General features: G+C 30.5%; 4 protein-coding genes across 7 annotated transcripts in view; all 4 read left to right on the top strand.

The window, feature by feature from the left end:
* The window catches only part of LOC148308402 (fatty acid hydroxylase domain-containing protein 2-like), a 15,395-nt gene extending 3,721 nt beyond the window's left edge, over positions 1–11,674 (top strand). For 2 of the 3 annotated variants that reach the window (XM_088261746.1, XM_088261745.1), the window contains exons 3-7: positions 3,701–3,774; positions 5,583–5,758; positions 7,252–7,448; positions 9,051–9,323; positions 10,382–11,674. In XM_088261746.1, coding sequence (XP_088117872.1) covers positions 5,612–5,758; positions 7,252–7,448; positions 9,051–9,323; positions 10,382–10,523 — 759 coding nt within the window. In that variant the 5' untranslated portion in view covers positions 3,701–3,774; positions 5,583–5,611 and the 3' untranslated portion in view covers positions 10,524–11,674. The remainder of the gene's footprint in view (positions 1–3,700; positions 3,775–5,582; positions 5,759–7,251; positions 7,449–9,050; positions 9,324–10,381) is intronic. The other variant, XM_088261747.1, reaches the window with a different exon arrangement.
* Positions 11,675–15,947: 4,273 nt separating this feature from the next.
* LOC148308401 (fatty acid hydroxylase domain-containing protein 2-like) lies at positions 15,948–30,763 on the top strand. 2 transcript variants are annotated; one of them, XM_088261727.1, is made up of 7 exons: positions 15,948–16,508; positions 22,712–22,844; positions 24,675–24,748; positions 25,176–25,351; positions 25,689–25,885; positions 28,620–28,892; positions 29,438–30,763. In XM_088261727.1, the coding sequence occupies exons 1-7, from the start codon at positions 16,469–16,471 to the stop codon at positions 29,577–29,579; spliced, it is 1,035 nt and encodes a 344-aa protein (XP_088117853.1). In that variant the 5' UTR covers positions 15,948–16,468; the 3' UTR covers positions 29,580–30,763. The 2 variants fall into 2 exon arrangements, with proteins under 2 accessions (XP_088117853.1, XP_088117854.1); XM_088261728.1 differs by having other exon boundaries at positions 16,390–16,508; positions 22,715–22,844.
* A 2,688-nt stretch (positions 30,764–33,451) lies between these two features.
* Positions 33,452–42,905, top strand: LOC148308400 (fatty acid hydroxylase domain-containing protein 2-like). The gene is made up of 8 exons (XM_088261744.1): positions 33,452–33,583; positions 34,306–34,423; positions 35,629–35,702; positions 36,893–37,068; positions 38,234–38,406; positions 39,347–39,616; positions 41,323–41,468; positions 42,667–42,905. The coding sequence occupies exons 1-8, from the start codon at positions 33,577–33,579 to the stop codon at positions 42,681–42,683; spliced, it is 981 nt and encodes a 326-aa protein (XP_088117870.1). The 5' UTR covers positions 33,452–33,576; the 3' UTR covers positions 42,684–42,905.
* A 7,293-nt stretch (positions 42,906–50,198) lies between these two features.
* Positions 50,199–61,411, top strand: LOC148308399 (fatty acid hydroxylase domain-containing protein 2-like). The gene is made up of 7 exons (XM_088261780.1): positions 50,199–50,311; positions 52,608–52,731; positions 53,722–53,795; positions 55,557–55,732; positions 57,261–57,433; positions 58,912–59,184; positions 61,040–61,411. The coding sequence occupies exons 1-7, from the start codon at positions 50,263–50,265 to the stop codon at positions 61,179–61,181; spliced, it is 1,011 nt and encodes a 336-aa protein (XP_088117906.1). The 5' UTR covers positions 50,199–50,262; the 3' UTR covers positions 61,182–61,411.
* Positions 61,412–62,959: the final 1,548 nt, after the last annotated feature.

Below are 62,959 nucleotides of genomic sequence, written 5' to 3'. Positions count from 1 at the left end.
AAACGATGTTATATTCTAAATATCAAACGAAAAATCACGAAATTGCTTCAAATATAAGTTATATTAAAAATTTGTTTAAATTAAAAAAAAAAAAACGTTTTCGTCATAATATCGAATCGTTTCATTATAAGCTACTAAATATTTTACCCTGAATATTCGGTTCGAACCCATGGTGAGGTAACATGGAGGTAGAAAAAATATAAACCAATGAAAACAGAATAAAAAAATCCTTACTTAAAATTCATATAATTTTGGAAATCTTAATTTTGTTTTTGGCAGCTGAAAACTCATTGGTATTCGTTTGCCACATTATTACCGTGTACCCAAATAACATGTATACACTTACATCATTGGTGTGGCGTTCCATTATCTCTGCCTACCGATTATGCACCATTATGCACCATGTCACCACATCACGGATAGATCTAAGAAAATGTAAATATAAAATATTTGTAAAAGACCAATTTGAGATTATTAATGTAAACAAGACTAGTTTCGAGAACATCTATAGTTCTCGAAATTAGTCGTTTTTACATTATGAAAACTAATAAAATGGTCAGTAACAAGTTATGTATTTTGATATTTAAATCATCGTGTTATTCTACAAAGTTAATGCCAAATCCATAAATACTATCAGAGAAACTCAAGTTATTCATACGCTAATAATATTTACACATGGTAATATACATTTGTTTAAACTCTCACGCAAAAATGTTTATATATTTTTTAAGTATTTTGTACAATTATAGCATCATTGAAATCATAATACCGTAATATTATACGAAAGATTAACATAAGGACTACAAAATATTTGAATAGAATATCACCAACGTTTTATGAAAATGACTCTTCATTAAATGATCATTTCAACATTTAAATTCATGCCTTGAATTAAATCCGTTTGATCTTAGATTACCATACGGGTGCAATAAAAAAATGAATTTATAATAATCAATGTAACGAAGACCTAAGGTTATGAAAATAAATTAGCATTAAAACATAGAAATTAAAATTGTGGAATAAATAATGACAAAGTTTTTATTACAACATTTTAAGTGTGTCCAAATACTTGTTCACAAAATCTGGATTATCTCCAATTACAGGAGTTATTTTCATTTAAATTTTTGACATCTCATCAAAGATGAAGAAGGATATGGAAGTCTGGGCATTTACGGGGCTGACGACGTTCTAGTGATTCAAGAACAATGATTCAAAATTGGTTTTTATATATAGAACTTCCAAGAATTTGAGTAGTGTTGTTGTCAATAATGGGTAGAATTGGTGAATGTTACACGTGTGTAAAGTGATCACTTAAACCAGCCTATGACGGTCGTCAGCCCCGTAAATGCCCAGACTTCTATATCCTTCTTCATTTTTGATGAGATGTCAAAAAATAAAAAGTTTTTTGAGCTAAAATTAAGTTTTATTAATATTTTATAATTTGGGGGGTAAAAATATAACTTGTAATTTTTTAAATGGCCAATTTAAAGAACAATGCTTTAAGGATACAGGACAACATAACAAATGATACTTCTTGTTAATTCCCTGTAAATCAAATCGAGGTCATGGTAGAGAAAGTTCGAAGTTGGAGAATGAAAAAACAATATAACATTGAACGACTAGTAGATAATATACTAATAGATATCGCTCACTCCTTTCGACAACGTCATATATCAAAAAACTTGATATTTCAGGAGATCGTTTTTAAAGTTTAAAAATATAATAAACTGTATTGAAAATTGAACTTTTTATTGTGCAACATATATTTTTAGGTAAAACCTGAATGTTTTTTCTCCATATTACAAATAGTTATAGAAACGCAATTTCAAGATATGTATTTTTCACATTCTTTCACATACAGGGTGACAGAATACCAGGCGACTATGAAATAACAGTTAAATAAAAGTTTTCGATATTTTTGGATTATAACGTATATAAATATAAATTAACTGAATAATCATCTGCCGTTTCCCCGCAGGGGTAGGCAGAGAGAGAATAGAAAGCTATATCAATCTGTCTTTGCATTCAGTCTTCGCTCATTCCACATCCATGCATCTCCTGTATTAAAATTTGAGTAGCGTGGATATCAATCATGGGTGGGATTGGTGAATTTTACATGTGTGTAAAGGTGATCACTTAACCAATCCTATGACGGCCGTAAGCCTTGGAAATGCCCAAACTTCCATATTTTTTTCATGTTTGTTGATATGTCAAAAAATGAAGAAATCATTTTCTTGTATTCCCTACCATTGTCATATATCGCTCACTCCTTTCAAGAACGTCATAAATTAAAAATCGTAAATTTTCAGTTGTCCATGTTTTCGGAATGCCCAGAAAATGTACTTTATCCCAGCAAAAGCGACATATTTTTAACTTAATATTTACCCGTTACAGGGCAGAAAATGTTGTTTTTGCATTTTGAAGAAAAAGTATTGTTTAATTATTTTTTTAAAATAAACTCAATATTTTTCAAATGGAGAAAAAACCTTCAGGTTTTACCTAAAAAGATCTGTTGCACAGTAAAAAGTTTCATAAGTGGCTTGATATTTATTTGTAATACATTGTATTGTATTTTTAAACTTTAAAAACGTTCTCCTGAAAAATCAAGTGTTTTAATTTATGACAGTGAGGAATATACAAAGTGACAGTGAGGAATATTAAAAGGAGCGAGCGATATACAAAGTTACATATAAGTGTTGATCCCACACAGACTGATATGAATAATCATATAATAATCATAATAACTTGAAATACGTTTGATGTATGTAAATTTTAAAATTATTTTCCTCGATCGTAAATATTTTATGTTGATAGTTTGGCTCCACCACATTTTTTTGTTGCTTCGTTTAAAGTTAGAATATGAATAATTATTTCATATTAAACATGTGTTACTGTTCATAACAAAATTGTTTAAAAAATATATGGCCATTCGGCACTTACGCGTTGTTTGATCATTAACGCCCAGCATTCGTTAAGTCGCAACTTAGTTTTTCTAAATCTAGGTAACATTTTACGCAATTGATTTTTTTTCTTAAAACACCGTTTTTACATTGAAAAAATAAGTATTTTTTAAATAATTATATGTTTTTGAAAAGAAAAGAGTTATTGAAAGGTAAAGAGTTAATTTTTTTTCTATATATGTAAGTATATTCTAAAAAAATTACATACATTCATTAAAAAAATCGGAACCAGACAGTTAAACAGACATTGCTCACTCCTTTCATCAACGTCATTTATCAAAAAACTTGATTTTTCAGTAGATCGTTTTTAAAGTTTAAAAATATAATCAAATGTATTAAAAATAAATATCAAGACAGTTATTGAACTTTTTGCTGTGCAACAGATCTTTCTTTGTAAAACCTGAATGCTTTTTCTCCATTTGAAAAATATTTAGTATTTAAAAAAAAATATAATTAAACAATACCTTTTCTTCAAAATGCAAAAACAGCGCTTTCTAACCTATAGCGGGTAAATATTAAGATTAAAATATGACGCTTTTGCTGGGATATAGTACATTTTTTGGGCATTCCCAAAACATGCAGAACTAAAAATTAACTATTTTTGAAATATGACGTTGTTGAAAGGAGTGAGCGACATCTCCGGTGGAATGAATGCGACTTAACGAATACTGGGCCTTAAAAGCATGTTTTATTTTGAAATTAAACCAGTTTCAAATCCATTTTCATAATGATTGTTACAGGATACTTCAAAACTTCGCGGGTGTATCGGAAAACTATTTCCAGAATCAATGGGAAAAACTCTTATCAACAATTGGTATAATTTTTAATTTCATAAATTAATATAATTTAATTAATATATATATAAAGAAGGATGAAAGTAGACTGAATGCAGTCGAAATGCGATCTCTCAGAAGAATGTGTAACAAAACGATGTATGATAGATGTGCGAATAGTGAAATAAGGAAGGAATGCAAAGCTGAGATAAGCATTATCGATAAAATTAAGAAAGGTGTGTTGAGATGGTTTGGACAAGTAGAACGAATGAGTGAGGAAAGAACGGTAAAACAAATTTATGAGGCGAATGTTAGCGGGAAAAGAAGCAGAGGAAGACCGAGAAAAACATGGCACGATCAGGTATGCCAAATACTTGAAAGTGGTCAGGTTAGGAGTCGTAACAATCGGCGGGTATGTATGAGGAGATGCATGAACGTGGAAGAGGCGAAGAATGTTTGCAAGGACAGAGTGGTGTGGCGCTCTATTCTCTCTGCCTACCCCTGCGGGGAAGCGGCGTGATGGTTAGTTAGTTAGTTAATTAATATAGCAAGTTTTATTTGTAATCGTTAAGGGGATGCTTTTCAGTACATATTTCCTGAAATGAAACTGTAAGGAACCATTTTAATTATTCTACATAGTTAGGGGGTAATCGCAAATATAGAATTTAGTACATGAGGAAACACGCGTGTCTCCGCACTCACACACAATTTTTAAATAATTAATATCGGAATTAGTTTTTTTCGAATAAATAATGAAAATCAATTATTTTAATTATTAATTAACTCCTTACCTTTCAATAACCCTTTTTTTAAACCATATATTTATTTCGAAGAAAATTTTATTAGTTCAATACAAAAAATGATGGTTTAAGCAACAACAACAAAAAACAGCTACGTGACATATTACCTGGGCGTAAAGAAAATTTAATTGCGGGCCATCAATTATCCCGCCTTAGTGACAATTCAAACAAAGCACAATAGTTACATAAAAATCAGAATCTCAAAAACAAATCGATTTAAAAAAATTACAAAAAACTATAAAAAGGCATAGCCGGGTAAAATCACTTGTTTCATAAATATATTGACATTAATAAGTTAAAAATTTACTTGTTTTCCAAGTATTGTAAGTTCTATCATATAATATGGAACTTTCAATATTATGCAATACAGTTGTACAACCTGCTTCAATTATAAGAGCTGCTCATAAATGGATTATGGAGGTGAGAAACTGATCGCATCATTTGGCCATGTTTTATTTGATTGCATGACATGAACAATTTAATTTTCATACAATTTTATAAAACGTGCCCTCGACACAGGAAAACCCAGCGAGGGCATATATATTGTAATTTGTTACAATATGTAGGTATATACGAAAAAAAATACATGCCTTCATTACATTGCTGAAAAATGCAATACGTTCCTCTTACTTTGAATTTTTTACTAGCTTTAAATGATGTGGATATTTTTATTGTTTTGTTTAATTTTTTAAAGAAAAAAAAAATTGAGTCAAATAAATGTTATTCATATTTCCACAAGCTTCGAATAACCATTTTAATTGATGTAGTCTTTGTATGTGTAAATATACGACCCACATTTCATAGGTACGTACAGGGTAACAATATTTTTTCTGTCCATATTCTAAGATGATTTAATTAATGTAGATCGAAAAGATTAATGCAGATTTTAGTTAATTATTGTCAAAGATTTTTTTCTCCTAGTTCATCCTTTTATTATTATTATTTAAATTACAATTTATTTGGTTTTAAGAGCCAAAATCACTCGCAAACGAGTGGAGGCTTATAAAAATTAAATTAAAATTTAAAAAAAGTGTACCTTTATTTTTCAGGTGACCATCCGCTGACTTTAACTGTGATAATGCCAAATATTCTCTTACTAACATTATACTGGATACTGGGTGGTGCGTTCACTATCATGTCTTACACAAATAAACCTGAGTTCTTCAGGAAGTACAAAGTACAGCCGGGTACAAATGAGCCATTGGAAGATGTCAGATTAAAACACGTAAGTTTCAATAACAACCCCAATATATGCTTTCGAATTTAAATAAGAAGAAAATCTAATGAGTGCTTTAAAAAACAATATTGAACAAGATATGAATTTTTGACATGTCGTTTTTAAGACCCAACTACGCATATATTTCATTTTCTAAATTTACATTTTGTCCACCTCCGAGGTGTAATGGTTAGCGTGTTTAGCTACCGTGCTGGAGGTATCGGGTTCGATTTCCAGGGGGAGGGGTGATTTTTTTTAGTGATTTCCACTTTCTAATATTTATTTATTACTATCCTGAATTGAGCCGTTCGCCTTTTTTTAGTTTATACATTAGTTTATGCATTTTGTTTATACATTGTATAAATTTATTATAAATTTATTGCGTAACAAAAACTGTAACGTTTTTTTCTTTTTCCTAATACGTACTCAAATATACTTATTTGCTAAATATTTTCCTCTCATTTATCAAGTATATTTTATTTAAAAAATGCTTTTTTTTATTTATTATATAATAAAACAACAAGTATTTAGTTTTTTCAACTTTTATCTTACAATATTTCATCAAACTACATAATATTTGGATTGACTCATTCTGGAAAAATTATATCAAGTATATCGAGAAATATATATTAAAATAGGAATATAAAGCAATTGTTAGGTAAAAAGAACGATGAAAGCAAACTTATACAATATAATAATAAAAATGATATTTTATTCAAAACAGGGTTAGAATTTAAAACAAAATAATCGAATAAGATTATGTAATTAAAAGGTATTTTTCGTGGCGTAGTTGGGTAGATTCCCGCCAACTGCAAAATTAATTCAAGAAATATTTATTTTCTGGTTGTTTGGTCTGGGTGTTTGTAATGTATCTTTTACATCTACCTTCCCTATACTTACTTTCTTACCTGCAGACAAGCCTCTAAAATAGAGGCTTTGCGGGTTATTGCTTTAAAAAAACTGGAATAGTTAAAATTAAAAACATAAATAGAATGTAAACTTTAGTTACCGATAGTATACCAAGAAGCAAATATGACCGAGAAATAGTAAAAAATAAAATAAAACTGGCATTTCACCCAAAATTGCTTCTTATATTTTAGTTTCATAGAGTTTATTTATTGACTTGGCGTTTAATTTGTAGAACTCCATTTTAATTTATGTATTAATTTTAAATCAAACACAGATTTTTTGAGTCTACTAAGTTGTATTTTATTAACAAAAAACACATAAAAAATTATATTGTGACAATTTTTTCGCCTTGTTACGGCATTATCAAACGAATGTCACATTCGTTTGATAATTCCCTAACAAGGCGAAACAATTGTCACAATATAATTTTTTATGTGTTTTTTGTTAATAAAATACAACTTAGTAGACTCAAAAAATCTGTGTTTGATTTAAAATTAATACATAAATTCATAGAGTTTCATAGTTTCAATTTCTTTTACTGTTGCTTTCTTGATGCATAATTATGAAAAATTGATTTGTTGATTTCCTTTCAGGCTATATTAATAAACTTGATGAACCAAGGGGTGTCCGTTGCGGTTAGCTACTTGCTTTATATTTACAAATTCCAAAGTGAGACCAAAATTACTGAATACAGATCGCAATACAGAACGCTGCCACCATTTCACACAGTGTTCCTTCATGTATTGGCGTGCGCCCAATTGCAAGAAATCACCTTTTACTATACTCACAGGTATTTTATTACTTTATAACTAATATCGGTTGAAAAACCCTTAACTAGAGTAGTTTGGAAGTCATCAAAAGGGATCTACATCCAGCAGTGGAGAGACGGCTGATAAAGAAGAAGAAAGATATATCAAGATTTGATTGATAATTCAGCATTGATGAAAAATAATATTATGAAGGAAAAATTGAATTCTAAGAATTTATAAGGTTTAAAGATTAGCCGGTTTAAGTAATCACTTTATATTTGAGTCGCTTAGGCTCACAGAAATATGTAGTATGATATCGAACTATTTTCGTAAAAAAATGCATTAAAATGTGGAGAATACCCAGAATAAGATTTGGACACATTAAAAATGTTGTGAATAAAATATCTGCTCAAATTAATAGCTGCATAAAAAATGTATACTTATAACGTTTTCAGGCGTTTCCTAGTATATTGTAAATTTTGTTGTCTATTTATTTATTTATTTACGGTTCACAAACAATGAAAAACATATTACAATAAACGAAATACAGTGCAAATAGTTTTGATATTTTTCATCAATTAGATGGGAACACAACAAGCTTACAGAAACAATAAAGGTGCAGGTTAAACACATATATACAGAATAGAAATTTGGTTGTAAAAAAAGCGTAATAACAATTAAAAGTAATGAAGTAAGAAAAATAAAAATAAAAATTAGAAGTAGAAATTAAAAGTGAAATTAAACTACGCTACATAAGGTACAACATTCAAGACTCCACCAGATTGGTGAAATCAATTTGAAATTGATTTCACCAATCCGGTAATAGTCCTCTTGTATTTCTCCGTGCCATCATTAAATATGTCGATGGTCACATTATCAGTATTTTCTAAATTATTATACAATCTTAGCATCCTAGAAATGGAGTTAAAGTGTGCCATATTATTGTTATATACTGGGAGAGAAAATGTGTTGTGCCTCCTTAATCGCCGAGAGGGAACATTCATTGCTATCTTCTCGACACAAAATGCTGAATCAATGTTACCATGGATTATATTATAAAGATACATTAAGTCTGCAATTTGTCTCCTGATTTCCAATTTATCAATATTGAAATATTCTAGGCATGTTATGTTATGTTGATACTTTGTGGCATTCTTAAAATGTGAGATCTAGGGGTTCCTCTTAGTACCACATCTCTCAGTCCCTTTTGTGTACGCCAATAATCTATTAAGCCTCTACTTTATCCAGGCTTCCCCACCACAAGAGCACCACATCTTCAGTCCCTTTTGTCCAAGCCAATAATATACTAACTCATTGTTGTTGGGCGGTTATTTCATCAACTCCGAGCCTAATTAGTATATTAATCAGGGTCGTATACTGATCACAAGTAACCGCAAATTCAATTCCGATTTGTACAATGTTTGTTAGCTTCTCGTCCTCTCCCAAAAGTAAGCAAAAATAACGCTTATAAGCGTCTCCCGCTCTGTACCAACAGTAAGTAAAATACCGTTTAAAGCGTTTCCCGCAAAACAACGTGTTAGGCTACTGCTTTGTTCAGGCTTTTTCAGCGTAAGAGTACTAGCACCACATCTCCAGTACATTTGTCCACGCCAATAATCTATCAAGCTCCTGCTGTTTCCCAGGCTTCTCCACCACAAGAGCATCTACAAGTACATCCATAAGACACACCACGAGTGGACGGCTCCCATCGCCATCGTGTCCAACTACTGCCACCCCGTCGAGCACGTGTTCTCCAACCTGCTGCCCGTGCTGACCGGCATCTACCTCCTGGACGTACACCCCGTGACGGCCTGCGCTTGGATTCTCCCCGCCATCAGCGTGTCGCTCTGCGACCACTCCGGCTACCACATGCCCTTCGGGCCGAGCCCGGAGTATCACGACTTTCACCATTTGAAGTAAGTTTCCGTCAATATATGGTAACAACATTGAGATTAGTTTAATGTCAATATGGACGAACGAAAAGCGCTCGTTTGCCGTGGAGGCCTATTTTTTCTTGGGCCGTTCCGTCTTCGCAACTCAGCGTGCATTCGAGAAACAATTCAATATAGCGACTGCAGGTCTTCTGCCTGGTCGTTAATCGATTTGTGTGGGTGAACACACTCAGAGATATTGGTAGTGTAAAGAAAAAATATAATGAACCTTCCCAAACCATCAGGACGCCTGGAAACGTCAACTGTCAAAAACGTCATCGCCACATCAATTTATTTGAGTTTTTTATACCCAGACTGGAAGAAATGGATGTAGGGGATGTGTAGTTCCAACAAGATGGGACCACGGCTCACACGGCATGAATTTCCATTATTTTTTCGCGGGAACACTTTCCCGAACGAAGATTTCATTAAAAATTTCATTAAGGCCTTACTCGCAAAAATAAAATTCATTAAGCATACGGCTGCGTTGAGAGCTGGACGTCAGGTCACGCCCATTTTTTAAAAAATAATATAAATTATATTTTTTTTTGTTTTTTTTTTAGAATATATACTGAATATCATTTTATATTCTTAACTCCTTATCTTTCAATAACTCTTTTCTTCTCAAAACAATATATTAATTTCAAAGAAAAACTTATTTCTTCAATCCAAAAACGGCGTTTTGAGAAAAAAATAATAGTTTTAATTAAAAAATAAATGTCAAATGTTACCTGGGTTTAAAGAAAATTAATTTTTGATATTGAATACTGGGCCTTCAATTTTGGCATTATTGACATAGGCCTCAATTGATTTGACAAAACGGCTAGCCAAATTCAATTAAATATCTTGGTTGCTTAGGAATCTAGTTACTTAAAAATCTTAAATCAATCTCCTTAAGTTATTCAGCATTTGCTTTCATATTTGACAATATCTTGTGTTTCCTTCTTTTACCAAATCCATGCTTCACTTCCACACATTTGGGTTGGAACCAGCACTCCGTTATGTACAAAGTAAGTTAAAATAAGTTGTATATTTTTTTTCAGATTCACAGACTGCTTTGGGAGAAATGGCATATTGGACAGACTACATAAAACTGACGAAGCTTTTCTACGTTCTAAATCAGCCCCCAGAAACGTCGCCTTGACGGGACTGGCTTCAGCTAGGGAGCTGTATCCTGAAGGATAAATACAATCCTACTGCGTCATCATAACCTGTAATTTGGTATTTGATATTTCCTCAACAAGTGATGTGGAGTAACTTATTTTATTTTAATACAAATATTTTATCAATTTATTATAATTTTTAATTTAAATTTTACTTGGTAAACACTTTTTACTATAAGAGATTGCAAAAGATTAGTACGGTTTATTCTTTTTTTCTTCTTGGTGTAGGCTTTGTGGCCTGTTTTTAAGAGGGATTAGTGTCTCCTGCGATGTCGATTCTTAGCTGTCAATCTAATATCTTTGGTGTTCTGCCTGGTCGTGTAATGCAATGTGGGGGAGTCTGGATGGTTCCATTCTCCTCACGTGCGCATACCATTATCTTCTTTGTCGCCTTCCCCACCTAATTACATCCTCGATCTCGCATATTTCTCTTATCCTTGTGTTCATTATTTTCTTAGACTCTTGCCAGATACGCCCCTAAGAGTCTTCATTTCAGGTTTACTCTTAATGTCTAAAATCTATTAAAATTTTAGCAGCATCTTCACGGGTGTACTTTTAAAATATATTTGTAACACGTGTTTCGATGCATTCATAATCATTTTCAAACACCGTATGATACGGGATGCTTCAAAACAGGTGTCACAATGGATTTTAAGAAATTTCATAAACCCAATATTCATTATTTCGTCCCAAGGGCACATCTCTAAAATATGGACTAAGCTTTATGTACGGTTAATGATAACGATACGGACTGCATCGAAATACGTGTTACAATAGGTTTTTAGAAATAGTGGTATTTCCCAAGTAAAATTTAAATTGAAAATGAAATATTATCACAAAGCGACTGCCGGAACAATTTAAACGAAAATTTACTTTCAGTTATTATATCAGACACTGGATTATTCATCATACGGATGATGCATTAATATCATAGGTGTCTTGAAATGAAACATTTATCGTTTTTTTTTTGAAAGATAGAATTCTGAGCATCCTTGGGCACGACCTGGCAAACGCTGGATTAAGTGATCACTTTATGAACATTATTAAATTTTTGAACAGCCATATTAAGTAATTTTTGGAACTTGTATATATGCAATGGTCTTGGATACCTTTCAAATGTGGGGAATAATTCAATTGATTTGGATGTATGGCTGATTGTGGTACCAAATATTTGTGAAGTATGTATATTTATATATATATATATATATATATATATATATATATATATATATATATATATATATATATACACTCACACATACACAGTGATAGTATAATACTTGAATCCACTATAGAAAATCAACATACAATTAAAGTTATATAATTAAAAATATATTTACACCGATATTAGTGAAAATGCAATATTTAATACACACGTATTATTTACTAAGTTTAGCAAGTAACGTATGTAAGAAAATACGAACTGTGATTGTGAATAAGTTCATTAAATTTTATATTTATAAAAATTAACAATTTTCGAATATCTCGGCTAGAAATATTATAAATACAGAACACATTTTGCAGGAAACTATTGCTGTAAAGAGTATTGTATTGAAGAGAGTTTGGAAAGACAGAGTGGTTTGGCGTTCTATTCTCTCTGCCTACCCCTGCGGGGAAGCGGCGTTATGGTTAGCAAGTAACTTAAATTATAATTGTAAAACATTGAAAACCAACGACGATAAAAAATAACTTGTCTTTGTAAAATTAATAAAATCTACAGCACATCAAATTGATCCCGTGTTGATCAAATCAATTTGTTGGATTTAATGTTGCAATGAGTGATTGCTTGTGACAAAATGATTTTATAATAACAAGGAACATGAATAAAAACATGGGAGAAAGGGCAACTTTATATTTTTGTTCAAACAAGTTAATAAAAAGGATCCCAACCATGAACAGGACACTCGGGGTTGTACACCCGGAAACGTACAAGCTTTGGTTATGCTTCTTGTTAATGTACACGTTCATATGGTTTTAATGGTTATACACGAGTATTCTATTTATTTTCTTGTTTAAATTGTATAAGACACATCGCTCACTCCTTTCAAGAAAGTCATAAATAAATAAAAACTTGATTTTTCAGGAGAACGTTTTTAAAGTTTAAAATATAACACAATGTATTAAAAATAAATATCAAGCCAATTATTGAACTTTTTACTTTGCAACAAATATTTTTAGGTAAAACCTGAAGGTTTTTTCTCCATTAAAAAAATATTTTGTATCTAAAAAAAAATATGTAAACAATACCTTTTCTTCAAAATGCAAAAACAACATTTTCTGCCCTGTAGCGGGTAAATTTTAAGTTAAAAATATGCCGCTTTTGCTGGGATATAGTACATTTTCTGGGCATTCTGAAAATATGCACAACTGAAAATTGTCGACTTTTGAATTATGACGTTCTTAAAAGGAGTGGGTGACATGTCAATCAATTTTCAATAAATCTATATATGCAATATACACACAATTAATCAAAACAATTTAATGTAATTTAATTATTAAGAAATAAAAAAGAAAACATTTAAGAAAATGAGCAAAGTGTTTTTAAAGTGTTTTTTTTTCACGATAAACTAGACAATGATGAAATGATCTTATGTGTAAAATATGTCCTTAGGTTTAAATAATTTATTATTATCTCTATATTTTGTACGACTGATAATAAAACAAATAATAAAAAAATCTTTATTTTATTGATTAAACTTTTTTTATAATTTATGTACATTGGCGGGTTTATCGATAAGAAGCCATTTCTTCTAATGAAACAAAAAGAGACTTGAAGAACGATCAAAAAGGAAAAATTAAAAAATAAAAAAATCTGTAAGAAATTTTTTATTATTTTTTATTTTTTTATTTTTATTTTTATTTTTTTTTTAATTTTTATATTTTATTTAAACCCTTATCCGCACCCCAATGGTGCATAGGGCACTGCGTCATATAAACGCAGTGTTATCTTGATCGTTTACACATGAAGGAAAGGTGATCAGCCCTCCGCTTCAAGTACCAGAAAAAAAACAATGAATTAATTATTAAATACAAATATTTTTTCCAAGGAGAAAATGGTTGATAACCGTTGCTCTTATAAATCCCACTCTTCTCCTTAATATAACTTTAATTACCGTTTTAAGGTATCTTTATAGAAATAGGGAAGATATAAAATTATATTAAACTTTCAGCTTTTCAAATGGCGGGAAAAACTACAACGCAGTAACGTCACTGTGCGATGTAAACACTAGCTAAAAATAATTGCAATAAATTCGGGTTGGAATTTATGGGTTCAACCCCTCTCGGCCAAATTTGACTTCTATTTTCAAAAATAAGCCCCTCAGATTTTTATAAGAATGACATTGAATTGAAATAATTGTTAGGGTATAATCCCCTCCAATATATAACTCCCCTCTTCAGAAAGAATTAGAAAGAATCCAATATGAAATGAGAGACAAAGTCCAAGTTGTATGAATACTCCATAGAGTATTGCTTGCATGAGTTCCTGAACCAAATATGAATCCATATATCTGAGAATATGAGACTGAATGAGGTTAAGAATTTTTTTACTTATAAAAGAATTTGAACGCAATTTTTTACGCTTCTGATCCATCGTATAATAAATATATGTAAAACGTATTCCAACTTAGATTTTTAAAACAAATAGGTAGGTAAAATGAATATTCAATAAGTATTAAGAAATCACACAGACTTCTGAATTTCGATGACAATCACATGCATTTTTTTTTTTGTTAATTTTAGTTTGACTTGGTAAATACCAATCGATTGTGGCACGTATTTCGACGCATCCTGCGTCATTTTCAAACACCGTATGTGAAATTAAGTCTAAATTTTAGAGTTGTGTCCTTTAGATGCTGGCTGCTGTTTCCTATTTTAAAATTTCTAAGCTTTCTAAGGCTTTCATTGGTGCAACACATCTTATAACTTACAACCCGAGGTCGGCCTTCTCTTTCAATAGATCGTGCTCTTTCTTGGTCTTCATCTCACTATCTTTTCTTCTGCTGTCCATCTTTTTATGGAAATGATAAGCTCTTCATGCCGAAGGATGTATTCTATAGTCGTTTCTATTAGGATTATTTTTTATTTCACTCTGCATTCATCACTATTTATATCCTCTCTACCACAACTCGAACGCTTTTTATCTTTCTATATGTTACTAACTTTTTCTTTGTCTTGCTTCCAAAAATTGTTTTAATTCAAATTTATATTTATAGTCCAAGTTATCAGAAAGATTTTGTAGTTTGAAAAAACAAATAGTTTTGAGGTCACTTTACGAACAGGATACAGGATACAGGGTGTAATTTATGGGATCCTTTGAAGTCTATCCAGAGCCAAGAGAAAGCGTGTAGAAAGCCATATCTCTTCAGGTTATCCTTCTGGTTTTTTTCAGTTCTTGTTCCACGCTGACTGTATTTATTTATTTTATCGTAAGAATACAAATGTTAAATTAAAGCAAAAGAAACATAATAAGCATAAACCATATAATTTTTATTTCATATACGATTACATATGAGCACTATATTAAATATAGTAGGTTGACAGAAGAAAAAAAATCATTTGAATTTTTATTTAGTATGGTGATTAGCAAAAGAAATAAATTATTTATTTACGTCGTAGATGATACTTGCTGGCACTAGATATAGTTACGTCAGCATATGTCAAAAAAATATCGTTCTCAAATCACGACAAAATACAATGTTTAATTTTGTCATTTTTTATATATTTTTTTTAATCAAATATTTTTATTTACCTACTGCATATTTTCAATGACATGACAAAGTATGTATGTAGGGTGTGCAGCAGATGTATTGCATAGAATTAGTGTGCGTAGGATGAAGTTCTGATCCGTGACGTAAGTCCTTTGTGACCTAAAAATGCCAGCCAGGCTTGAGGGAAAAGTCTACCAAACAATTATCAGACCCACACTCTAAGGCTCCGAATGCTGGATGATATAAAATTCCTACTCTAGGCAACTAGAAACTGCTGAAATGCGAATGCTTAGATGGTAAGACGGAGTCTCCCTAAGAGACAAAATAAAGACATCAGCATTCGTAAAAGTCCAGGTGTAACAGACATCAATAGTAAGGTAGGGGAAGGGCAATTTAGATAGGATGGGCACATAGGATGTAGAGAACCTGAACATATTGTAAACCAGGCGATTGCAATAGGTTTTCCTCGAAAGACATCTAGAGGAAGATTGAAAAATTCATGGATGTTACAGAAATGTATGAAGATGATTTGAAGGTATGGCCTAGGAGGCGTTGTATATGATAGAAAAATCTAAGACGATAGACAAAGAGAACTGACTCCAACAGTCTACAAAGACGATAAACTGGGATAGAGCCAAGAAGAAGAAGCATATTTTCAATGACGTCGAATGTACATATGTATATGTGATGAATAGTGGGTAGGTACTATAAATTCAAAAGAGGAAAAGAATAATAGTAGTAACGCCAGGGGCACTCAATTGCATCTCTTTAAATTCTTCTTCTATCTCTTATCCTTACCCAATGGTGCATAGAGCACTGCGTCGTAAAAAACAGTATGTTTTTGTTTGTCAAATACATGAAAGAAAGGTGGTCAGCCTACAACTTCATGTACCAGTCCAGAGCAATATGAAACAAAAATTTAAGTGAAAAATCAAATATATTTATTATGACCCTCTGAGAATCGAATCCGGCGCCTCCAGCACAGTAGTCAAGCACATTGCTCCCTACACTACGTAAATTTAGAATACCAGAGAAAATAACGAGGTCTTAGAATGAAAACAAAATACGAGTACTAATCCGTAATGTATTTAGGTGTATGTTTTAAAAAAAATCTCTTGAAAGAATAATAACCAAAAAAAAAAGGTTTTATTTGGTATGTAATTATTCATTTTATATTTTATTATAACTCTTTCCTCTTGGCTGTCGGCTGATTGTGTTGAACGTAATTCATACGCCAAACATTCGAAATAATAGAAAAATGTCAGGTGATATCCGCAAACGAGAGAACGAGGCAAAAGGTATGTTCATTCAATAATACTGCATTACTTTCATTATATTATAACGTCAACGTTTTATCAAGAATGCGCGATAAAAGTACGGGTGAAGATTCACTTCAAATCATGGTCTTTCCATGTGCTTCTAGATTTAGAATGTAATAAAAATTCTGAGCGTAAATGGCTTATTTTTTCATGAAATTAATTTCTTCTTCTTTTTCATCAGCTATCTTACCACTGCTAGTAGGCCTCTTCCATTTTTTCCAAAATTCTCTTTCTTTGACCTCTCTTGTCCAATTTTTGACGGCTACAGGAATATTAAGTGGTAAAATTACATTTCTTGAAGGTTTTTCGCAGATACTTTGTGGCACATTTCATAAACTTTATAGAATAAAACAACATTGTTTTAACCACTTTTTATTGGTATACTTTTTCCAACCGGTTTCGACAAGAACCTTGACGTGACAAGAACCTTCGGAGAGGACGTATTCGCTACGCAATGCTCAATAAAAGCAATATTTAGGATTTTTTCCCGTTTTTTAAATTACATTTTCATATGGTGTACGGAGTACGTGGAAGTTTTTGATTTTGTAAGGGAAGGGTAATTAACTATATATAACCTAACTATGAGTATTTCAATGTTCTAGAATTAGTACATAAACCCTGATGATGACAAGGTTCTTGTCGAAACCGGTTGGAAAAAGTGTACCAATAAAAAGTGGTTAAAATAAAGTTGTTTTATTTTATACAATCAAATTTCAGTTTAGAAATTCATTAAAGTTATTTTATGGAAAGTATCTTCTAAGTCCGCCTCCGTAGTGTAATGGTCAGCACGCTCGGCTACCGTTTTGGAGGACCCGGGTTCGATTCCCAGGGGGGGTAAGAATAAATATGAGTGATTTTTTCACTGTAATATTTATTCAATACTACCCTGGACTGGTACTTGAAGCGGAGGGCTGATCACCTTTCCTTCATGTGTAAACGATCAAGATAACACTGCGTTTATATGATGCAGTGCCCTATGCACCACTGGGGTGCGGATAAGGGTTTTACTATCTTTTTAACATATCATATTAAATAACAGAAAGAATAGCACGCTATGCCACTCTGTCTTTACAAATATTCTTCTCTTCTTCCATGTTTATGCATCTCCTCATTCGTACCCGCTTTTGAGTATTTGAAATACTAGATCATGTCAAGATTTCCTTGATCTATCTCTGATTCTATTACCAACTACATTTGGTTCATATATTTTTCACAGTTCCTTCTTCACTCATTCGTTCCACATGTCCAAACTTCTCATCTCACCTTTATCGATGGTGCTTATTTCAGCAATCAATTGAGTTTCGACCTTTGTAAGAGCACGACGCACAAAAATAAAGTTAAATTAAAAATACATAAAATCGTAAAGTTGTAAACAATAAATTATATAAAGTACTTGGTAGTATATTGTGAGATGTTTTTATTATATTATATAAAATAATAAAAGTGAAAAGGTGATTATACGGCGGTTTCTGTGATATTATTGTAGCAATTCTGGGCTAAATAAATCGATATATACCATACAGTAGAAATGACCAGAGCTACGTCAGAAATAGTGTCCACGCTAAGCGAACGAGTCACAGAACTAAGCATGGAAATAAAAGATCTCAAAAATATAGTACTGGAACAAAGCAAAATAATTCAATTATTATTTAAAGATAATAAGATATCCCAACCGAGCGATTCTCTATCTTATGTGGACGCAGTTAAAAAAGTATATGTAAGTAAACCAAGGCACACACTCATAATATCATCAACTGATCCAAAAGACGATAGCAGCGAAATTGCCAAGGTCATAAAAACAAATATTAATGTATGTGAACTAGGCGTAGGTGTGGAAGAGTTCAGGAAAACGGCCAATAAAAAAATTATTATGAGTTGTGGAAGTAAAGAGGATAGTAGAACGCTTAAACAAGCCATTAACAAATCCACAAACAGTAAGATCAAAGTGGAAGAAGCTAATCAGAGGAAACCGTTGCTGATTTTTAAAAATGTTCTAAATGACACCAAAGAAGAAGATTTTATAAATTATTTGATAAAACAAAACAAACAGTTAAAAAGTATAAGTGAAACGGACATTAAAATTAAATACAAAAAACGCACTAGAAATGATCTATTATGTCATGTTGTTGCTGAAACTAATCCAACTATTTGGAAAGATCTTGTACAGGCGGAAAAGGTAAACATAGGATTCCAAAGAATCACGGTACAAGACGAGACGCCACTGGTGCAATGTTTACAGTGCCTAATGTACGGACATACTAGACGATTTTGTGAGCGCAAACTGACGTGCTCGTATTGTGCAGGGGAACATAAGGCGCAGGAATGCAAAAGCAAGCAAGATGCGGCGACATCGCCAAAATGTGTAAACTGTGCACAAGGTCTAAATGGGCACACGGCTTTCAGTGCGGAATGCCCGTTGAGGAAAAGGATGGAACAAAGGGCGAGAGCAAAAATACAATATTGCTAATATTGACAATTGGTTATATGACTATATGGATGAGGCAGAAATAAGTAACCTGAAATACGAACGATCAACTTGTCTGAATAAATGGATTCAAAATACTCAGAGTAATAGTATCACGTGCATTCAATTAAACATAAGATCGCTTGCTAAATATTGGGATGAATTAAACGTTATTTTGAATAAATGTATAAATAATATTAACATTATTACTATATGCGAAATATCCATAAAAGAAACTGATATTAACTTATTTAATATTCAAGGATTCAATACTTTTTACTACTGCAGAAAAAAAAGAAAGGGTGGTGGAATTATTATTTATATAAAAAATAATATAATATTTACTCAAACAAAATATGATCTCGAAAGTGAGTATGAGTGCGTAGGGGGCACATTAACGTTAGAAAACAAAAAAACTTTTACTTTGTTGTCGATTTATAGGCCACCCAAAACGAATAAATTAATTTTCATCAACAAAATTGATAACCTGTTGAAAAATATTAAAGAAAAAGGAGATATAATATTTATTGGTGATATCAACATAAATTTGATGGACTCTAAGGATGCCGTTGTTATGACATATGAAAATATGATGGCATCACATGGCATGACAAGATGCATAAAGGACACAACTAGGGAAGCTGTCATACAACAGATCACGACTAGCTCGTGTTTGGACCATATTTATGTGCGTGATAGGGAGTGCGTACTACTACAAGCTTGTGTTCTGGAGTGCGCTATTGCTGACCACTACATGACTGCCGTCTCCATCTCTACTTCCAGGAAAAAACAAGAAAGTAAACACGAACAGTATGTATACCTCGCGGAAAAAAATATCGATTTAAATATGAAGAAAATACAGTGGCATCTCTTATTAACGGAAACTGATCCAAGTATTCTTTATAATAAAATTAAAATATTCTTTAATGAAGTATACGAAAATAGCAAAATAACATTGAAGAGCAGAAAAGATAATAATACAGGAAGAAAAGCGTGGGTAAATCCTGATTTAATAGAAAAAATCAAAATAAGAGATATGTTATGGAGAAGATGGAAAAATTCACCAAAAAACACAAGGTTTCAAGAGCAATACAAACTGTATAGAAATAAAATTAATAAGATTATTTTGAAAACAAAAGCTGCGTATTACAATGAAAAATTTTAAAACTTCTATAGTAACATCAAAGCTACATGGAATGAAATAAACGTAGCGATGGGAAGAAAAAATAAAGCGGACTGTGACACTGTCTTAGAAAAATATTTTATGAAAACGAAGTCAGCTGTGGAAGTAGCCGAAGAGTTCGCAAATTTCTTCGAGGAGGGGGTTAATAGTCTAACTCATCAATGTGTAATTAAAACTAGCAAGATGGAACTCGATCATAGACCACACTCCATGTACTTGCCGAGAGCCAAGGTGCCCGAAATCGCAATTATTATAAAATCAATGAAAAACACAAAAACAACAGGTATAGATAACATTAGGATGTACGACATTAAAAAATATAATTTATTTCTAGATCCTATTATAACTCACCTTATTAATTTAATAATGGACAGTGGTCAAATTCCAGACGAACTAAAATATAGTATAATAAGACCTATACATAAAGGAGGAGACCACTCATGCGTAAATAATTATAGACCAATTTCATTACTATCGTCAATTGAAAAAATTTTGGAGAAGTATGTATCGATTCATCTAGACGTATATTTGGAAAAATTTGAAATAATAGACAAGTATCAATTTGGATTTCAGAAGAAAAACAGTTGTGATGACCTGCTGCAAAAATTCTCCGATAAAATTAATTGTAGTTTAAATAACTTAAAGCACATTATTGTTATTTTCATAGATTTTACTAAAGCATTCGACACTATATGTCACGCAAAACTGGTCAGTATATTAGAATCAATAGGCATAAGGGGAAAATTGCTAAACTTCTTTAAAAATTATCTTACGGGGAGAAAAATGAAAATCAGAATCAAAAATGTTCTCAGTAAAGACAAAAAATATTTATCTGGAGTTCCACAAGGTTCGATTTTAGGACCAAAACTGTACATAATATATGTCTCACTGATGAAAAAAATATTGAAATATGTAAATAGATTTGTATTCGCCGATGACACAGCTTTAGTCATAGAAAGTGAAAATCCATTAGAAGCTAAAGAAAAATTACAATATGATTTTAATCAGCTTTTAAAATGGGCGCATGATTTTGGACTCTTAATCAATTCAAAGAAAACTAAATGTATGTTTATTAGTTCACCTCACTTTGCAAACAAATTTGCACAGATAGGTAATATTATTGCACACAATTTTGACTGTTTGCACAATAAAAAGCAACAAAATTGTAGTTGCGATAGGATTGAATTTGTGGGCGAATTTAAATATTTAGGTTTATGTATAGATAATAAGTTCAAATGGGATGCGCATATTATAAAACTCTGTGATCGTCTGCGGGCTCTAGGGAGTACTTTTTATAAGTTGTACTTTATCCTGCCTAAACCAACCTTAAAGATTATATACTGTTCTTTAGTAGAATCCTTAATAAGATATGGAATTAAGTCTTGGGGACATTCGACGAAAACAAATTTAAAAATGGTTCAAAATCTGCAATATTCCATAATCAAAAAAATTGTACCCAGTCATATATACAATCAAAGGGACAATCCAATCTTGTTATATAAACATTTAAAATTACTGCCGGTACGTGGAATATTGTGGATGAGTATCATCGTTGAGCAACAAACTAGACAAAAATATCGAAATCTTCTAGTACACAACCATGATACACGATTTACACAAAACGAAGGCCTGATAGTCCCAAGAATCAACAATAAATATGGAAGTCGAACACTGCAATATATCGTTCCGAACATTTTTAATTTGTTGCCGACGGATGTTAGAGGTCAAAATAAAAGATGGAACAAAGGCAAAATAAAGGAATGGGTAAATGATCAAGAGTTAATTTTATGAACATTGTAAAAAAGATTATATTGTTAATTTTTCTCCTTTTTTGTGTGTATATATTAGGTTAAAATGGTTAAAAAACAATAAAAAAAATGTATGCAAAAAGAACTCCACCGACAAGACACACAAGGTGGCTTGGTGGGTCTCTGCAAAATAACTTTTTATTTTTATTTTTAATATATGTTAAAAATTGTGATTTATAAAAAAAAAAAAAAAAAAAAATAAAAATAAAAAATAAAAAATTATTAATCGTTTTCTGTTGTCTTAGGAACCCCTTCAAAAACAGTAGCTTCTGAAGATGTTTTTTCTTCGGACGAATCAATTTCAGCAACAAAATCTATCAAATACAATCAACCTTCTGTTTTTTTTTTATTTTATCCTTTTACATTTAAATGGACGTTTATCGCAATATATATTTAATAACTGTTCATTGCTTGTAATTAAAGCCCGGTGACATTTATATCTAAAATAGCCCCTGTACTGCCATCTTTGGTTGAATTTAAACAATATTTTTTTTGCTGAAACAATATTTGATTTACTGGTGTAAATATTTTTTTACACACTTGAATATATGCTGCTTATAGCATCGACTTTGATATAAAATTATGACTTTGATATATTAATTATTATAAACACTCCCCAGATAAAGTTTAGTCCTCAGAAACTCACTCCAGGACAGATTCCATAATGCATTGCTTATGCATCACAGATTATTATTGAACCACCTAACTCACAGCGTTTCTTTTTCAGAAGAAAATGGTGGCAATAATCTGGGAAAAGCAGCTGAGTCTCAAGTAACGGTCGGATCAATCGTTAGGGAATTTGTTATTGGAACTATTACAACAGTAATTGTGGTGTTCGTAATAAAATTCATAGTATTATGGTGAGTAAGAAATAATTTAATAGATTAGTTGGAATCAAATAAATTAGATGAAACCCATCTCATCATCAATATCGGCTGCATTTTAGAGTTGTCCCCACATTCCTGACAGATAGCCCTCAAAAGGAATATCTGTCAAGAATGTGAAAACCTATCACTGGAAAGGGTGCCATATATCGAGTTTTTATTGTCTCCAATTCTGGCGGCAGCTACTGGCCTTTATCATTTTTTAGACTTAATGGAAAAAAAGATATCAAATACACATAATTCACATATAGAAATAAAAATATGCTGCCAGAAAAAATTACAACAAAAAAAACATCGGGTCACAACTTTAGTGCCATTTTGTATTTATATATATATATATATATATATATATATATATATATATATATATATATATATATATATATATATATATATTTATATATATATATATATTTATATATATATATATATATTTATATATATATATATATATATATATATATATATATATATATATATATATATATATATATATATATATATTTATATATATATATATATATATATATATATATATATATATATATATATATATATATATATATATATATATATATATATATATATATATATATATATATATATATATATATATATATATATACATATATATATATATATATATATATATATATATATTTATATATATATATATATATATATATATATATATATATATATATATATATATACATATATATATATTTATATATATATATATATATATATATATATATATATATATATATATATATATATATATATTTATATATATATATAAATATATATATATATATATATATATATATATATATATATATATATATATATATATATATATATATATATATATATATATATATATATATATATATAAATATATATATATATATATAAATATATATATATATATATATATATATATATATATATATATTATATATATATATATATATATATATATATATATATATATATATATATATATATATATATATATATATATATATATATAATAAAACTGCTGCATATATAATATATATGCAGCATTCAGCGCTCAGAGTACAAGGAATAATGTATTTTTTGTTTTTCAATACTTGACGTATTTGGAGATTATTATAATTTGTGTTTTTCCATTTTTCTTTTTCCTTTTTCAATGCTTATGACGTATTTCGAAAATATAAATATTGTTTCTCCTAATGAATATTCCATTTCTTAAAAAGTAAATTTTGTCGCAAAAAATCTTCTTCGAGGGCAAATTGTTGATCTCTCATGCGTCAATCTACAAAAAATAAATTACGTATTTAAAATCTACATATTTTTTTCATTGTTAACAACTTTTTTTTCAGTTTTCATTTGTAAAGTTTCATTTTAAACTTTAACCTTTTTTGCTGATAATTATGTTACAACTTTTTAATGGGGTTTTTCTGTATCATAAATATTTTCAGGATCCTGCTTCGTGTATTTTAATTTAACTCTTAAACCTATTGGCTTTTTTTATTTTTCCTCAGCCCCTTTGTTTGCAGTTTTCTTACACGCTTAAACTGTTTGGTGTTAAAAATGGATGCTGTCATTATTTATGAGCATTACACATTTTTTTTACATCAAAATATCGAGATGTTACGGTGTTTGGTAATTATGTTGAATGTACATAATTACCACAAGTCGTAAGAGATTTTAAAATAGAGATGTATTTGTATTGTTGTTGTATTGTTGAGTTGTATTATTTTGTATTTCATCGTTTTGTGAATCTCAAATAAGTTAAAACTATTTTTTAAATTACAGGGCTCTTCAACATTTCTGGGGAATATCTGATAACATTTTCCAGTACCAATGGGAAAGACTCTTATCAATAATAGGTTAATATATTTTTTTTATTATCTTAATTTATTTATATTTTTTTCCTTGGTTATTTGACTATCTAACTAGCAGTAGGCAATGAGAATTTACCTGCACATCACGGTAAAAATAAAAACAAATATGTAGTTTCAACAACAAACTTAAAAGAGGTATTTATTTATTTTTATATTTAAGTTATCAAGGCATTCCTCAAAGTTTTTGCCGAATGAATAAATATTAGAAATCTTTTTTTCTTTTTTTGATAGTTTGTAATGATTCGATGGTTGAAACTTTAGTTTTTTTTTTAAATCTGCCAAAATTGTAATGCGAATAAATCCTTTGTATAGTTTTAATACTTTTAACGTTTATCGGGCACTAAAAATATGCATTTTTTTTCTTGACTGGTAAAATAATATTTCAAAAGATTGATCTATGTTTATGTTTCAGGTGACCACCCGTTGACTTTGATGGTATTTTTTCCGAATTTAATTGTGGAGATTTGGTATTGGTCTTTCGGTGGCGCATTCGCTCTCATGGTATACACTGATAAACCTAAATTTTTGAAAAAATACAAAGTTCAACCGGGCACTAATGAGCCATTGGACACAGTCAAATTAAAACATGTAAGTTCCATGTACGAAGTTTGCATATATGTACACACATCATTGTATGCAGTGGCGTGCTTTCCATATAGTAAAATGTGCCTATTCTACTTTTGTTGAACAGTGGCGGGCACAGAGATTTTAATCAGGGTAAGCAATGAGGTTGGGTAAGGATAAAGCACAGTAGGCACTGGTCGTGTTTCTACATGGAAAGCGAGTAATTCATGGAAGGCACTGCTTTTTTTTTCTAAAAAGTACATACATACCTTGATATTTTGATGATCAGACACCCAGGTCCACTGTGGAGTTTGTGTATGATATGTGCGATGTTGTAATGTATGATGTGTTTTTCTTTCAGACCATATTAATAATTTTGAGAAATCAAATGATAAGTGTCTTTGTTTCATACTTAATATACCTTTACAAATGTCACAGTGACGCCAAAGTGATGGAATACAGATCTAACTTCAGAACGCTGCCACCATTCTACGTAGCATTCTTTCATGTTTTTATGTGTGCCCAGATACAAGAAATTGCCTTCTATTATACACACAGGTAAATTTTTATTTAATTCATTAAATCTTTTGGGAATCATACAGCTTGCATTAATTTTTTTTTTTTTTTAATAGTTATATTGACAATGATAAAAGCCAATTAAAATACTCCAAATGTATGTATGTACCCATCAGCGGAAGCTAAGCTGGCAGTGCACAACGGAGTCCTGGTTCCAACTATAATGTATGGAAGTGAAACATGGAGTTAGCAAAATAAGGATGAAAGTAGACTGAATGCAGTCGAAATGCGATCTCTCAGAAGAATGTGCGACAAAACGATGTATGTTAGATGTGCGAATAGTGAAATAAGGAAGGAATGCAAAGCTGAGATAAGCATTATCGATTAAATTAAGAAATGTGTGTTGAGATGGACATGTAGAACGAATGAGCGAGGAAAGAACGGTAAAATAAATTTATGAGGCGAAAGTAAGTGGAAAAAGGAGCAGAAGAAGACCGAGAAAAACATGGCTCGATCAGGTATGCCAAATACTTGAAAGTGGTCAGGTTAGGAGTCGTAACAATCGGCGGGTATGTATGAGGAGGTGCATGAACGTGGAAGAGGCGAAGAATGTTTGCAAGTACAGCGTGGTGTGGCATTCTATTCTTTCTGCCTACCCCTGCGGGGAAGCGGTATGATGGTTAGTTAGTTAGTTAGTAAGTTCAAATGTATGTTATGAATACTGTTGTATATTAAGAGAAAAATGAAAAAATAGAGGTCGGTGTGTGTGAGTACTGAGTACATATGTACGTATCGGTCCATGGAATGCCTAGCATTCTACGATGTAATCACATTTCGAATGCTTTTAACCGGTTCAATGTGCGTATATCAAGGGTACACTATTCAACTTCGTATAAAATACCAAATATAGCACCTAACCTATTGTATTACCTAAAAAAGTATGTAACCGAAAATGCCCATCAAATATACGATATTTGATATTCTTGGGTCATATAAAAAGTCTCTGCAGATTTATAATACATTTTTAAACAAAAAATTCTTTCGTTGAAAATCAATTTTAATCAAGTAAATATCAAACATTATTATCTGTGACCTTTTGTTATTTTTCTGGTAGCTTCATAATTCCATCAGTGTAGAACTTTGTGTTTTATCGTTGAAAAACTTGGCCAAGTGTTTTTCAACGGCGGCCAATTTTTTATCATCATGAGAGTTTTGAAAAGACCGAAACAAATGGTAATCAGACGTTGCAAGATCCGGACTATATGGTGGATGCATCAAAACTTTGCAACCAAGTTCCATCAATTTGTTCCGAGTCATCAAAATGAGTGCGAATGTCATTCGTTCGAAAATGCCATAACCAGGCGAAACAATTGTCACAAAATTTATTTTTATGACTCAAATGTAGACTCCAAAAATCAGAAAAAATAAATTATAGTAACAATTGTAATAATAATAATAATAATATGAAAAATAACTCCTATAATTGGAGATAATCCAGATTTGTGAACAAGTATTTGGACACACTCAAAATGTTGTAAATAAATTAACTGGTCAAACAACAATCTAAAATAATAATAATGAAAATGATATTTCATGGCGTTTCTCATGTATGTGATTATAATCCAGGATTCGGACCTCACATACTAATATGTATAAGAGTTTCTGCTCAATAAAAAGCTTCTTTTCATCTCACCAATAGATGTCTGTAACGAAGTTTTAGTGATTCAAGAACAAGGTTTCTTAATTGATTTATATATATATAGAACTTTTAAGAATTTGAGAAGTATGGTTGTCAACAATGGGTGGAACTGGTGAATTTATGTATTAATTATAAATCAAACACAGATTTTTTGAGTCTACTAAGTTGTATTTTATTAATAAAAACACATAAAAAATTATATTGTGACAATTGTTTCGCCTTGTTAGGGCATTATCAAACGAATGTGAAGATCAAATGGACTACGGTCCTTATGTAACTATACAATTCTAAGTGACAGTTTTAATACGTGCAGCAATAATTTATGGGAGACAACAGTAGCTAATGGGGGATGTAGGTATGTACCCTTATATTTATTTTCTGGGAAAGGAAGAATTTATTGACATGGCCATATTTTAGAGAATTAATATTTTAAATCTTAATACAATTGTTGGTAATATTATTTTTAAGAATTTATATATGTATATGTAGATGTAATTTGAAAAAAAATAATATTACCAACAATTGTATTACGCTTTAAAATATTAATTCTCTAAAATATGGCCATGTCAATAAATTCTTCCTTTCCCAGAAAAAAAATATATAAGGGTACATACCTACATCCCCCATTAGCTACTGTTGTCTCCCATAAATTATTGCTGCACGGTTAAAACTGTCACTTAGAATTGTATAGCTATGTAGCTTATGTAAGGACCGTAGTCCATTTGATCTTCACATTCGTTTGATAATGCCCTAACAAGGCGAAACAATTGTCACAATATAATTTTTTATATGTTTTTATAAATAAAATACAACTTAGTAGACTCAAAAAATCTGTGTTTGATTTATAATTAATACATAAATTAAAATGGAGTTCTACAAATTAAACGCCAAATCAATAAATAAGAATTGGTGAATGTTACACGTGTTTAAAGTGATCACTTAAACCAGCCTAAGACGGTCGTCAGCCCCGTAAATTCCCAGACTTCCATATTCTTCTTCATATTTGATGAGATGTTAAAAAATAATACAAAAAATCAGTGTTTGATTTAAGATTAAATGCGTAAGGTAATTTTCTAGGTTACTCCATCACAGGAGCATCTACAAGCACATTCACAAGATTCATCACGAGTGGACTGCTTCGATCTCCATCGTGTCTAATTACTGCCATCCCGTCGAGCACTTGTTCTCAAACTTGTTTCCTGCGCTGTTGGGGGTGGTACTGTTAGATCTGCACCCTGTGACGTCATGCGTGTGGATACTGTCGGGATACACTGTCTCCCTGTCTGACCACTCCGGGTACCATTTGCCATTCGCACCAAGTCCTGAATTTCACGACTTCCATCATATGAAGTAAGATTTTATTTTATTTTTCGATTAAATTTCATTTCAGTGTCGGGCTGTGGTCCAGTGGTTAGTCAGAGTTTCTCGGTTCGAACCCACTCTACCACAATTTGATACCTATTTCTCAAATAATGAGCCGATTAGGCTCACAGAAAAAGTATGAAATTGAAATATTTGTGGAAATATTAAAAACACAAATACTTCACTCTAAAAAAAATTATTGAAAAATATTGTAATAAACAAAGGAAGGATTGAAATTGTGATTTTCCGTAGTATAACTATAAAATTAACTTCTCATTAAGGAAGAAGCTGTTTGCTAATAATTACGTCGGTTCAAAATACACCGAAAACCAATGTTTTTTTTAACCCTTTCCGGTCGTATGTCGAATGTCATTCGACATTTTTTTTCTTCATCAGTTTAGTGTTAAAATACAAGCAAACAAAATTTTTTTCACTCGTATTTAGTGTGCGGTATACTGGGACGAGGATTCAATGATTTTTATAAACACTATAATGTGTAACTTTCCACCTGAGAATGTTAATATTTTTTTTAGGTTCACAGACTGCTTTGGAAGAAATGGTATATTGGACCGACTTCATAAAACTGATGAACTCTTCCTTCGTTCTAAAGCTGCTGCCAGAAATGTACCACTGATGGGAATGGCTTCAGCAAGGGAATTGTACCCAGAAGAATAAAAATATAATTATTATCGGATTTAAGTTGCGCTAGTTCATTTAACTGCATTTCGTATAATAATAAAAAAAACTGTATTGTTTTTTTCCACATTTATTTTATTTTACCAGTGGCTGGGTTTCGTCGTTACCGACATCATCAGGCTGGTGGTAGGCTATACAAAAATTCTATGTTATATACACAACTAGACAGGGGTTGAAACCTTGATTTTACATCGTTATTTTGACAAAAATTTTAAATTGAATGAATTGAAATAGTATATTATAACAATTACATATGACATATCTCTTACTCCTTTCAAATACGTCATATATCACATAAAAATATTTCAGGAGATCGTTTTTAAATTTTAAGAATATAATGAAATGTATTTAAAAAATAATATCAAGCCATTTATTGAACTTTTTTCTGTGCAACAGTTTTTTCAGATAAAACCTGAAGGTTTTGTCTTCATTTGATAAATATTTAATATATTTAAAAAAAATAATTAAACATAACTTTTTCTTCAAAATGTAAAAACAACACTTTCTGCCCTGTAGCGGTTAAATATTAAGTTTGTAAAAATGCCACTTTTGCTGGGAAATAGTAAATTTTCTGAGCATTCTGAAAACATACATAACTGAAAATTTACGATTTTTGTTGAAAGGAGTGAGCGATATGGTAAGGGTTTTAAGCATGATTTATATAATATAAAACAGTCATTATTTTCAACCCCTGCATTGTTGTGTACATAACATTTTGAATAATTTTGTCTCCCATCAATCAGATATGTCGTGCCCATTGCCATTTAAGTTTTGCCACGGATCCATGGTATCCTCTATTTTGGTTATTTTTTTAGTATTCCCCTTTTTATATTTCATCCATCAGGCTTAAATCAAGCATGGACCTTTCCATAGATCGCCGTGTTGTCACAACCATAGTCTCTAGTGCATATGTGTTGACTGGCAGTGTGCAGGATTCGTACACTTTTCTTTTAAGACAGGTCGGAATTTCCTAATTTTTCATAATTAGTTTGGTTTTGCCTTATATTATAGTCTGGCTAACGGCGAGAATACTACAGGATAATATTGTGTGAACTCGACCTTTAGACCATTAGCGGTCTAATAAACTGGTGATTGTTAAAAAAAAACGACTTTAGACTTAATGAAATTTTACTTTTTTTGTATTAAATTGAATTGATTTTTAATGATTTTGGTTTTATTTAAATGACATATATATTGACATACCATATAATATATCATAAATGGGCATCATAATATATGCAAATTTTTCTTACAAACAGATTTTGGTACATGGTCCATATGTATTCTACCATCCAGTACACAATTTTTTTAAATGTTGACATCTCAACATTGATGATGAAGTATTTGGATATATGGGTGTTTTTAGGGCTTATGGCCTGTCACAGGCTGGTTAAGTGATCACTTTACAGACGTGCAGAATGCATCGAAACACGTGTCACAGTAGATTTTAAGAAAGGAAAGTGGCATTTCAAAAGTAAAACTTTAATTAAAAATGGATTTTACCACAAAGTGACTGCCGAATCAATTGATGAAAAAGGATGATATATTATTGGTAATTGCAATACTGAAGTGCTACCATATATTCAGCCCCATATGCCTCCACAAATGGTTTTATGATGAGATTGGAACCTCCCAACGTCATCCAGTAGCTTGTCAGCCCTATTGCACGTGCATGTGCGTGTGTGTGTGTGTTTGTGTGTGTGTGTGTGTGTGTGTGTGTGTGTGTGTGTGTGTGTGTGGGTGCGTGTATGTGTGTGTTTGTGTGTGTTTAAAGAAGCTAGCAATTTATAAAAAAATATATTATTAAATGTAAATATTTGTTTTTGGCAAAGCAAGTACTAAACATTCAATTATTCAAAATTATTGACGTCAAATACTGATTAATTATTATATTTTAAAAACAATAACAAAATAAAGCACTAACGTAGAGTAATCTACACGGAAAAAATATGTAAAATTGAATACATTTTTTCCTATAGCAGACAATTCTATAAAAAATCATAAATAAAAAGTTACTTAGTTAAAGTTAGTTAGTTGTACTTTAACCTTTGATGAGAATATCTATAGTTCTTGAAAAAAATGTAAATAAAAACATTAATTAGCTTAAAAGTTACAGGGTGTTTCATTTTATTATATAAATCATTATGTTTTCAAGTAAATTTATGTAGCAAATATAGCTGGAAATAAAAACTGAGGAAAACTTGGCATTATGAAGTACCTATTGCAATTACTTTAAATTAATTGGTCAGGTCAGAAGGCATGCAACCGCTTGGACATGACCGGGCAAGACAGGCGGCGAGCATTTTATTGCGATAGGGTGTTGTAATCCCTCAGTCGAATGTGCGGCAAAATGATGAACTATACATTTTATTTTATTTATATTTTATTTATTCGGGAATTGTACAGCTTTACATTAAGGAAAAGTATGTAAAAATAGGTTACATTAATAAAAAAACCAATTTACAATTCCACATTTATGTTATAATAACGATCAAAAACATAGAGAGATAAAAAATAAAAATAAAAGAGTGGGAGTGTGTGTGTGTGTGAGGAAGGGAGTAAAAGGGTAAGGGTATGGTATGATTTTGCAGGAAGGAGAAGGAAAGGACAGGAATTAATGAGAGTGGTTCACCCCCTCACCCAAACCTAACTAGGTTATTGGTGGAGAGTAAACAGAGCATGACAACTTTCTACGAACCTCATTTTTAATTTTTCAACTAATAATACATGTTCGAATGATGAAATAAGGAAAGAATGCAAAGCTGAGATAAGCACTTTCGATAAAATTAAGAAAGAGATGTGTTGAGATGGTCTGCACATGTGGAACGAATGAGTGGGGATCTTTCCCCACTCATTCGGTAAAAAACATTTATGAAGGGAATGTAGGAAAAAGGAGCAAAGAAAGACCAAGAAAAACCTGGCATGATCAGGTATGTCAAATACATGAAAGTGATCAGGTCAGGAGTAGAAATAATCGGCGGGTATGTATGAGGAGATGCATGAGCGTGGAAGAGGCGAAGAATGTTTACAAAGACGGGGTGTTATGGCATTCTATTCTTTCTGCCTTTCTATTTTCTAAAAATCAAAGAAATTATACAAAATCTCACTACCAGTAAGGAAATGTTATGGATGAATATTATAGTTGAGCCAAAAACTAGCAAAAAGTATAAAAATCCTCTAGTGCACGACTTTGATACCTGCTTCACCCACAACGAAGGGTTGATGGTCCCAAGAGTGAACAATAAATTTGGAAGTAGAACACTTCAATATACTATAAAGCTCATTCTATTTTATATTTCTTAACGATTGAGGTAAAACACAACACAAAAATATGGAGCAAATACAAAATAAAACAATGGGTAAACGATCAAGAGTTGATACTGTAAAAATTGTGTGACTGTTTTTTTTTTTACACTTAATCTTTTATTGAAATTTTAACATTAAATGTTCAAATAAATAAGGAATAATAAAAAAAAATAATGTAAAAAAGAAGTCCACTGACAAGACAAAATGAGGTGGCTTGGTAGATCTCCGCAAAAAAATGCATGCGTGAACGAATGTACTTATGTATATGTAGCTTTATATTTTTTACAAATAAATTCATTTCTGGTGAAAAAATCGCATATTCGTGAAAACCTTCAGTCAGATGTGTATTATATAAACACGTGTATGTACGTATGTTAACGTACGCATATGTTTTAAATAAATGAAATTCTGCAAAAAAAAATTAATAAATGTGACACTATCTTAGTCAGTTAAAATTATCAAGTCGACTAAAATTTATAAATAATTTTTTTTCTATTAAATTGATTTATGCGACAAAGATCTGCTGAATTAATGAACGTTTTCCGGTGTACTCGAATATGTAAACGTGATTCTTGTTTGTGAATTCAGTTTCATTACACATTTAAGTGGAACCAAGGTGACAGACAACATTCTACGATTAGCGCAAATAAAGGATTGGACCTTTAAAAATATGAAGGGTACGACTTTTTTTTAAAAAGCTTTCACAATATCATGAATTGTCCTTATATTTATTCACAAATCGCTCACTCCTTTCAACAACGTCATATATTAAAAAAAAAACTTGATTTTTCAGTAGATCGTTTTCAAAGTTTTAAAATATAATAAAATGTATTAAAAATAAATATCAAGCCACTTATTGAAGTTTTTATTGTGCAACAGATCTTTTTAGGTAAAACCTGAATGTTTTTAAATGAAAAAATAATTAAACAATACCTTTTCTTCAAAATGCAAAAACAACACTTTCTGCCCTGTAGCGGGTAAATATTAAGTAGAAAATTTGCCGCTTTTGCTGGGATATAGTAAATTTTCTGGGCATTTCGAAAACATGCACAACTGAAAATTGACGATTTTAGATAAATGATGTTGTTGAAAGAAGTGATCCATATTAAATAACCAATAAAATTTAACTTCAATTCCACTTTAAAAATATTCCCATTGTGATTCATTTGTCTTCGTTCTAACTTTTTTTTCAAATTTGTATTTTTGTATACATATAAAAACCGTAACAATTTGATGACCTGATGATGAAATGATTATTCCGAAATCGGTAGTCACGATTCAGTGTTTTTTAAAGTGGTTATACCCAAGGTGAACGACGAATGATAAGGAGAGTGTTATAATACCATACCACAAAGTTAACAATGCTTTTAATATACAAATATTATTTTATTTATTTCAGACAATACACATGATGCTAGAGCTAATCGGCCCACGGTTATGGACTTGATTCTCAAACTAATTGGAAATACAATTTATGAACTTCTTACGATCCTTATTGCTCACAGTATCTTAATGTGGTAAGTTAGTATTTATTTATTTAAAAAAAAAGAAAAATATTTTTGTTTTCATTATTTACACAAATAGTTCAATTTCATACTATTTCTGTGAGCCTAAGCGACTCATTATTAGAAATTGGTGTCAAATTGTGGTAGAGTGGGTTCGAACCGAGAAACTCTGACTTAAGAGTCCGTAACACGGGACCACAACCCGACACAATTTTTTTTTAAAACGAACTCTCTCTCTAAATACATGGATCTACTTTATTAGAGAGGTAGAAACGTTATATTTGAAATGTTTTGTATTTTGTAAAAATAAATGTATATATATATATATATATATATATATATATATATATATATATATATATATATATATATATATATATATATATATATATATACATATAAATATATATGTATATATATATATATATATATATATATATATATATGTATATATATATATATATATATATATATAAATATATATATATATATATATAAATATATTTATATATATATATATATATATATATATATATATATATATATATATATATATATATATATATATATATATATATATATATATATATATTTATATATATATATATATATATATATATACATATATATATATATATATATATATATATATATATATATATATATATATATATATATATATATATATATAAATATAAATATATATATATATATATATATATATATATATATATATATATATATATATATATATATATATATATATATATATAAATATATATATAATTATATATATATATATATATATATATATATATATATATATATATATATATATATATATATATATATATATATATATATATATATATATATATATATATATATATATATATATATATATATATATTATATATGTGGTATATATGTTGAGATGGTTTGGACATGTGAAACGAATGAGTGAGGAAAGAACGGTAAAACAAATTTATGAGGTGTGGTGTTCTATTCTCTCTGCCTACCCCTACGGGGAATCGGTTAGTTGGTTAGTTAGTTTATACATATGCACATACATATATGATGTAAATTAAGTGCAAAAAATAGTTTGCGTTAAATGTAATATAAGCTAACTTAAGGAATAAAAAATTTAAATCAATCAAAATTCTTTAACCACACCGAAGTTTTATCGAAGCATAGAATTATAGTTGGTTAATTTTCAGGTTTCTGCATAGTATATGTGGCGTACCAGAAGACTACTACCAAAAGACATGGGATAATATTTTAGACTATACAGGTAAATTACACTGGCCAACAATGATTTTGTAACTGAAATTTTGATGACTGATTTGGACTAAGTTAATCGTTCTTATTCAAAGTCTATATGGTGACAAGCTTGTATCAAGTTTTGATGTTACAGTCATATTATTGTTTGTATGGACCCCATACGTTGAAACCGTAATAGTGGTTGGTATCTAGACATGTTTTAGTCTAAGGTCTAAGAGATTAAAAAAAGCATTGATAATTATGGAGTAACAGTGGAAAAATATTAACTTATTAATATTGAATAGTAAAGCATTATATGTTTATATATAAGTATTCATACATAAATAATAAGATAAAATTGAGTCAATACCAGAGTTAAAAATATCCATAACCAAAAAATCTGACGTGCTACATTTTTTTTGCTTTTGTTTTTTGCTTTATAATATGCTTCACAACCCCAATGCACTTAAATAATATCTTGCTGAAAACTTTATATGCAGAGGGTGTAAAAAATGCACCCTCTCTTGTAACTTTTAAGAAACGTCTAAGTCATTACTATCTATTATTAGAATCCTAACTGCCCATCAAACCTTATCCCGTAGTTTTTCCCTCTGCCTCCTCCCTAAACACCATATTAATTTGCTTTCCTTATTATCATCTTTGTTTTTGTTTTTTTTATATGTTCGAGTACTATCCACCCTCTGATTGCTATATATCGCTCCTTTCAAGAACGTCATAAATAAAAAATCGTCAATTTTCAGCTGTGCGTGTTTTAGAATGTTAGAAAATATACTTTATCCAGCAAAAGCCATTATTGAATTTTTAATGCAACAAATCATTTTATGGTAAAACCTGAAGTGTTGTTTTCTGCCATTTTGAAGAAAAGGTATTGTTTAATTATTTTTTTAAATGGAGAAAAAACCTTCAGGTTTTACCTAAAAAGATTTGTTGCACTGTAAAAAGTTCAATAAGTGGCTTGATATTTATTTTTACAACATTGTGTTATATTTTTAAACTTTAAAAACGCTCTCCTGAAAAATATTTTTATTTTATTTATGACGTTCTTGAAAGGAGTGAGCGATATGTAAGGTATCAAACGTTTTGACCAATATCACTAGTCTGTTTTTGGTTGGTTGGAAGATATATCTTTTTAGCAATAAGCCCGCCAATTCAATTTATTCATCTTTCATTTTTAATGATTTCTATTGGTATATGTTTCAGGTGATGACAGGTTAACATTATACGTCATTGTGCCCAATGTCCTTCTTATAACGGTATTTTGGATATTGGGCGGATTTTTTACCTTTTTAGATATAACAAAGAAACCAGCTTTCCTACTGAAATACAGAATTCAAACGGACAAATGGGAGACAGATATTATTCCTAAATTAAAAAATGTAAGTATTATATATATATATATATATATATATATATATATATATATATATATATATATATATATATATATATATATATATATATATATATATATATATATATATATATATATATATATATATATACATTTATTGATCAGTCCTGAGCTTCAGGTTCAGGAGGATATTAGTTTATAGAAATTGTCATAAAAAAAATCACTGATAATAATTTCGACCTCCTTAGGAATCAAACCCGGGCCCTCCAGAACGGTAGCTAAATACGCTAACCATTACGTTTAAAAACCGTAAACGTTTTTGAAATCGCATCCACGCCGGAAAATCGATTCTAATACCATTGTTCATAAAGTTCAAAATAGCTTATCGACCGCAAAAGCGTTACAATCTTATGTTGACGATAAAAAATTTATGTTTAGACGCATTCATACGAATTATAACGTCATTATACCGTCATTTTTACGAATTATTTACTTAAAAAATATTAAGAAGTCTTAACACTGCCGTTGAATTTTGAATGTGTCGTGTTGTGGTCCTGTGGTTTGTTTCCCGGACTCTTAAGTCAGAGTTTCTCGATTCGAACCACTCTACCACAATTTCTAATAATGAGCCGCTTAGGCTCAAAGAAATAGTATGAAATTAAAATATTTGAGTAAATATTAAAAACACAAATATTTCTCTATTTAAATAAATAAATAAAAAATGTGTACTCTGCTTTGTATCTTAATTTTTCAAGTGGTTTGAACCTACATGTTTGTTTGTTATTATGTTTTCATCAACATCCCCTAGACCAGAGGTTACCAACTCTACGACGAACGATTCGTGTGTGCCCGCCACTATTCGACAGACAGAATTTTTTCATAAACATTAATTAAAAATGTGAATTATTTTGATTTATTTGTCACTTTTAATTATTTTTTTAGTGCCTCAATATTAAATACGTTTGTATCTTTGAGATATTGCATGTATGAGTGTTTTTTTTGCTGATAGCACTTAAAAATAAGTCGATTAAAAATAGATGGCGCCCGCCACCCTACAGGTATTTTAGAATGTGCTTTAGAGTACAAAAAGGTTGGGAACTCCTGCCTTTGACTAAAATATTAAAATTAACTTATCTACAAAATTGAACAACAAAAAAACTAATAGATGTTTCCAATTTGTTACTTTTCAGACAGCAAAGCACGCCTTAAAAATCCAGATTTTCAACATTTGGTTGACTTACATGTTTCACCACATTCAATCTCAACACCCAGATATACGGACTATACCATCATTCCGCTCAATGGTATTTGGTTGGACGGCAATTATTAATTTTCATGAGATTATGTATTACTATTGCCACAGGTAAATATGTTTTTTTAGAAAACCATTTAAGCATTTTGAATTCATTAAAGCCCAATCTCCGGTAAATCGCAACTCAATTTTCTTTAAACCGAGGTAAAATTTTGTGTGATTGAATTTATTCCTTAAAATACGTAATTGAGTATTAAAAATAAAATAAATACGGTTTTTAAAATAAAAGAGTTATTAAGGAGCTAAAAAATTATAAAAATATTTTTTCTATATCCATATTTTCTAAAAATAAGTCAAAACACACACACACACGCGCACACACGCTCACGCACACACACACACACGCACACGCACACGAACACGAACACGCACACGCACACGCACACGCACACGCACACGCACACGCACACGCACACGCACACGCACACGCACACGCACACGCACACGCACACGCACACGCACACGCACACGCACACGCACACGCACACGCACACGCACACGCACACGCACACGCGCACCCACACGCACACGTACGCGCGCACACACACACCCTCTTACACACATTTTCTCTCATAAATACGTGTTTATTTGCTAGATCTACACTAAATATTTTGTACTAATATTTATGTTTCTGTGGTTAACTATAATTGGCTTCTTTAATGTATATCTTTTAATGTTTTGTTTTACATATGTTGCTGTTGCTAACTCAATTTTTTTTTTAAATCAGAAACGTATATTTTGTAATCGCGCGCGGAAGCACGATCGACCTCTTCTGAATTTGAATATACGTATATGTATTGTATAATGTCATATATGACTACCACTTGAGAGTAATTGTAGGTACTTATCTCGGGCAGCTCTAAACAGCGCCTCGGTGATTCTGATCCACAAACGATCTCATATATTCCGGAGTCAGGAGATCCGTCTTCCACCCACACCTCGTCTTTTATAATAACATATATCAAAGTAATGACATTTTATTTGTTTTTAGGTTTATGCATCATAAGATGATCTACAAGTACATTCACAAGCAGCACCATGAATGGACGACGCCGTCAGCTATATCAGCCATGTACCTCCATCCCGTCGAACACGTCTTGCAGTTTCTGCCTGGATTCATAATTATACACATGTTGAATCTCCACCCGTTGGCTATATGGATCGCAGCCATAGCCGTGATCGTCATAACGCAGAGTGACCATTCTGGATACCATTTGCCCTTCCTGCCCAGTTCGGAATATCACGACTTTCACCATTCAAAGTAAGAACAATATTATATTCGACATGACAATGATACAGGTTTTTCACTTAAGAGACATTTTGTTCTCAAGTGATTGTCAGGCATACATAAAGTGACCATACGTCCCGTTTTGAACAGGACCGTCCCGTTTTTAGATAGCCTGTCCCGTTGTTCCCAAGTAAAGTTTCGGTGCGTCAAAATGTCCCGGTTTCAAAAAAAGAGCAACACACGGTAAAAATAAAATAAAAAAGTGCAAAAAATCGACGATAGTTTGTATTATAGCCGTTTCATATAACTTTGCTGAACAAATCCTAGCTTCATTTCGGTGCATATGGCTACAGCAGGTGGCTGGTGAGTCATGTGCAAAGACTAACTAATCGATATAAAGACTCTTTATTTAAATAATAAAACGACATTATTTTTTCATATTCATATCATTTATTTTTCTTATTTTCTTTATCAACATTCCTTTTCTTTTTAATAATACATAAAAACTATGAAAAAATACTTGTTTTCTTGAATATATGTATACTATCACGTACAAATTGGTAGATGTCCCGTTTTGAGAACAAAAATAAATGGTCAGTTTAGGCATATACTGTCAACTGATAGTTGACGTCGGGGTGAACTGTCACGACACTTAAAGAAGAAGAATGGACTAGAGGTGCGACTTATGGACTGTCACTTCTTCTTTTACCCAATTGGGATGGGATCATTTTTTTCGGGTATATATTTATTTAAAGCTTTATTTTTTTCATCTCAAATATATATTAGGCGTTAAAACGCAACACGTCACGAAATTTATACATTGGCGTGTAAGATTTATATATTCTTACCCAAAAACCGAATTAAGCAACGATTATTTTTAAAGAAGTTATATATTATTATTAAATTCGGTTATTTTATTCGATCGCCTTGTCTACGAATGGACCTTGGTTGTTACAATTGTATATAAATATATAAATACCTTCAAAGCAGCACTCACGATTACAGGTATTGAAAATCTTGTAAAAGTGGCTTGATATTTATATTCAATACATTTCATTATATTCTTAAACTTTAAAAACGATCTCCCGAAAAATCAGTTTTTTTTAAATTTTGTATGACGTTTTGAAAGGAGTGAGCGATGTATTAGGTAACGAGGTTATTGATATATTTCCTAAATATTTGAAGTTTTGTAGGAATAGTTTAGGGGTAGGAAAAGGGAATATAATGCCACTAGACTCTGCCTTAACAAATATTATTCTCCTCCTCCACATTCACGAATCTCTCATACATACCTGCCGATTATTCCGACTCCTGATCTGCCCGCTTTCAATGATTTGAAATACTAGATCATGCAAAGTTTTCTATCGTCTTCCTCTGCCCGTATTTCAAACCACATTTGCCTTATAAATTTGTTTTACCGTTTTTTCCTCATTCATTCATCCCACGTGGGCAAACTTGTCAAATAATATTGCATATTTTGTAAATATTTTTTAAAACACCTTTTCTTTGAAGCACTAACTTTATGATTTTACATTTTATAGTTAAAATGTAACTTTGTTTTAAAATCATAAAAATAATGTTAACCGGTTCCAAGCTAACCGCTTCTTTATCAAGACTGTATTACTAGTATTAATCAGTCTTGATAAAGAAGCGGTTAGCTTCGAAACGAATTAAGTTAAAATAAAATATTTATAGTGATTTTAAAACAAAGTTACATTTTAACCTTTTGTTTTTTCTAGATTCAACACTAATTTCGGAAATTTTGGCATAATGGATAGAATACACAATACAGATGAAAAATTTCTCACTTCCGACGCATTTCCTAGAAATATTCTTTTATTCGGATTCAAATCAGCAAGAGAACTCTTTCCAGACAAAATTGAAAGTAAATCAACTTGAGTAAAATATTTGATAGAAATATTCTTTTATTCGGATTCAACTCAGCGTGAAAACTCTTCCTAGACAAAACTGAAAGTAAATCAACTTGAGTATAATATTTGCTAGAAATATTCTCTTATTCGGATTCAACTCAGCAAGAAAACTCTTCCCGAACAAAATTGAAAGTAAATCAAATTGCGTATATTTTTTTAAAAGAAAAATATTTGCTCGCAATATTACGAGTTTTTCCTAATTTTGCCTACATATTCTGGAATTGCTCCTATTAATCAAGATTTCTTTTGTACATCTCAACATGAAGGATAAAGAAAAATATGAAAGTCTGGGCAATCGAGAAGGAAAAAAATTATAATTTTTTTTTAATAAAAAAAAGGTTAAGTGATCACTTTATACACTGGAACATCCTTCATTCCATGAATGACAACCACGCGACTCAAATTTTGGTTATATTTATACTTCAGTCGAAAAAATATTCTTTGGTGATATCTAAGGTTATTTTATTATTTATTATTTTGGACCGGTTGTTTCAGTCTAAAAAATAAGTTTCTGAAAAATGGTACCAAACATTTTTACTTTGATTTTTATTAGTAACATTTTTTTCTAATTATATTTTAGCCTTGAATAAGTTAGATTTTCTTACTGCGTAATAATTTTTTCCATTTTGCATAAATTGAAATGACTCACAATCATCAAAAGCATGAAAAGTTTTTAATAATATATACAAGAAAAAATATTTATGTTTAAATATATATATATATATATATATATATATATATATATATATATATATATATATATATATATATATATATATATATATATTTATATATATATATATATATATGTATATGTATATATATATTTATATATATATATATATACATATATATATATATATATATATATATATATATATATATATATATATATATATATATATATATATATATATATATATATATATATATATATATATATATATATATATATATATTGTCTTACTCTAACTGTCCATCAAAATTCCTCCCTTAGTTTTTCCCTCTACCTCCTTCCCCAAACTCCTTTTTTCCTTTGCCCTCCTTATTATAAATAAAATTAATAAAATAAATCAATTATCATATTTTGTAATTTATATTTTTTGAAATGTCAATTTGTAATTTGTTTTTTTTTTTTCAAATATGTTCAAGTACTATCTACACTCTGATGGCAAACAGCTATTTATGGTATCAAACATATTGATCAATATGATCTGTTTTTGGTTGCATTTTAGCAATAAGCTCGCCAATACACATTTTTTTTTCTGCACATGAAGTTTAAATAAATAAATAAATAATATTTTATTCATATGAAATATCATGTTTTGATTGTAACGTAAGATTAAGGATATTAAACATTATTTTATTTATAAAGTAAACAGATGAATCCTCGTTGCATATTTTTTTCACCCTTTTAACCTTTATCCGAATCCCAAAGTTTTATTTTACGATATTCAAGATACGAGATGAGAATAACTATCTTCATCATAAATTGCATAAAGGTAAGGTAAGGTGATCAGTCTTATGCTACGTGGTTTAGATAACTCTACATAGCTACTAGATTCTTCTTAAGGTGGAGACTGACCGGAGCTTTTCGTCGTAACGTAACGTCGTAACATCGCTCGCGGTGAGCATCAGCGAGCATCCGAAACTATGGATGGAGCGCTCGGCTCGCTGTACTGACTTCCTAAGTGCTCGTTTCGTAACGTGTAACGTTACGACGAAATGGCTCCGGTCAGTCTCCACCCTTAAGCCGCTTGTGCACTACACGGAATTTTACCGTCAGCAGTACGGTTTTGAAAAATGAAAGCGACTACGACAGTTTAGCGTGATCGAATTTACGCGCAACGTGTTCACGCACGGATCAAGAGCACCGATCCGAAGAAAGATGGACAAAAGCACAAGCCAATCCAAGCCAATCATCCGTTTTATCTGATAACTGACGTGCCGGGCGGTAAAATTCCGTATAGTGCACAAACGCCCTTAGACATTTTGAATCTGTCATAAATCTATTTTGTCAGGTTGTTAAAGATACCAAATCTGTTTGTAATTTTTGTAGATTATTATTCTGAAATAAAATACTATTATTTAACATTTCAACAAAGATGAAGAAGAATATGGGAGTCCGGGGCATTTGCGACCGTCATAGGCTGGTTTAAGTGATTCACCATTCTAACCATGACTAACCTCATTACTCAAATTCTCTGAAATTCTATATATTTATATATTCGATACATATTGCTTAAATTTACTAGAATATCACTAGAGACATCTATAGTGAGATGAGAAAACTTTTTACTGAGTAGAAATAAAAATCTAAATATCCACCAAAACACACAAATCGCCATTAACACATATGATCCAAAACACAGAAACACATAAAAATATTAACATACAACTCTGCTTCCATTATCCGTAAAGTCATTAACCCTAGAATACTAAAGTATCGTAAAAATTACGACAAGAAAATGAAGATTCCGGGAAAAATCAACGCTCGCGTTTTTCCTGCGCCCGCTACTTCACGGTACCTTCTTAAGGCCCAGCATTCGTTAAGTCGCATCCATTCCACCGGAGACTATATGAGAGGTCACTTATCTACTCAGGCCTATTTTTTTTAAAGAACGTATATTGGATTTCTTTTTGTTTTTTAGAATTACGACTTCAGGAATGCTGGGCTTTAATGTGCATTTAATATATTTCATTTTTACATGATCTAAGCCCAAAGAATGTAACTATTATTTCCTAAATAACTAAATAGTATTTAAGTATATATTATTTATTCCCGTTGTATTTTCCGCCTTTTACTGTCCGCCTCCGTAGTGTAATGGTCAGCACTCTCGGCTACCGTTCGATTCCCCAGGGGGGTAAAATAAATATAAGTGATTTTTTCACTGTCATTTTTATTCAATATTACCCTGGACTGGTACCTGAAGCGGAGGGCTGATCACCTTTCCTTCATGTGTAAACGATCAAGATAACACTGCGTTTATATGACGCAGTGCCCTATGCACCATTGGGGTGCGGATAAGGGTTTTATTTTATTTATTTTTTTTATGTCCTATTTTTTACGCATATTTAGTAATAACGTCACTAGTAGGATAGATCAGGAATCTAAGGTTAAATACGAATCTACGAAGAAAATAACTATTTATAATTGGATGATGGAGGTAGATATATCTGAAATAGATCGCATCATTCGAATATGTCTAGTATTTATTTCATGGTATAAAGTTAATACTGTAAACAATTTACTTTGCATATAGTTTTATAAATAAGTAAGTTGAGTGATAGAAGAAAACGTTTTCTTCAGATTAACTTATAAAAAATTAAAAATAATATTTTAAACTGTCCCTTGTTATTGCAATTGATAAATATTTATGCCCCAACCAGAAACACGAGAAACCGTCAAATATTTTATTGTTATAACAGCCTAACAGCCTGGATTTAATACTTCTAAACACCGAAGAGAAAACCTCGGCAATGATTTCGCAAACCATGTCGATATCTGGAATATGTCACTTCCTAACTATAAAGCAATGATAATTACAATATTTCAGGCTGATGCATAATTCCTTGTTTTATATGTTCATCTTTGTTCATACTTCCTTGTACATATTATGTACAAATTGGCTACGGCTATTAATAAAGGGGAAAAAGAGCTTTTGGTACAGGAAAATAAGCGAAACCACATTATTAGATAAATTTTAAATTGATAATTATGACAATGATGATATCCGTCCACGAAATTCGACGAGTGGAAGGGATGTTATATTATATGTTTAAAATCCAATTTCGTTTTTTCCCTTTTAATGTATAACATAGTAATACGGTTCATTTTTACATTATGGAATATTGCAGAATTTGTATCATTATCTTATGTGTACTCATAAAATAGCCCCATGATTTCATTTCATATCTTTATCCCATATGAATAGTGGTATCTTATATTTTGTATGTTAAAAGTATTCTTAAGTTTGTGGTGTGGTAATATAACACTCTCCTTATCGTTCTACGTTCACTTTGATACCTATACATGTACCTTTGATACCTATACATGTATTTCATACCTTTGAAACCTATACATGTATTTGATACCTCTATCACTTTGATACCTATACATGTATTTGATACCTATATCTATACATGTTCAACCCTGATGATGACAAGGTTTTTGTCGAAACCGGTTGGTGGAAAAAAGGTACCAATAAAAAGTGGTTAAAAACAAAGTTGTTTTATTTAATAAAGTTTATAAAAATGTGCCACAAAGTATCTGTGAAAAACATTCAAGAAATTAGTGGTTATTTGTTATAATATTGTATGACAGATAATAACAACGAATTCGTACGTACTTTGGCCGATATATTTTTAAAAATGAAGCAGATTTTTTTTATGCTATAAAATATGCAATGGGTTACATGATTACTCATTTCTCCAATCGATAAACGTGATTGTTACAGTACGCGGTGGTACGCTTTTTTTTAACATTTTTTTTATGAAAAATTAATCATATACCCTTTAGACCAGGCCTGGTCAACCCGCGGCGCTTTAACATGTGGCTTGCGGTAATGAGTGATGATTTTTATATTGAATGAAATATTTTTTATTTTAGAATATTTTTGTAGTTGAATTAGTACAATTTCTGACGTTATAATTTAGTAGGAAAAGTGAGTTTTTGCGTCCGTTTCTTCACTATCGCTTGAGCTGAAACTGTCGGAGAAAAAAACTTGAATGTGCGGTACCATATTAATTTTTTTAAAGCGTATTCTTTAGCTTTCGACACGACCGGTGCTTTTAATTTGATTAAAGCGTTCCAAATGAAATTATTGTTGTTTGAAGGCAAACTTAAAAATAATAATTCAAAACATTTACCAATGTGGAAAGAATGGCAAAATAATAATTTTTCAAAATATTCTGACGAGATAAGAAAACCTAACTACCTAACTTAATTGTCGTTTTAAAGAACTGGTAAATTATGAGAAAACATTTGAGACGTTTAGTTTTCCATTTAGTGCCGACGTTTCCACTGTTTCAGAAACCCTACGAATGGAATTAATAAACCTACAATCGAATAGTAAACTAAAAAAATATATACCCCACGATTCCTAAAGTATATAAGATGTTTTGCTGAAAAAAATATTATTGCCTTTGGATCTACATACATACGTTTGTGAAGCATTTTTTTCAAAAATGAAATATGATAAAAATTAAAATAGGGCGTCGATAACAGACGTAAATCTGGAAAACCAGTTAAGGTAACCAGTTTTTTAATTAGGTAAGTGAAAAGAATCCCAAATCTCGCACTGATAATTGGTTTTATTTGTAACAAAGTTTGTAATATTGTTTGATTTATATGTCTTAATTAATAATTTTTATTGTTAACATACTTTTTTATTGTTGAAACAATTTTATGTTAATTACCTACAACACAAATACATGTTGTTGGTTCAATGCGTGTTTCCTTTTTACATCTGGTTGTCGTTTTGTTTTTTTTTTTATTCAAACGATAATTGTATAATGCTTGTATGTGTTGGCCCTTGGGGAAATTTTAGGCCGTCAATACGGCCCGGGGTGCAACTTGGGTTGGCCAGGCCGGCTTTAGACTAATAAGCTTATAATATATTATCAATTTACATATTATTACACTTCGAAACATACGTAAGACTAATCTTGACGTATGTAGTGGAGACAAGAGCCGACACAATCAGAACAAAAAACCTACTTAGAATATCGGAATCGAAAGTCTTGAGGGTTTTTTTTAGATGGGAATTGCGTTTGTTACTCACCTTACTTATTTTGTACATGTTTTATAGATCATAAAGTGGCTTTTAATTTCTCCAAACGAAATGAAAGAAAGATAAAAAAGAGAAGGAAGATAAAGATATACAGAAAAGATAAAAAGAAGACATAAAAATAATGATGATATTAAGCCTCAGGGCTATCATAGAGAGGACGATTCCATACGAAGATATTAGGTAGACCTGTGAGACCGAAAATGTATGATAGAGAAAAGAATTAATAATATTTTGGATATATATATATATATATATATATATATATATATATATATATATATATATATATATATATATATATATATATATATATATATATATATATATATATATATATAAATATATATATATATATATATATATATATATATATATATATATATATATATATATATATATTTGTATATTTATATACAGGGTGTCCCATAATCCTACGTTTTCCTTTTAAGGGGTGTTTGGCCAGCTTATTACTCACCTAAAAATGAAAATATGACCTCAATAAAAGTGTCTTAGTTTTCCAGATTTTTCCACTTTAATGAATTTCCCGTACATCTTAGATCAGTTTTTTGTGTGCCACTTTTTCAATTTTACATATTTTAATATTGAAATATTTGTTTCATAATGCTGAATACATTTATCACAGTCCAAAATATTACAATTATTTGCTCGCCTTGGCGGGAAAAAAATATAATTGCCCGGTCAATGATTTTAAAATAAATCTTTAGGTGACTTTGACTCTCCACCCTGTAAAAAAATTATATGACAAAAAAAGACATTGCTTTTTTAATTCATAAAGCGGATTTTTTTTGGAAATTCAAAAAAGTGGAAAAATATGGAAAACTAAGGCACTTTTACTGAAGTCATATTTTCAATTTTAGGTGAGTAATAAACTGGCCTAACACCCCTTAAAAGGGATACGTAGGATTATAAGACACCCCGTATTATATATATATATATATATATATATATATATATATATATATATATATATATATATATATATATATATATATATATATATTTATATATATATATATATATATATATATATATATATATATATATATATATATATATATATATATATATATATATATAAATATATATATATATATATATATATATATATATATATATATATATATATATATATATATATATATATATATATATATATATATATATATATATATTTATATATACATACAATTATAACCATTTAACTCACCCGCGATTTTGGGACGAAGTTTTTTTCCCATTTTAAAAGCCAATAAATCATTTTAAATGTTTTGAAAGTAAAGCATTGCTACCACAGAGGATTGAGGAGAATAGGCGGTGATATGAGCGGTGTACATAAGCACGTGTACTAAAAAAATCTGTCCATCTTAAATCTGAGATACATTTGGAATTTGGAATTTGAACTTCCGATTGTTTTATGTTTAAAAGATATAACGAATCGCAAATTGACAGAAAATTAGTTTTATGTTTGGTATTTCAGAAATGGGACGCTTTACGCTGGAACAAAACTGGAACATATTGAAAACTTATGATACTTTTAAAGTGGTTGTCTTCAGCCAAAATTGTAAGAAATTTTCGAAAAAAATTGGCTAAAACGAAGCGCCTTTATTGTAGTTGATAGACCGATTTGTGATGTTACATGGCCCATCTTTTGTAAAGATGGTTGGAAGCCAAGAGAAGAAAATACAAGAAAAATTGACAAAGATATTGAGTGCATCGAAAGACGTGTTACAATTTTGTGACACGTGTTTAGATTATTGAAAGTTGTCCTTCCCGCGTTCCCAGACCCGATACAAAAACATCTAGGCTTCCTGACATACCCTCTTTTGCAAAACATTTGTTTTATGAACCAAGTTGCGAAAATTATAGAGAATGTGAAACAAAATTGTATCTTCATTTTACTGTGAATTAACATTAAATAGATTTTAATGTCCTGTCACTGTCTTTCCAAAAAAGAAATTTTGGGTTTTGTATGCGTTAGTGCGTTAAATAAAATAAAAACATGTTTATTAAAAAATATATGATTTTTGACATCTCATCAAAGATGAAGAAGAATATGGAAGTCTGGGCATTTACGGAGCTGACGACCGTCATAGGCTGGTTTAAGTGATCACTTTACACACGTGTAACATTCACCAATTCTACCCATTATTGACAACCACATTACTCAAATTCTTGGAAGTTCTATATATATGAACCAATTTAGAAACCTGAAGAAATTGTTCTTGAATCACTAGAACTTCACTAGAGACATCTATTGGTGAGATGTAAAGAAGCTTTTTACTAAGCAGAAACTCTTATATTAGTGTGTGAGATCCGAATCCTGGATTATAATCGCACACATGAGAAACGCCAGAAAATACCATTTTCATTTTTATCCCGTAAATGCCCAGACTTTCTTATTCTTCTTTCCATATTCTTCTTCATCTTTGATGAGATGTCAAAAATTAAATGAAAATAACTCCTGTAATTGGAGATAATCCAGATTTTGTGAGCAAGTATTTGGACACACTCAAAATGTTGTAAAAAATATATTTATTTCAATTTATAAAAAAGGAATACATACTGAAAGAGTTTTTGTTTCCTTCGGTAAAATTTATTTGTAATACTTTTTTGAGGTTGACAATTATGTACATATTTTCAAAGAAATAAATTATTCGATTCTTTTTTTAATGATGAAGACATTTGATACTTGTATTACTTAGATCATTTATCATTTGAGTGTATTTACATAAATGTATACATTTGTAGGCTTATTTAATGAATTAAATAGTATTTTTTTTAAATGTAAACAGTGTTTTTTTGTACTCTCAGTTTGTAGATCTTAATTAAATATACAAAATGTTTCTCTGTACACTCAGTTGGCGAGATAGACCCACATAGCTCTGTTCAAACGACCTCGTTTAATTAGATTTCAAAACATTGACTAACCTTTGATATGCAAGCCACGTATCAAAATGGCAAAGAGGAAAAACAGATGTCTGGAGGTAAGAGTTACCCTTTTAAAAAATATTATTGTTTTTTCCTGTACTAATATTATTTCTTTCTAGTAATGTACACTCTTTATATGTCGTGGGTATACTGGCAATAAAAGTTAACTCTAAAATCCCTGTTATTTAAAGCTTTCGGCCTGAAGAAAATACCCGCTATTAAACTTGAATTTTCTTGAATTTTAATGACATTTAAAACCACCTAGTGTATTATTCTACTGTAAAGAACGTTGAAAACTTTTTAATGCACTTACATCATTAAGTCAAAATTGCATATTTTCAAAAAACGTTTTTTGCCAGTACACCGTCGATATGTGGTTGTGGTTTTTAGATTCTTATATTCCCTTCACTAATTGAGTTCAGAGATTTTATTTTTAAGAAATACGTTAAAAATAATAATATTTATATATTATTTTTTGACATTTCATCAAAGATGAAGAAGAATATGGAAGTCTGGGCATTTACGGGGCTTACGACCGTCATAGGCTGGTTTAAGTGATCACTTCACATCTCACCAATAGATGTCTCTAGTGAAGTTCTAGTGATTCAAGAACAAAGTTTCTAAATTGGTTCATATATATAGAACTTCCAAGAATTTGAGTAGTGTGGTTGTCAATAATGGGTAGAATTGGTGAATGTTACACGTGTGTAAAGTGATCACTTAAACCAGCCTATGACGGTCGTAAGCCCCGTAAATGCCCAGACTTCCATATTCTTCTTCATCTTTGATGAAATGTCAAAAAATAATATGAAAATAACTCCTGTAATTGGAGATAATCCAGATTTTGTGAACAAGTATTTGGACACACTCAAAATGTTGTAAATAATATTTATCTTCACAAAATATGTAATTAATTACACACCCCAAAAATAGCGTGAAATTGCTTATATATTTTTAATTATATTATTTGGTGGATGTTTAAAAAGCAATCGGCTCATTTAATTATGGGGGTTGGTTCATATTATTAATTTTTAGTTCCAAATGTAAAGTATTTAAAATAGAGTTTTGGGGTACATTTGATGGTTTTACCGTGTTTATTGGTATTTAGGATTTATTTTCTATATATGTGTATAAATATACATACAAATATGTATATATATATATATATATATATATATGTATATATAAAAAAATATATATATATATATATATATATATATATATATATATATATATATATATATATATATATATATATATATATATATATATATATATATATGTAGGTATATATACAGTAGCGAGCAGTCAAATCTTTCCAATCCGAAATTATCCGTTTTTATACATAAAATTTTTTTGTTGTTGTGATTTCTTGATAGATTTTTTGTCAAAATTATAAAACAGCACTTTCTAAAGATGATATACCAAAAAAATGCCAATTTAGTGACCAATTTTTTTTTCTTCATAATTTTGTAGTTAATTTGTAGATTTTCGATTTCTTATGCTCATATGATTTTAAAAAATAACATATTTATTTAAAATAAAATTGCATAGGTTACACTTACAATTACCAAAACCCAACAAAATCAGTGTCGCGTCGTTGTTCCTTCTTGTTTATTACTGCTTCAATACGTTTTGGCATGGATTTAACCATTTTTTGGGAAAAATTTTCAAACCACACTTTTCCGATGATGTTTTTAATATTTTCCTTTGACGAAGGCTTCATTTTATTTATTTCGATTGCCATTTTATGCCACAAGTTCTCGATAAGCTTCAGGTCATGACTATTTCCGGGAAAATCCAGTGTTGAAATTCCATGAATTTTCATATATTCTTTGACCAAAAAAATATTTTAAAGGTGTTATATTTTTTTAAATATATTTTAAAACATTATAAATCACAGTATTAGAAAAATATATTTGGAGTTTTTACTTAGTGTTAGGTAGAGAGTCATCTTGGAAAATAAACTCAGAAATATAGGAATAGTGCATTTCAATTGGCTGGAATAAATATTCTTCCAATTTTTTTTTGTAACTTCTGCTTCAAACGATTTTGGTCGATCCAAGGACCAACATGCACTAGGGATTGCAGAACAAACATGCACTAAGAGCCGAGGTCTGTAATGCACTAATGCCCTAGTTAAAAGGAGTTTAAAATGTAAGGTAAATGCATGTTGGTCCTAGGGTCGACCAAAATCGTATGTGATAAACATTTTGTGTAGTGTGTGATAGTGCTATGGTGGTGACGGGTAATATTGTTTGCATGCTGTTGTAGTGATTGTCCTGATGAAGAGACGGGATGTTTCTATTTATATAGATAAAGTAAACAAATGGTTTTAATATCTTTATTCAGATACTAAGTCAACTCTACACAAGATAAAGGTCAACATAACATTCAGGTCTATTTTGATCCAAACCATTGTTGGAAATGTATTGGCATTTTTTGGAGCACTGGCAGCTAAAAGTGTATTTTTATGGTAAATATTTTTATAACCTGTATATTCGATAATATGTAACGAAATTTTGCTTTTAGAAATAATAATAATAATACTAAAACCCTTATCCGCACCCAATGGTGCATAGGGCACTGCGTCATATAAACGCGGTGTTATCTTGATCGTTTACACATGAAGGAAAGGTGATCAGCCCTCCGCTTCAGGTACCAGTGAATAAATATTACAGTGAAAAAATCACTCATATTTTATTTTTACCCCCCCCTGGGAATCGAACCCGGATCCTCCAGAACGGTAGCCGAGCGTGCTGACCATTACACTACGGAGGCGGACGAAATTTTTAGAAATAATAATATATGAATTTTATACTGTAGGAAAGTTACTCAAGAAAAACTTTACTCTTCCATAAAAAAAAATATATTATTCTTACAAAACATATAAATCTCCATTTTTACACAACAAATAAAACATTTAGAAGGTAATGAATTTAAATAAGCTAATTTAAATTGTAAATATTTTGTTTTTCATTTTTTAATGTAGGTACAATATTTGCGTGTTGTTACAAAACAATACAATCTTTTGAAAAGTCTGTTAGAATATTTTTTTGTTACTTAACCTCTCAATTGATAATTTTCTTCAAAATTATATCATTTTAGTAAAACAATGCGCCTGATAAAAGTAAAACTTCTAATATAAAATAAATAAATAAATATTCGACAGCCCGCAACATTATATTCTCGAAACCCAGTTACATTTAAACGCAATGGAATTTTTAGCTTAAAACACCGTTTTTGTATTGAAAAAAGTTTTAAACCCAAATAAATATATGGGTTTGAAAAGAAAAGAATTATTGAAAAGTAAGGAGTTAAAATTTTTTTTTTAAAAAAATTCAATATCTATTCTAAAAAAAATCATTTACCAATTTTTTTAAATGTGTGTGGAGTCACGTGTAGATCCTCGCGTAGCCGGTCGCTTACTGAATTGCATGTTTAATGAAAAAAATATATTTTACAGGTATCTATCGAGGAATTGGGATATCACTGATGATATTTTCCAGAAGCAATGGGATAAATTGATTGATGCAATAGGTAAATTTCTAACTACAATAAGACATTCCCGTCAAAAAAATGCCTACATAAAAAAATCCCATACACGCAAGAACAAACACCTGGAACTAATCATTTAGCATTTCATGTTGTTTATTGATTAGAAATTATTTTTTTAGAATAACGTGACGATTGAAATATAAAAAGAAAACACTTTTTAATATAAGACCACTTTTGAGTCTATTTATATAAACACGACTTGTTTTAAGAACATTTGTATTTTTCGAAACTAGTCGTGTTTACATCGATAAACTCACAAATGGTCTAAAACAAGCGTTTTAGTTTGATGTATATTTTAACTGAAATTAAATTTAACAAACCAGAAAAATATTTATAAAAAAAAACAATAGAATCAATTAAAATACCTTTAATTTAGACCTCATGATGTCAATAATTCCATATCGAAGATTACTATTTAACTACGTAGAGTTTAACATTATTTCTGGACATTCATTTTTTTTTATTTGGGTTAACAACAGCAACATATGTAAAACAAAACATTTAAATATATACATTAAGCAAGCCAATTATTAGTTCATTAGTTTAACAACAGAAACATAAAGATTAGTAAAAAATATTTAGGGTAGATCTGGCAAATAAACACGTATTTATGAGAGAAAATGTGTGTGTGCGTGTGAATCATTAAAATCACAAATCTACTTTGGAATTTTTAATCCAGGTATTGCTAGAAGTTTGATAAATTTATCTGCACTACGAAGATAATACGATAACAGTCTCTTATCATTCATCGTTCACTTTGTGTAATACAACTTTAAACAAACTTTTGTTTTGTTGAAAAGTTGTATTACATAAAGTGAAGGATGAAAGTTCAGGAGAGTGTTATATTACCATACCGCAAAGTTAACAATGCTTTTAATATACAAAATATATTAACATGTTAATTTCCGTACGTAATCCTAGCCTAGCAATTAAAAAATATTCAGATGTTGTGATTTACATTTGTTCAATATGCCTTTCTACTTCAATTAGTGTATAAAAACGTTGTTTTTTTTAAAGTTATGCAAAACTGTATGGTATTGAAGGAGATCTTTGATTTCTCTTTTTGTTTTACTTTAAAACATCTTTCATTTCCCAATCTCGATGAAAAATAATACAAAAAGTCAATAATTTTTCTAGTTAATACATTAATAACTTGTTCATCTCAATTTCAAATACGTTTTTTTAACATTCTGAGTGTGTCCAGATTTGTGTTCACATACTATGGATTTTGATCTACTTATCAAAAATTTAAAATAAGATTTTAATGATATTTCAGCATAAATGAAGAAGAATACAAGAGTTAATGTTTCTGAAAAATATTGATGGTTTCTACCAATAAAAAAAAACTTGCTTATTACAGAATTAGTATTGCGACCGAAATATTTTTGATTGAAGCATAAATAAAACTTCCAAAATTTAAGTAGTGTATTTGTCAATCATAGGTAGAATGGTGAATATAACAATCATGGGTAGATCACTTAAACCAACCTATGACAGATCGTAAGCCCTTTCATGACTTCAATCTTCTTCTTCTTTTTTGAGATTTCTATAAAATAATATTGATATAAATATCTCCTATGTGCAGAAAAACTACCCTCTCCCCTATACTTCTGTTTTAATAATATTTGTATATATATATATATATATATATATATATATATATATATATATATATATATATATATATATATATATATATATATATATATATACATGCATATGTATAATAAATACTGATTGCAGGAGACAGTCCTCAAACTCTATTCGTTATCACGACAAACGTAATTGCAATTACAACATTCTGGGTCGTGGCTAGTCCGTTTGTGTTCGCCGATATGACCAACAAACCAGCTTTCTTAAGAAGGTACAAAACACAGCCCGGTCACAATGAGCCACCGAACAACTTGAAATTAATTAAGGTAATATATTACAGCAATGAGTAATATTATACACAACAAAAGTATTATTTGTGGAATACAATTTCTTAACAACAAAGTTAATAAATTATCTGGAAAAAATATAAGCTAAAATAATAAATTGTTTTCTATCGTTTGTCTCATGTGTGTGATTATAATCCAGGATTTGGACCTCACATACAAATGAAAAAGTTTCTGCTCAATAAATAGCTTCTTACATCTCACCAATAGATGTCTCTAGTGAAATTCTAGTGATTATGTTTCATAATTGAATCATAAACATATATAGAACTTCCAAGAAGTTAATTAGTGTATTTGTTAATCATGGGTACAATTGGTGAATGTAACACGGTCGTAAGCCCCGTAAATGACCAGACTTCTATATTCTTCTTCATATAGATGGCTTCATAATACGGCTGATTTTTTGACATCAACATAGGTTGAGATGTCAAAAAATCAGCCGAATGGCCACCTACAGCTATTTCAGAAGACATCTTGGCACAAATGGGGTTTTATTTCATGAAGAACGCGAGCTTTGTTGGGCTTCGGGCCATCATCTGTGGTTTGTCTGCATAGACCAGATAATTCAAATAGCCCCACAGAAAACAGTGGCATGATCTCGGTGGACAGTTGATATCGCTACCACGCGAGTTACCTCCAACTTCTCATCCAATAAATTCAACATTTCTTATACAGGTTTTTAACTTCAAATTATACGTATTACAGATTGAATTTGAGACCCCCTACAAATCAAAATAGCCGTGTATAAAAAAAATTAGACATTTTACAATGTTAATAGGACGTTATTTTGTATTTTATAAAAATAAAATAAAAATGTGTTTAAAGTTATATTGAAACTCTTGTCTGAAAACTTCTATACACATCGTGGGCACAGACTATGACAGAATCGTCCAATTTGATTTATAGGGCATCTAATTTGGTTTGTAAAACGTCAAATTTGATGTGAAAAACCTGTATAATATGGAAAGTGCACCGACCTGTTGGAACCACATGTCTGTGAGATCCAAACCGTACATCCATGGCCACAAAAGTTAGATATCATCGTCCGATATCAGTTGCAATTGGCAGTAAGCGCGGCTCTTTGCTCTTTTTTGAAGAAATATGGGCTGTTAATACCGCATTATACTAAATGAACGATGAATGAAAAGAAGATCTCTACAGTACCACAAAATTAACGGGGCTTTTAATTTAAAATGAAGATATTAACAATTATCATTTTGTAAGGAGTTACATTGAAAGCTGTCCCACCGCATGCCCAGATCTGATACAGAAGTATCTAGGCTTCCTGACAGATTTGCTCTTGCAAAGCAATTTTTAACTAAGTTGCGAAATTTATTAAAAATGTGAAACAATATAAAATTGTATCCCGATTTAACTGTGAATTTACATTTAAAAGCTTTCAATATACCTGTCACTGCCAATCAAAATAAATATTGAACGTAAGGAGTTACAGTGTGAATGGTTAAATATTTACAATATATAGTCTTAATGGTTTTCATTTTCATTTTAGACTATAAAAGCGATACTTATAAATCAAGTGGTATCCATTGCCTTTACATATGTTTTGATAAAATTAAGAACCAATTTCAATGATATGCGGACCCTGCCTCCATTTCACACTGCAATACTCCACTTGATCATAATAATCAACATTCACGAGTCGATGTTTTATTACATACACAGGTAAAGCATGCATTTTTTTATTTGATGTATTGTGTTTTAAAGACCACCTTATACCTAGAGCTAGATGCTGGGATTTTCTGAGATCCATTAATACGAGTATAAAAAAACGATAGTCATGTCAAGTTGAGACACCTATAATATTGACATCATCCTTAGATGTAAATGATCTAGTGTCTGATATTATTTTATTAATATTTTTAATACGACAATGATTAAAATCTTAAATATGATGTCTCCAGTTATAATTGGCTACATCGTAGAATAATATGAATGTGCTCCAAAGAGCATGAATAAGAAGACAGTTCGTGCACTACACGGAATTTTACCGTCCGGCACTTCACGATGATTGGATTGGATTGGCTTGTGCTTTTGTGCATCTTTCTTCGGATCGGTGATTTTGATCGGTGCGTGAACACGTTGCGCGTAAATTCGATCACGCTAAACTGTCGTAGTCGCTTTCATTTTTCAAAACCGGACTGCCGGACGGTAAAATTCCGGGTAGTGATAGATATCAAATTCCGGAAGGTGTCTTATCTAGGGCGTGTGCTTAAAGGACAGAAGTACGAGCTACTCGTATTACTCCCAAAATACAAGAAAGTTAACGAGGCGTGGGCAAGAGACACATCTCCTGGCTTCGGAATATGCGATTATTTATTTTAGATGGGAGTTGCATTTATTATTTACCTTGCTCAATATGTACAAGGTTTATTAGACCAATTAGTGGATTTTTGATTATTGTAGCTAAAAATATGTTTTATTTTAATCTGCGTTGGGAATAGGGAGGATAATTTAGTGTGGGCCAATCAGGAACTTTTCAGCATTCGCTCATTAATGAGAGAAAACCAAGTAAAACTCCTTAGGAGAAACTGGACCCTTGACTGTCGTCAACAGGCCTTCTGTTCCACTGGAAGAGGGTTCGGTATTTTGTGTCCTACCTTGGTATATGGTACCAATGTCCTTTACTATTTTTATCTTAAATATATGATACAACCTCTCGCGAGAGTTCCTTATGAACTAATACGGATCCCATATCGGATAAGTCCTCACTCAAGTTCAATACACGAGTAATTAATTGATTCGGCAGTCACTTTGTAGTAAAATCTATCCTATTTTTATTTAAGTTCACCTTCTTGAAATCTAGTGACACATGTTTCGATGCATTATTTTCAAACACCGTATGTAAAGCTAGAGTTGGGTCGGACTCTTTAGAGTTAAATTTTAATTTAGACTTGGCTTCACATGCGGTGTTTGAAAATGATGCGGAATGCATCAAAATTCGTACGTGGCACATTAGATTTTTAGAAATAGTGGTATTTACTAAGTAAAATTTAAATTAAAATTCAATATACGAGATTGGCTGGGGATAATATATAATTGGGGCGCTGTTAAGAGCTGCCCAAGACAGGAACACATTCTCACGTGACGTCAAGAAGGGAGGGAGAAGAAGAAGAAGTTATAATGAATTATTACCATTTCAGGTTTTTACACCATAGTAGTGTCTACAAGTACATTCACAAGCAGCATCACGAGTGGACCGCTCCGATAGCAATCGTCGCGATGTACTCACACCCTGTGGAGCATGTTCTCGCCAATATGATCCCCATCTCGACCGGGATGACGCTCCTAGACTCTCACCCCTTGGTGTCGTGGATTTGGATTGTGATCGGGACATCTGTGGCGGTCTTGGATCACTCCGGGTACCACCTTCCGTTCGGACCGAGCCCTGAATATCACGATTTCCATCATATGAAGTAAGTTATCATAAAATAATTATTTAGTATTCTAACCCTTATCCGCACCCAATGATGCATAGGGCACTGCATCGTATTGACGCATTGTTATCTTGATCGTTAATTATATGAAGGCAAGGTGATCAAGGTGCTTGGCTACAATAGTTTAGAGACTAGAAGGAATGTGTATTTGATTACGCATTTTTATCGATTGTTGCGCGGTATGATCGATAATCCTGAAATTATCCAGAGCATTGGTCTGTATGTTCCCGATAGTTACCTAAGACAGCGTCGGCATAGATTGTTTCACATTCCTATACATAGGACCAACCTGCCCATGGTTATGCCTGTAGGAAGAGCTACCGCTATTTTGAACAATATCACATTGGATATTGATCTGTTCCATGTGTCCGAAGGAGTTTTCCGAAGCGGGATTCTTCTACACCTTTAATCTTATTGCTTACTTTTATTATAATATATACGCCTTGAATATTGTTTGTAATGTATTTATTATTTTTTTATTAAATAAATTCAATTGAATTTAATTGAATTGAATTAAATTGAATTGAATAGAATCACTCCTGTGCTTCAGGGACCAGTCTAGAGGAATAGAACCCGGAACCTCCAGGACGGTAGCTAAACACGCTGACCATTACACGCTGGTGAGAACACCAGTATGACCAGTAGGTCAGCGTGTTTAGGCTGTCTTAGACCGTCATAGGCTGGTTTAAGTAATCACTTTACACATGTGTAACATTCACCAATTCTACCCATGATTGACAACCACACTACTCAAATTCTTGGAAGTTCTATATATAATATATAAATGATCCAATTTCGAAACGTTGTTCTTGAATCACTAGTAATAACTTATAAAAGAGTTTCTGCTCAATAAACAGCTTCTTTTCATCTCGCCAATAGATGTCTCTAGCGAAATTCCAGTGATTCAAGAACAATGTTTCGAAAAAAGGCTGACATTAAAAAAATGCGAGTGCGGCATCGTTTCGTGATATAACTGAATCTTATAAAAAAAGAGAATAAGATATTATCGCGAGACAGAGCATTTCAAAATAAATACAATTACATAAAAGAATTTCGTAATTTTATCGATAATGCTTACCTCAGACTTGTACTATTTCCTTATAACACCATTAGAACATCTATCATACATCTTTTTGACGCACATACTCGTATATCGTAGTCATACAGGAGAAAGTGACCCAGTGCATTTTTTTACAAAAACGTGATCATTGACTATATGATATATTACTAGCTTAATATTGCCGTGAAAAAAATCCCAAAGGATTTTAAACTTGGAAGTATAATAATATATTGATGTGTAAAAAATGACTAACTGCATTGATGTTTATTTTCTTGCCAAGCAAAAGTGACTTAAATGTCCCTCCTGAACATTTAACGTTTTCATTTCTTGAATATTTTTCGCACATTTACTTCTTTGTGGCACATTTTATAAAATTTATAAAATAAATCAACTTTGTTTTAACCACTTTTTATTGGTACACTTTATCCAACCGGTTTCGACAACAACCTTGTCATCATCAGGGTTTATCTACTAAATTCGAAAACATTTAAATACTCGTAGATAATTACCCTTCCCTTACCAAAAACTTCCACGCATTCCGTACACAATATGAAAATACAATTATTTTTTTTTGAGTATTTAAATGTTTTAGAATTTAGTACATAAACCCTGCTGATGACAAGGTTCTTGTCGAAACCGGTTGGATAAAGTGTACCAATTAAAAGTGGTTAAAACAAAGTTGTTTTATTTTTTGAATTTTACGTTTTGTTAGTTGGTCACTTTTTCCTGTACGCCTACGATATATTCAATAAATACGTATTTGTAATATTTCAGATTCACAGGAGTTTACGGAAATTTGGGCCTTCTGGACAGGCTCCATAAAACGGACGATAATTTCTTCCTTTCTAAAGTCGCTGATAGAAACATTTTCCTCACGGGACTCACTCCTGCAAGGGAGCTCTTTCCGGACAATTAATTAATCTAAATAATTATAAATCCATTATTTTAATATTGCGTGGTAAGGGTAAGGGTCATCTGGGTCACGTATTTTGCGGAGATAAATACCACCTTTAACATTTATGATGGGAAAGACTACCGGAGTGTGGGGAGTTGGCAGAGAGCAAACATCGTGGTGATAAGAGGGATGGAGGAGGAATTGTCCCACAGGGGATCTGACAGGACACAAATAGAAGAAGAAGAAACAGACTTCCTTGTAGTTAATTTTCTTTATATCACATTATTTAATGTTGTTTTATTTGTGATTCATATAATATATAAATATATATATGTATATATATATATATATATATATATATATATATATATATATATATATATATATATATATATATATATATATATATATATATATATATATATATATATAATATATATAATATTCATTCTTCTTCACACCTTCATCCGCACCCGATGGTGCATAGGGCACTGCATTATGTAAACGCAGTGTTATTTTGTTCGTTACCACATGAAGGAAAGGTGATCAGCCCTACCAGTCCAGGGTAATATTAAAAATATAAATAATATTTCAATAATATTTATTTGACCCCGAGCGGTTGCCGATCGTGCTCGTGATCGATATATATATATATATATATATATATATATATATATATATATATATATATATATATATATATATATATATATATATATATATATATATATATATATATATATATATATATATATTGGAATCACATCTTCATGTATCACATATATCCAAACAAAACAACAAAAAACATAATTTATTTATTTTGGTGTCATACAATTGACGCAAATCGATCAGTAAATATTTTAATTTTTTCCCCATTCAATTTGCTTAAATCAACTTTTTTAATATCGTTATTTACGCACGATGATAGAACTGAACTTCGCCTTCCCAGGATTAGGCATCATAAATTCAAGGCAAAAAATGTCTATGTTAAAGATTTTCGATCTGATTCCATTGATTGTGACAGCGGAAACAAAATAAAATAAACGAAAAAGATCAAACTCCATTTATTACTAAATTTAATTTATTATTGTAATTTCTTAATTTTTTTATAACTTACGCCTTTGTTCGTATCTTACACCTCAATAAAGACGTAATAATTGTCATACAAAACATTTGGTTTTATTTATTCTTAGGAGTTCAAAGTCAGCCGGATTGATTATAATTTGTTTACTAAAGTTTGCGTTATACATATTTATTAGTTTTTGGATGATAAATGTTTTGATTTATAAATGTTTTTAACATTTTTTTTCCATATTATAATTTCTTAATGAAGGTATTTAACTAATGATTTATTTATCATATTAAATATTTTTTTATTATATTGCGTAATACTTTTATATTTTCCTGGAAAATTGTGTTTTTTATAAAATAAAACAATTTTTTTAAACTTTTTTTCGGATTTATGTTTTATATTATTTATTTTATAATATCCACTCCTACTTTCCTCCACAACTCACCCTTTACAAATTACCTTTCCCTTCTACCTCTGCGTTTCTTGTTTTTTTCAATTGACAGTTCAAAAAATATACGATGTTGTAATTATGTGATCATTCACACTCCAATTTACTTTTTATTTTCATTTTTAGCACTGTCTGTCCACAATTTTTTTTTAAGTCAAAGTTTTTTTTATTTATTCTAATAGCTTTTAAGAAACATCTGAGTTATTACTATATTTCATTAGAATCCTAACTGTCCACCAAACCTCACTCCTTAATCAATTTGTAATTTAAAAAAAATTA

The sequence above is a fragment of the Brachycentrus maculatus genome, unplaced genomic scaffold (assembly GCF_059751285.1).
Source record: "Brachycentrus maculatus isolate JH-2025_06_01 unplaced genomic scaffold, ASM5975128v1 h1tg000166l, whole genome shotgun sequence".
In the NCBI taxonomy this organism is placed as follows: domain Eukaryota; kingdom Metazoa; phylum Arthropoda; class Insecta; order Trichoptera; family Brachycentridae; genus Brachycentrus; species Brachycentrus maculatus.
This window is presented reverse-complemented; position numbering and strand designations above follow the sequence as displayed.

Excerpts from the sequence above, each read along its gene's own strand:
- LOC148308401 (XM_088261727.1), top strand. The coding sequence starts at position 16,469 with ATGTCAGGTGATATCCGCAAACGAGAGAACGAGGCAAAAG. Across the intron at positions 25,886-28,619 it reads GCCTTCTATTATACACACAG|GTTACTCCATCACAGGAGCA; the intron begins GTAAATTTTTAT and ends GTAATTTTCTAG. Across the intron at positions 28,893-29,437 it reads CACGACTTCCATCATATGAA|GTTCACAGACTGCTTTGGAA; the intron begins GTAAGATTTTAT and ends TATTTTTTTTAG.
- LOC148308400 (XM_088261744.1), top strand. Across the intron at positions 37,069-38,233 it reads TTATTCCTAAATTAAAAAAT|ACAGCAAAGCACGCCTTAAA; the intron begins GTAAGTATTATA and ends GTTACTTTTCAG. Across the intron at positions 38,407-39,346 it reads ATGTATTACTATTGCCACAG|GTTTATGCATCATAAGATGA; the intron begins GTAAATATGTTT and ends ATTTGTTTTTAG.
- LOC148308399 (XM_088261780.1), top strand. The coding sequence starts at position 50,263 with ATGCAAGCCACGTATCAAAATGGCAAAGAGGAAAAACAGATGTCTGGA. Across the intron at positions 50,312-52,607 it reads GGAAAAACAGATGTCTGGAG|ATACTAAGTCAACTCTACAC; the intron begins GTAAGAGTTACC and ends ATCTTTATTCAG. Across the intron at positions 53,796-55,556 it reads TAAATTGATTGATGCAATAG|GAGACAGTCCTCAAACTCTA; the intron begins GTAAATTTCTAA and ends TACTGATTGCAG.